Raw genomic sequence first — 70,876 nt, 5'->3', positions numbered from 1 at the left:
AAACAATGTCACTTAGTGAGATGCAGTGTTTTTCACCATTACAAGTCGGGAACTGCGATATCTAATGTGAAAGCGCTTGCAACCGTCGTTAGGTTAGGTTAGGTTAGGTTAGGTTGGTTTGGGTTGGATTAGGTTACGTTGGGTTGGGTTGGGTTGGGTTTGGTTGGGTTAGGTTAGGTTAGGTTAGGTTGGTTTGGGTTGCTTTAGGTTAGGTTGGGTTGGGTTGGGTTGGGTTAGGTTGGGTTAGGTTAGGTTAGGTTAGGTTACGTTAGGTTAGGTTAGGTTACGTTAGGTTAGGTTAGGTTAGGTTAGGTTAGGTTGGGTTAGGTTAGGTTAGGTTAGGTTAGGTTAAGTTAGGTTAGGTTAGTTTAGGTTAGGTTGGGTTGGGTTGGGTTAGGTTAGGTTAGGTCAGGTTAGGTTAGGTTAGGTTGGGTTGGGTTGGGTGTGGTTAGGTTAGGTTAGGTTAGGTTAGGTTGGGTTGGGTTGGGTTGTGTTGGGTTAGGTTAGGTTAGGTTAGGTTAGGTTAAGTTAGGTTAGGTTAAGTTAGGTTAGGTAAGGTTAGGTTAGGTTAGGTTAGGTTAGGTTAAGATATGGACCGTCGTAAAACCGCAATAAACAATGTCACTTAGTGAGATGCAGTGTTTTTCACCATTAGAAGTCGGGAACTGCGATATCTAATGTGAAAGCACTTGATACCGTCGTAATGTTGTAGAAAGCAATGTAAAGTACCGAGTAAAACGTTTTCTAACGATAGAAGTGCGAAGGTTATGTTAGGTTGAGTTATGTTAGTTTAAGCTTTGTAGCGTCGTGAAACCACCAAAAACGACGTCATCTAACGAGATAGTGTTGTTTTATTGCGAGTACAAAACTGCGATAGCTGAAATGTTGTGAAAGCACACAAAACGGCATGCACTAGCCAGGTACTGCGTGTTGTACCGTTACAAGTGCGAAACTGCTATATTGTGATATTCTCGTTAAAGCACATGCAAGCATCGTGAAACCTTAAAGAACAATGTCATTTAGCGAGATACAGCGTTCTGTACTGCAATGGGTTGGTGAAAAACTGTGAGGTTATGCAAATATCGTATTTGGGCCAAGAAACAGTGTAATAGAGCGTTTTCAATATACAAGTGCGATGTTAGGTTATGTTAAGATATGAACCGTCGTAAAACCGTTAAACAATGTCACTTAGTGAGATGCAGTATTTTTCACCATTACAAGTTGGGAACTGCGATATCTAATGTGAAAGCGCTTGCAACCGTCGTTAGGTTAGGTTAGGTTAGGTTAGGTTGGTTTGGGTTGGATTAGGTTAGGTTGGGTTGGGTTGGGTTGGGTTAGGTTGGGTTAGGTTAGGTTAGGTTAGGTTACGTTACGTTAGGTTAGGTTAGGTTATGTTACATTAGGTTAGGTAAGGTTAGGTTAGGTTAGGTTATGTTAGGTTTGGTTAGGTTAGGTTAGGTTGAGTTGGGTTAGGTTAGGTTAGGTTAGGTTAGGTTGGGTTAGGTTAGGTTGGGTTAGGTTAGGTTAAGTTAGGTTAGGTTAGTTTAGGTTAGGTTGGGTTGGGTTGGGTTAGGTTAGGTTAGGTCAGGTTAGGTTAGGTTAGGTTGGGTTGGGTTGGGTTTGGTTGGGTTAGGTTAGGTTAGGTTAGGTTAGGTTGGGTTGGGTTGGGTTGTGTTGGGTTAGGTTAGGTTAGGTTAGGTTAGGTTAAGTTAGGTTAGGTTAAGTTAGGTTAGGTAAGGTTAGGTTAGGTTAGGTTAGGTCAAGATATGGACCGTCGTAAAACCGCAATAAACAATGTCACTTAGTGAGATGCAGTGTTTTTCACCATTAGAAGTCGGGAACTGCGATATGTAATGTGAAAGCACTTGATACCGTCGTAATATTGTAGAAAGCAATGTAAAGTACCGAGTAAAACGTTTTCTAACGATAGAAGTGCGAAGGTTATGTTAGGTTGAGTTATGTTAGTTTAAGCTAGGTAGCGTCGTGAAACCACCATAAACGACGTCATCTAACGAGATAGTGTTGTTTTATTGCGAGTACAAAACTGCGATAGCTGAAATGTTGTGAAAGCACACAAAACGGCATGAACAAGCCAAATACTGCGTGTTGTACCGTTACAAGTGCGAAACTGCTATATTGTGATATTCTCGTTAAAGCGCATGCAAGCATCGTGAAACCTTAAACAACGCTGTCATTTAGCGAGATACAGCGTTCTGTACTGCAATAAGTTGGTGAAAAACTGTGAGGTTATGCAAATATCGTATTTGTGAACGAAACAGTGTAATAGAGCGCTTTTAGATACAAATGCGATGTTAGGTTATGTTAAGATATGAACCGTCGTAAAACCGCATTAAACAATGTCACTTAGTGAGATGCAGTGTTTTTCACCATTACAAGTCGGGAACTGCGATATCTAATGTGAAAGCGCTTGCAACCGTCGTTAGGTTAGGTTAGGTTAGGTTAGGTTGGTTTGGGTTCGATTAGGTTAGGTTGGGTTGCGTTGGGTTGGGTTTGGTTGGGTTAGGTTAGGTTAGGTTAGGTTGGTTTGGGTTGCTTTAGGTTAGGTTGGGTTGGGTTGGGTTGGGTTGGGTTAGGTTGGGTTAGGTTAGGTTAGGTTAGGTTACGTTAGGTTAGGTTAGGTTACGTTAGGTTACGTTAGGTAAGGTTAGGTTACGTTAGGTTAGGTTAGGTTAGGCTAGGTTAGGTAAGGTTAGGTTAGGTTAGGTTTGGTTAGGTTAGGTTGGGTTGGGTTGGGTTAGGGTATGTTAGGTTAGGTTAGGTTGGGTTAGGTTAGGTTGGGTTAGGTTAGGTTAGGTTGGGTTGGGTTAGGTTAGGTTAGGTTGGGTTGGGTTGGGTTGTGTTAGGTTAGGTTAGGTTTAGGTTAGGTTGGGTTGGGTTGGGTTAGGTTAGGTTACGTCAGGTTAGGTTAGGTTAGGTTGGGTTGGGTTGGGTGTGGTTGGGTTAGGTTAGGTTAGGTTGGGTAGGGTTAGGTTGGGTTGGGTTGGGTTAGATTAGGTTAGGTTAGGTAATTTTAGGTTAGTTTAGGTTAGGTTGGGTTGGGTTGGGTTAGGTTAGGTTAGGTTAGGTTAGGTTGGGTTAGGCTGGGTTGGGTTGTGTTAGGTTAGGTTAGGTTAGGTTAGGTTAGTTTAGGTTAGGTTGGGTTGGGTTGGCTTGGTTAGGTTAGGTCAGGTTAGGTTAGGTTAGGTTGGGTTGGGTTGGGTGGGGTTGGGTTAGGTTAGGTTAGGTTAGGTTGGGTTGGGTTGGGTTGGGTTGTGTTGGGTTAGGTTAGGTTAGGTTAGGTTAAGTTAGGTTAGGTTAAGTTAGGTTAAGTTAGATTAGGTAAGGTTAGGTTAGGTTAGGTGAGGTTAGGTTAGGTTAGGTTAAGATATGAACCGTCGTGAAACCGCAATAAACAATGTCACTTAGTGAGATGCAGTGTTTTTCACCATTAGAAGTCGGGAACTGCGATATCTAATGTGAAAGCGCTTGATACCGTCGTAATGTTGTAGAAAGCAATGTAAAGTAGCGAGTAAAACGTTTTCTAATGATAGAAGTGCGAAGGTTATGTTAGGTTGAGTTATGTTAGTTTAAGCTAGGTAGCGTCGTGAAACCACCAAAAACGACGTCATTATAACGAGATAGTGTTGTTTTATTGCATATACGAAACTGCAATAGGTGAAATGTTGTGAAAGCACACAAAACGGCATGAACAAGCCAGGTACTGCGTGTTGTACCGTTACAAGTGCGAAACTGCTATATTGTGATATTCTCGTTAAAGCACATGCAAGCATCGTGAAACCTTAAAGAACAATGTCATTTAGCGATATACAGCGTTCTGTGCTGTAATAAGTTGGTAAAAAACTGTGAGGTCATGCAAATATCGTAATTGTGAACGAAACAGTGTAATTGAGCGTTTTGAGATACAAGTGCGAATGTTAGGTTAGGTTAAGATATGAACCGTCGTAAAACCGCATTAAACAATGTCACTTAGTGAGATGCAGTGTTTTTCACCATTACAAGTCAGGAACTGCGATATCTAATGTGAAAGCGCTTGTAACCGTCGTTAGGTTAGGTTAGGTTAGGTTGGTTTGGGTTGGATTAGGTTAGGTTGGGTTGGGTTGGGTTGGGTTGGGTTAGGTTGGGTTAGGTTGGGTTAGGTTAGGTTAGGTTACGTTACGTTAGGTTAGGTTAGGTTATGTTACGTTAGGTTAGGTAAGGTTAGGTTAGGTTAGGTTAGGTTTGGTTAGGTTAGGTTAGGTTGGGTTGGGTTAGGTTAGGTTAGGTTAGGTTAGGTTAGGTTGGGTTAGGTTAGGTTAGGTTAGGTTAGGTTAAGTTAGGTTAGGTTAGTTTAGGTTAGGTTGGGTTGGGTTGGGTTAGGTTAGGTTAGGTCAGGTTAGGTTAGGTTAGGTTGGGTTGGGTTGGGTGTGGTTAGGTTAGGTTAGGTTGGGTTGGGTTGGGTTGTGTTGGGTTAGGTTAGGTTAGGTTAGGTTAGGTTAAGTTAGGTTAGGTTAAGTTAGGTTAGGTAAGGTTAGGTTAGGTTAGGTTAGGTTAAGATATGGACCGTCGTAAAACCGCAATAAACAATGTCACTTAGTGAGATGCAGTGTTTTTCACCATTAGAAGTCGGGAACTGCGATATCTAATGTGAAAGCACTTGATACCGTCGTAATGTTGTAGAAAGCAATGTAAAGTACCGAGTAAAACGTTTTCTAACGATAGAAGTGCGAAGGTTATGTTAGGTTGAGTTATGTTAGTTTAAGCTTTGTAGCGTCGTGAAACCACCAAAAACGACGTCATCTAACGAGATAGTGTTGTTTTATTGCGAGTACAAAACTGCGATAGCTGAAATGTTGTGAAAGCACACAAAACGGCATGAACAAGCCAAATACTGCGTGTTGTACCGTTACAAGTGCGAAACTGCTATATTGTGATATTCTCGTTAAAGCGCATGCAAGCATCGTGAAACCTTAAACAACGATGTCATTTAGCGAGATACAGCGTTCTGTACTGCAATAAGTTGGTGAAAAACTGTGAGGTTATGCATATATCGTATTTGTGAACGAAACAGTGTAATAGAGCGCTTTTAGATACAAATGCGATGTTAGGTTATGTTAAGATATGAACCGTCGTAAAACCGCATTAAACAATGTCACTTAGTGAGATGCAGTGTTTTTCACCATTACAAGTCGGGAACTGCGATATCTAATGTGAAAGCGCTTGCAACCGTCGTTAGGTTAGGTTAGGTTAGGTTAGGTTAGGTTGGTTTGGGTTGGATTAGGTTGGTTGGGTTGGGTTGGGTTGGGTTGGGTTAGGTTATGTTAGGTTAGGTTGGGTTAGGTTAGGTTGGGTTAGGTTAGGTTAGGTTAAGATATGAACCGTCGTGAAACCGCAATAAACAATGTCACTTAGTGAGATGCAGTGTTTTTCACCATTAGAAGTCGGGAACTGCGATATCTAATGTGAAAGCGCTTGATACCGTCGTAATGTTGTAGAAAGCAATGTAAAGTAGCGAGTAAAACGTTTTCTAATGATAGAAGTGCGAAGGTTATGTTAGGTTGAGTCATGTTAGTTTAAGCTAGGTAGCGTCGTGAAACCACCAAAAACGACGTCATTATAACGAGATAGTGTTGTTTTATTGCATATACGAAACTGCAATAGGTGAAATGTTGTGAAAGCACACAAAACGGCATGAACAAGCCAGGTACTGCGTGTTGTACCGTTACAAGTGCGAAACTGCTATATTGTGATATTCTCGTTAAAGCACATGCAAGCATCGTGAAACCTTAAAGAACAATGTCATTTAGCGAGATACAGCGTTCTGTGCTGTAATAAGTTGGTAAAAAACTGTGAGGTCATGCAAATATCGTAATTGTGAACGAAACAGTGTAATTGAGCGTTTTGAGATACAAGTGCGAATGTTAGGTTAGGTTAAGATATGAACCGTCGTAAAACCGCATTAAACAATGTCACTTAGTGAGATGCAGTGTTTTTCACCATTACAAGTCAGGAACTGCGATATCTAATGTGAAAGCGCTTGTAACCGTCGTTAGGTTAGGTTAGGTTAGGTTGGTTTGGGTTGGATTAGGTTAGGTTGGGTTGGGTTGGGTTGGGTTGGGTTAGGTTGGGTTAGGTTAGGTTAGGTTACGTTACGTTAGGTTAGGTTAGGTTATGTTACGTTAGGTTAGGTAAGGTTAGGTTAGGTTAGGTTAGGTTTGGTTAGGTTAGGTTAGGTTGGGTTGGGTTAGGTTAGGTTAGGTTAGGTTAGGTTGGGTTAGGTTAGGTTAGGTTAGGTTAGGTTAAGTTAGGTTAGGTTAGTTTAGGTTAGGTTGGGTTGGGTTGGGTTAGGTTAGGTTAGGTTAGGTTGGGTTGGGTTGGGTGTGGTTAGGTTAGGTTAGGTTAGGTTGGGTTGGGTTGGGTTGTGTTGGGTTAGGTTAGGTTAGGTTAGGTTAGGTTAAGTTAGGTTAGGTTAAGTTAGGTTAGGTAAGGTTAGGTTAGGTTAGGTTAGGTTAAGATATGGACCGTCGTAAAACCGCAATAAACAATGTCACTTAGTGAGATGCAGTGTTTTTCACCATTAGAAGTCGGGAACTGCGATATCTAATGTGAAAGCACTTGATACCGTCGTAATGTTGTAGAAAGCAATGTAAAGTACCGAGTACAACGTTTTCTAACGATAGAAGTGCGAAGGTTATGTTAGGTTGAGTTATGTTAGTTTAAGCTTTGTAGCGTCGTGAAACCACCAAAAACGACGTCATTTAACGAGATAGTGTTGTTTTATTGCGAGTACAAAACTGCGATAGCTGAAATGTTGTGAAAGCACACAAAACGGCATGAACAAGCCAAATACTGCGTGTTGTACCGTTACAAGTGCGAAACTGCTATATTGTGATATTCTCGTTAAAGCGCATGCAAGCATCGTGAAACCTTAAACAACGATGTCATTTAGCGAGATACAGCGTTCTGTACTGCAATAGGTTGGTGAAAAACTGTGAGGTTATGCAAATATCGTATTTGTGAACGAAACAGTGTAATAGAGCGCTTTTAGATACAAATGCGCAGTTAGGTTATGTTAAGATATGAACCGTCGTAAAACCGCATTAAACAATGTCACTTAGTGAGATGCAGTGTTTTTCACCATTACAAGTCGGGAACTGCGATGTCTTATGATAAATCGCATGAAACCGTCGAATTGTTGTAGAAAGCAATGTAAAGTAGCGAGTAAAACGTTTTCTAACGATAGAAGTGCGAAGGTTATGTTAGGTTGAGTTAGTATAAGCTAGGTAGCGTCGTGAAACCACCAAAAACGACGTCATCTTATGAGATAGTGGTGTTTTATTGCGACTACGAAACTGCAATAGGTCAAATATTGTGAAAGGACACAAAACGGCATGCACTAGCCAGGTAGTGCGTGTTGTACCGTTACAAGTGCGAAACTGCTATATTGTGATATTCTCGTTAAAGCACATGCAAGCATCGTGAAACCTTAAAGAACAATGTCATTTAGCGAGATACAGCGTTCTGTACTGCAATGGGTTGGTGAAAAACTGTGAGGTTATGCAAATATCGTATTTGTGCAAGAAACAGTGTAATAGAGCGTTTTCAATATACAAGTGCGATGTTAGGTTATGTTAAGATATGAACCGTCGTAAAACCGTTAAACAATGTCACTTAGTGAGATGCAGTATTTTTCACCATTACAAGTTGGGAACTGCGATATCTAATGTGAAAGCGCTTGCAACCGTCGTTAGGTTAGGTTACGTTAGGTTAGGTTGGTTTGGGTTGGATTAGGTTAGGTTGGGTTGGGTTGGGTTAGGTTGGGTTAGCTTAGGTTAGGTTACGTTACGTTAGGTTAGGTTAGGTTACGTTAGGTTAGGTTAGGTTAGGTTACGTTAGGTTAGGTTAGGTTAGGTTAGGTAAGGTTACGTTAGGTTAGGTTAGGTTAGGTTTGGTTAGGTTAGGTTGGGTTGGGTTGGGTTGGGTTGGGTTAGGTTAGGTTATGTTAGGTTAGGTTAGGTTGGGTTAGGTTAGGTTGGGTTAATTTAGGTTAGGTTGGGTTGGGTTAGGTTAGGTTAGGTTAGGTTGGGTTGGGTTGTGTTAGGTTAGGTTAGGTTAGGTTGGGTTGGGTTGGGTTAGGTTAGGTTAGGTTAGGTTGGGTTGGGTTGGGTGTGGTTGGGTTAGGTTAGGTTAGGTTAGGTTAGGTTGGGTTGGGTTGGGTTGGGTTAGGTTAGGTTAGGTTAGGTTAAGTTAGGTTAGGTTAAGTTAGGTTAAGTTAGGTTAGGTAAGGTTAGGTTAGGTTAGGTTAGGTTAGGTTAAGATATGAACCATCGTAAAACCGCAATAAACAATGTCACTTAGTGAGACGCAGTGTTTTTCACCATTAGAAGTCGGGAACTGCGATATCTAATGTGAAAGCACTTGATACCGTCGTAATGTTGTAGAAAGCAATGTAAAGTACCGAGTAAAACGTTTTCTAACGATAGAAGTGCGAAGGTTATGTTAGGTTGAGTTATGTTAGTTTAAGCTAGGTAGCGTCGTGAAACCACCAAAAACGACGTCATTTTATGAGATAGTGGTGTTTTATTGCGACTACGAAACTGCAATAGGTCAAATATTGTGAAAGGACACAAAACGGCATGCACTAGCCAGGTACTGCGTGTTGTACCGTTACAAGTGCGAAACTGCTATATTGTGATATTCTCGTTGAAGAACATGCAAGCATCGTGAAACCTTAAACAACAATGTCATTTAGCGAGATACAGCGTTCTGTACTGCAATAAGTTGGTGAAAAACTGTGAGGTTATGCAAATATCGTATTTGTGCACGAAACAGTGTAATAGAGCGCTTTTAGATACAAATGCGATGTTAGGTTATGTTAAGATATGAACCGTCGTAAAACCGCATTAAACAATGTCACTTAGTGAGATGCAGTGTTTTTCACCATTACAAGTCGGGAACTGCGATATCTAATGTGAAAGCGCTTGCAACCGTCGTTAGGTTAGGTTAGGTTAGGTTAGGTTGGTTTGGGTTGGATTAGGTTACGTTGGGTTGGGTTGGGTTGGGTTGGGTTTGGTTGGGTTAGGTTAGGTTAGGTTAGGTTGGTTTGGGTTGCTTTAGGTTAGGTTGGGTTGGGTTGGGTTGGGTTAGGTTGGGTTAGGTTAGGTTAGGTTAGGTTACGTTAGGTTAGGTTAGGTTACGTTAGGCTAGGTTAGGTTAGGTTAGGTTGGGTTAGGTTAGGTTAGGTTAGGTTAGGTTAAGTTAGGTTAGGTTAGTTTAGGTTAGGTTGGGTTGGGTTGGGTTAGGTTAGGTTAGGTCAGGTTAGGTTAGGTTAGGTTGGGTTGGGTTGGGTGTGGTTAGGTTAGGTTAGGTTAGGTTAGGTTGGGTTGGGTTGGGTTGTGTTGGGTTAGGTTAGGTTAGGTTAGGTTAGGTTAAGTTAGGTTAGGTTAAGTTAGGTTAGGTAAGGTTAGGTTAGGTTAGGTTAGGTTAGGTTAAGATATGGACCGTCGTAAAACCGCAATAAACAATGTCACTTAGTGAGATGCAGTGTTTTTCACCATTAGAAGTCGGGAACTGCGATATCTAATGTGAAAGCACTTGATACCGTCGTAATGTTGTAGAAAGCAATGTAAAGTACCGAGTAAAACGTTTTCTAACGATAGAAGTGCGAAGGTTATGTTAGGTTGAGTTATGTTAGTTTAAGCTTTGTAGCGTCGTGAAACCACCAAAAACGACGTCATCTAACGAGATAGTGTTGTTTTATTGCGAGTACAAAACTGCGATAGCTGAAATGTTGTGAAAGCACACAAAACGGCATGCACTAGCCAGGTACTGCGTGTTGTACCGTTACAAGTGCGAAACTGCTATATTGTGATATTCTCGTTAAAGCACATGCAAGCATCGTGAAACCTTAAAGAACAATGTCATTTAGCGAGATACAGCGTTCTGTACTGCAATGGGTTGGTGAAAAACTGTGAGGTTATGCAAATATCGTATTTGGGCCAAGAAACAGTGTAATAGAGCGTTTTCAATATACAAGTGCGATGTTAGGTTATGTTAAGATATGAACCGTCGTAAAACCGTTAAACAATGTCACTTAGTGAGATGCAGTATTTTTCACCATTACAAGTTGGGAACTGCGATATCTAATGTGAAAGCGCTTGCAACCGTCGTTAGGTTAGGTTACGTTAGGTTAGGTTGGTTTGGGTTGGATTAGGTTAGGTTGGGTTGGGTTGGGTTAGGTTGGGTTAGGTTAGGTTAGGTTACGTTACGTTAGGTTAGGTTAGGTTACGTTAGGTTAGGTTAGGTTAGGTTAGGTAAGGTTAGGTTAGGTTAGGTTAGGTTAGGTTTGGTTAGGTTAGGTTGGGTTGGGTTGGGTTGGGTTGGGTTAGGTTAGGTTATGTTAGGTTAGGTTAGGTTGGGTTAGGTTAGGTTGGGTTGGGTTGGGTTAGGTTAGGTTAGGTTAGGTTGGGTTGGGTTGTGTTAGGTTAGGTTAGGTTAGGTTAGGTTGGGTTGGGTTGGGTTAGGTTAGGTTAGGTTAGGTTGGGTTGGGTTGGGTGTGGTTGGGTTAGGTTAGGTTAGGTTAGGTTAGGTTGGGTTGGGTTGGGTTAGGTTAGGTTAGGTTAGGTTAGGTTAAGTTAGGTTAGGTTAAGTTAGGTTAAGTTAGGTTAGGTAAGGTTAGGTTAGGTTAGGTTAGGTTAGGTTAAGATATGAACCATCGTAAAACCGCAATAAACAATGTCACTTAGTGAGATGCAGTGTTTTTCACCATTAGAAGTCGGGAACTGCGATATCTAATGTGAAAGCACTTGATACCGTCGTAATGTTGTAGAAAGCAATGTAAAGTACCGAGTAAAACGTTTTCTAACGATAGAAGTGCGAAGGTTATGTTAGGTTGAGTTATGTTAGTTTAACCTAGGTAGCGTCGTGAAACTACCAAAAACGACGTCATTTTATGAGATGGTGGTGTTTTATTGCGACTACGAAACTGCAATAGGTCAAATATTGTGAAAGGACACAAAACGGCATGCACTAGCCAGGTACTGCGTGTTGTACCGTTACAAGTGCGAAACTGCTATATTGTGATATTCTCGTTGAAGAACATGCAAGCATCGTGAAACCTTAAAGAACAATGTCATTTAGCGAGATACAGCGTTCTGTACTGCAATAAGTTGGTGAAAAACTGTGAGGTTATGCAAATATCGTATTTGTGCACGAAACAGTGTAATAGACGCTTTCAATATACAAGTGCGATGTTAGGTTATGTTAAGATATGAACCGTCGTAAAACCGTTAAACAATGTCACTTAGTGAGATGCAGTATTTTTCACCATTACAAGTTGGGAACTGCGATATCTAATGTGAAAGCGCTTGCAACCGTCGTTAGGTTAGGTTAGGTTAGGTTAGGTTGGTTTGGGTTGGATTAGGTTAGGTTGGGTTGGGTTGGGTTGGGTTGGGTTAGGTTGGGTTAGGTTAGGTTAGGTTAGGTTACGTTACGTTAGGTTAGGTTAGGTTATGTTACATTAGGTTAGGTAAGGTTAGGTTAGGTTAGGTTAGGTTAGGTTTGGTTAGGTTAGGTTAGGTTGAGTTGGGTTAGGTTAGGTTAGGTTAGGTTAGGTTGGGTTAGGTTAGGTTGGGTTAGGTTAGGTTAAGTTAGGTTAGGTTAGTTTAGGTTAGGTTGGGTTGGGTTGGGTTAGGTTAGGTTAGGTCAGGTTAGGTTAGGTTAGGTTGGGTTGGGTTGGGTTTGGTTGGGTTAGGTTAGGTTAGGTTAGGTTAGGTTGGGTTGGGTTGGGTTGTGTTGGGTTAGGTTAGGTTAGGTTAGGTTAGGTTAAGTTAGGTTAGGTTAAGTTAGGTTAGGTAAGGTTAGGTTAGGTTAGGTTAGGTCAAGATATGGACCGTCGTAAAACCGCAATAAACAATGTCACTTAGTGAGATGCAGTGTTTTTCACCATTAGAAGTCGGGAACTGCGATATGTAATGTGAAAGCACTTGATACCGTCGTAATGTAGTAGAAAGCAATGTAAAGTACCGAGTAAAACGTTTTCTAACGATAGAAGTGCGAAGGTTATGTTAGGTTGAGTTATGTTAGTTTAAGCTAGGTAGCGTCGTGAAACCACCAAAAACGACGTCATTTTATGAGATAGTGGTGTTTTATTGCGACTACGAAACTGCAATAGGTCAAATATTGTGAAAGGACACAAAACGGCATGCACTAGCCAGGTACTGCGTGTTGTACCGTTACAAGTGCGAAACTGCTATATTGTGATATTCTCGTTGAAGAACATGCAAGCATCGTGAAACCTTAAACAACAATGTCATTTAGCGAGATACAGCGTTCTGTACTGCAATAAGTTGGTGAAAAACTGTGAGGTTATGCAAATATCGTATTTGTGCACGAAACAGTGTAATAGAGCGCTTTTAGATACAAATGCGATGTTAGGTTATGTTAAGATATGAACCGTCGTAAAACCGCATTAAACAATGTCACTTAGTGAGATGCAGTGTTTTTCACCATTACAAGTCGGGAACTGCGATGTCTTATGATAAATCGCATGAAACCGTCGAATTGTTGTAGAAAGCAATGTAAAGTAGCGAGTAAAACGTTTTCTAATGATAGAAGTGCGAAGGTTATGTTAGGTTGAGTTATGTTAGTTTAAGCTAGGTAGCGTCGTGAAACCACCAAAAACGACGTCATTATAACGAGATAGTGTTGTTTTATTGCATATACGAAACTGCAATAGGTGAAATGTGAAAGCACACAAAACGGCATGAACAAGCCAGGTACTGCGTGTTGTACCGTTACAAGTGCGAAACTGCTATATTGTGATATTCTCGTTAAAGCACATGCAAGCATCGTGAAACCTTAAAGAACAATGTCATTTAGCGAGATACAGCGTTCTGTGCTGTAATAAGTTGGTAAAAAACTGCGAGGTCATGCAAATATCGTAATTGTGTACGAAACAGTGTAATTGAGCGTTTTGAGATACAAGTGCGAATGTTAGGTTAGGTTAAGATATGAACCGTCGTAAAACCGCATTAAACAATGTCACTTAGTGAGATGCAGTGTTTTTCACCATTACAAGTCAGGAACTGCGATATCTAATGTGAAAGCGCTTGTAACCGTCGTTAGGTTAGGTTAGGTTAGGTTGGTTTGGGTTGGATTAGGTTAGGTTGGGTTGGGTTGGGTTGGGTTGGGTTAGGTTGGGTTAGGTTAGGTTAGGTTACGTTACGTTAGGTTAGGTTAGGTTATGTTACGTTAGGTTAGGTAAGGTTAGGTTAGGTTAGGTTAGGTTTGGTTAGGTTAGGTTAGGTTGGGTTGGGTTAGGTTAGGTTAGGTTAGGTTGGGTTAGGTTAGGTTAGGTTAGGTTAGGTTAAGTTAGGTTAGGTTAGTTTAGGTTAGGTTGGGTTGGGTTGGGTTAGGTTAGGTTAGGTCAGGTTAGGTTAGGTTAGGTTGGGTTGGGTTGGGTGTGGTTAGGTTAGGTTAGGTTAGGTTGGGTTGGGTTGGGTTGTGTTGGGTTAGGTTAGGTTAGGTTAGGTTAGGTTAAGTTAGGTTAGGTTAAGTTAGGTTAGGTAAGGTTAGGTTAGGTTAGGTTAGGTTAAGATATGGACCGTCGTAAAACCGCAATAAACAATGTCACTTAGTGAGATGCAGTGTTTTTCACCATTAGAAGTCGGGAACTGCGATATCTAATGTGAAAGCACTTGATACCGTCGTAATGTTGTAGAAAGCAATGTAAAGTACCGAGTAAAACGTTTTCTAACGATAGAAGTGCGAAGGTTATGTTAGGTTGAGTTATGTTAGTTTAAGCTTTGTAGCGTCGTGAAACCACCAAAAACGACGTCATCTAACGAGATAGTGTTGTTTTATTGCGAGTACAAAACTGCGATAGCTGAAATGTTGTGAAAGCACACAAAACGGCATGAACAAGCCAAATACTGCGTGTTGTACCATTACAAGTGCGAAACTGCTATATTGTGATATTCTCGTTAAAGCGCATGCAAGCATCGTGAAACCTTAAACAACGATGTCATTTAGCGAGATACAGCGTTCTGTACTGCAATAAGTTGGTGAAAAACTGTGAGGTTATGCAAATATCGTATTTGTGAACGAAACAGTGTAATAGAGCGCTTTTAGATACAAATGCGATGTTAGGTTATGTTAAGATATGAACCGTCGTAAAACCGCATTAAACAATGTCACTTAGTGAGATGCAGTGTTTTTCACCATTACAAGTCGGGAACTGCGATATCTAATGTGAAAGCGCTTGCAACCGTCGTTAGGTTAGGTTAGGTTAGGTTAGGTTGGTTTGGGTTGGATTAGGTTAGGTTGGGTTGGGTTGGGTTGGGTTGGGTTAGGTTATGTTAGGTTAGGTTGGGTTAGGTTAGGTTGGGTTAGGTTAGGTTAGGTTAAGATATGAACCGTCGTGAAACCGCAATAAACAATGTCACTTAGTGAGATGCAGTGTTTTTCACCATTAGAAGTCGGGAACTGCGATATCTAATGTGAAAGCGCTTGATACCGTCGTAATGTTGTAGAAAGCAATGTAAAGTAGCGAGTAAAACGTTTTCTAATGATAGAAGTGCGAAGGTTATGTTAGGTGGAGTTATGTTAGTTTAAGCTAGGTAGCGTCGTGAAACCACCAAAAACGACGTCATTATAACGAGATAGTGTTGTTTTATTGCATATACGAAACTGCAATAGGTGAAATGTTGTGAAAGCACACAAAACGGCATGAACAAGCCAGGTACTGCGTGTTGTACCGTTACAAGTGCGAAACTGCTATATTGTGATATTCTCGTTAAAGCACATGCAAGCATCGTGAAACCTTAAAGAACAATGTCATTTAGCGAGATACAGCGTTCTGTGCTGTAATAAGTTGGTAAAAAACTGTGAGGTCATGCAAATATCGTAATTGTGAACGAAACAGTGTAATTGAGCGTTTTGAGATACAAGTGCGAATGTTAGGTTAGGTTAAGATATGAACCGTCGTAAAACCGCATTAAACAATGTCACTTAGTGAGATGCAGTGTTTTTCACAATTACAAGTCAGGAACTGCGATATCTAATGTGAAAGCGCTTGTAACCGTCGTTAGGTTAGGTTAGGTTAGGTTGGTTTGGGTTGGATTAGGTTAGGTTGGGTTGGGTTGGGTTGGGTTGGGTTAGGTTGGGTTAGGTTAGGTTAGGTTACGTTACGTTAGGTTAGGTTAGGTTATGTTACGTTAGGTTAGGTAAGGTTAGGTTAGGTTAGGTTAGGTTTGGTTAGGTTAGGTTAGGTTGGGTTGGGTTAGGTTAGGTTAGGTTAGGTTAGGTTGGGTTAGGTTAGGTTAGGTTAGGTTAGGTTAAGTTAGGTTAGGTTAGTTTAGGTTAGGTTGGGTTGGGTTGGGTTAGGTTAGGTTAGGTCAGGTTAGGTTAGGTTAGGTTGGGTTGGGTTGGGTGTGGTTAGGTTAGGTTAGGTTGGGTTGGGTTGGGTTGTGTTGGGTTAGGTTAGGTTAGGTTAGGTTAGGTTAAGTTAGGTTAGGTTAAGTTAGGTTAGGTAAGGTTAGGTTAGGTTAGGTTAGGTTAAGATATGGACCGTCGTAAAACCGCGAAAAACAATGTCACTCAGTGAGATGCAGTTTTTTTCACCATTAGAAGTCGGGAACTGCGATATCTAATGTGAAAGCACTTGATACCGTCGTAATGTTGTAGAAAGCAATGTAAAGTACCGAGTACAACGTTTTCTAACGATAGAAGTGCGAAGGTTATGTTAGGTTGAGTTATGTTAGTTTAAGCTTTGTAGCGTCGTGAAACCACCAAAAACGACGTCATTTAACGAGATAGTGTTGTTTTATTGCGAGTACAAAACTGCGATAGCTGAAATGTTGTGAAAGCACACAAAACGGCATGAACAAGCCAAATACTGCGTGTTGTACCGTTACAAGTGCGAAACTGCTATATTGTGATATTCTCGTTAAAGCGCATGCAAGCATCGTGAAACCTTAAACAACGATGTCATTTAGCGAGATACAGCGTTCTGTACTGCAATAGGTTGGTGAAAAACTGTGAGGTTATGCAAATATCGTATTTGTGAACGAAACAGTGTAATAGAGCGCTTTTAGATACAAATGCGATGTTAGGTTATGTTAAGATATGAACCGTCGTAAAACCGCATTAAACAATGTCACTTAGTGAGATGCAGTGTTTTTCACCATTACAAGTCGGGAACTGCGATGTCTTATGATAAATCGCATGAAACCGTCGAATTGTTGTAGAAAGCAATGTAAAGTAGCGAGTAAAACGTTTTCTAACGATAGAAGTGCGAAGGTTATGTTAGGTTGAGTTAGTATAAGCTAGGTAGCGTCGTGAAACCACCAAAAACGACGTCATCTTATGAGATAGTGGTGTTTTATTGCGACTACGAAACTGCAATAGGTCAAATATTGTGAAAGGACACAAAACGGCATGCACTAGCCAGGTAGTGCGTGTTGTACCGTTACAAGTGCGAAACTGCTATATTGTGATATTCTCGTTAAAGCACATGCAAGCATCGTGAAACCTTAAAGAACAATGTCATTTAGCGAGATACAGCGTTCTGTACTGCAATGGGTTGGTGAAAAACTGTGAGGTTATGCAAATATCGTATTTGTGCAAGAAACAGTGTAATAGAGCGTTTTCAATATACAAGTGCGATGTTAGGTTATGTTAAGATATGAACCGTCGTAAAACCGTTAAACAATGTCACTTAGTGAGATGCAGTATTTTTCACCATTACAAGTTGGGAACTGCGATATCTAATGTGAAAGCGCTTGCAACCGTCGTTAGGTTAGGTTACGTTAGGTTAGGTTGGTTTGGGTTGGATTAGGTTAGGTTGGGTTGGGTTGGGTTAGGTTGGGTTAGCTTAGGTTAGGTTACGTTACGTTAGGTTAGGTTAGGTTACGTTAGGTTAGGTTAGGTTAGGTTACGTTAGGTTAGGTTAGGTTAGGTTAGGTAAGGTTACGTTAGGTTAGGTTAGGTTAGGTTTGGTTAGGTTAGGTTGGGTTGGGTTGGGTTGGGTTGGGTTAGGTTAGGTTATGTTAGGTTAGGTTAGGTTGGGTTAGGTTAGGTTGGGTTAATTTAGGTTAGGTTGGGTTGGGTTAGGTTAGGTTAGGTTAGGTTGGGTTGGGTTGTGTTAGGTTAGGTTAGGTTAGGTTGGGTTGGGTTGGGTTAGGTTAGGTTAGGTTAGGTTGGGTTGGGTTGGGTGTGGTTGGGTTAGGTTAGGTTAGGTTAGGTTAGGTTGGGTTGGGTTGGGTTGGGTTAGGTTAGGTTAGGTTAGGTTAAGTTAGGTTAGGTTAAGTTAGGTTAAGTTAGGTTAGGTAAGGTTAGGTTAGGTTAGGTTAGGTTAGGTTAGGTTGGGTTAATTTAGGTTAGGTTGGGTTGGGTTAGGTTAGGTTAGGTTAGGTTGGGTTGGGTTGTGTTAGGTTAGGTTAGGTTAGGTTGGGTTGGGTTGGGTTAGGTTAGGTTAGGTTAGGTTGGGTTGGGTTGGGTGTGGTTGGGTTAGGTTAGGTTAGGTTAGGTTAGGTTGGGTTGGGTTGGGTTGGGTTAGGTTAGGTTAGGTTAGGTTAAGTTAGGTTAAGTTAGGTTAGGTTAAGTTAGGTTAGGTAAGGTTAGGTTAGGTTAGGTTAGGTTAGGTTAAGATATGAACCATCGTAAAACCGCAATAAACAATGTCACTTAGTGAGACGCAGTGTTTTTCACCATTAGAAGTCGGGAACTGCGATATCTAATGTGAAAGCACTTGATACCGTCGTAATGTTGTAGAAAGCAATGTAAAGTACCGAGTAAAACGTTTTCTAACGATAGAAGTGCGAAGGTTATGTTAGGTTGAGTTATGTTAGTTTAAGCTAGGTAGCGTCGTGAAACCACCAAAAACGACGTCATTTTATGAGATAGTGGTGTTTTATTGCGACTACGAAACTGCAATAGGTCAAATATTGTGAAAGGACACAAAACGGCATGCACTAGCCAGGTACTGCGTGTTGTACCGTTACAAGTGCGAAACTGCTATATTGTGATATTCTCGTTGAAGAACATGCAAGCATCGTGAAACCTTAAACAACAATGTCATTTAGCGAGATACAGCGTTCTGTACTGCAATAAGTTGGTGAAAAACTGTGAGGTTATGCAAATATCGTATTTGTGCACGAAACAGTGTAATAGAGCGCTTTTAGATACAAATGCGATGTTAGGTTATGTTAAGATATGAACCGTCGTAAAACCGCATTAAACAATGTCACTTAGTGAGATGCAGTGTTTTTCACCATTACAAGTCGGGAACTGCGATATCTAATGTGAAAGCGCTTGCAACCGTCGTTAGGTTAGGTTAGGTTAGGTTAGGTTGGTTTGGGTTGGATTAGGTTACGTTGGGTTGGGTTGGGTTGGGTTTGGTTGGGTTAGGTTAGGTTAGGTTAGGTTGGTTTGGGTTGCTTTAGGTTAGGTTGGGTTGGGTTGGGTTGGGTTGGGTTAGGTTGGGTTAGGTTAGGTTAGGTTAGGTTACGTTAGGTTAGGTTAGGTTACGTTAGGTTACGTTAGGTAAGGTTAGGTTACGTTAGGTTAGGTTAGGTTAGGCTAGGTTAGGTAAGGTTAGGTTAGGTTAGGTTTGGTTAGGTTAGGTTGGGTTGGGTTGGGTTAGGTTAGGTTGGGTTAGGTTAGGTTAGGTTGGGTTGGGTTAGGTTAGGTTAGGTTAGGTTGGGTTGGGTTGGGTTGTGTTAGGTTAGGTTAGGTTTAGGTTAGGTTGGGTTGGGTTGGGTTAGGTTAGGTTACGTCAGGTTAGGTTAGGTTAGGTTGGGTTGGGTTGGGTGTGGTTGGGTTAGGTTAGGTTAGGTTGGGTAGGGTTAGGTTGGGTTGGGTTGGGTTAGATTAGGTTAGGTTAGGTAATTTTAGGTTAGTTTAGGTTAGGTTGGGTTGGGTTGGGTTAGGTTAGGTTAGGTTAGGTTGGGTTAGGCTGGGTTGGGTTGTGTTAGGTTAGGTTAGGTTAGGTTAGGTTAGGTTAGTTTAGGTTAGGTTGGGTTGGGTTGGCTTGGTTAGGTTAGGTCAGGTTAGGTTAGGTTAGGTTGGGTTGGGTTGGGTGGGGTTGGGTTAGGTTAGGTTAGGTTAGGTTGGGTTGGGTTGGGTTGGGTTGTGTTGGGTTAGGTTAGGTTAGGTTAGGTTAGGTTAAGTTAGGTTAGGTTAAGTTAGGTTAAGTTAGATTAGGTAAGGTTAGGTTAGGTTAGGTGAGGTTAGGTTAGGTTAGGTTAAGATATGAACCGTCGTGAAACCGCAATAAACAATGTCACTTAGTGAGATGCAGTGTTTTTCATCATTAGAAGTCGGGAACTGCGATATCTAATGTGAAAGCGCTTGATACCGTCGTAATGTTGTAGAAAGCAATGTAAAGTAGCGAGTAAAACGTTTTCTAATGATAGAAGTGCGAAGGTTATGTTAGGTTGAGTTATGTTAGTTTAAGCTAGGTAGCGTCGTGAAACCACCAAAAACGACGTCATTATAACGAGATAGTGTTGTTTTATTGCATATACGAAACTGCAATAGGTGAAATGTTGTGAAAGCACACAAAACGGCATGAACAAGCCAGGTACTGCGTGTTGTACCGTTACAAGTGCGAAACTGCTATATTGTGATATTCTCGTTAAAGCACATGCAAGCATCGTGAAACCTTAAAGAACAATGTCATTTAGCGAGATACAGCGTTCTGTGCTGTAATAAGTTGGTAAAAAACTGTGAGGTCATGCAAATATCGTAATTGTGAACGAAACAGTGTAATTGAGCGTTTTGAGATACAAGTGCGAATGTTAGGTTAGGTTAAGATATGAACCGTCGTAAAACCGCATTAAACAATGTCACTTAGTGAGATGCAGTGTTTTTCACCATTACAAGTCAGGAACTGCGATATCTAATGTGAAAGCGCTTGTAACCGTCGTTAGGTTAGGTTAGGTTAGGTTGGTTTGGGTTGGATTAGGTTAGGTTGGGTTGGGTTGGGTTGGGTTGGGTTAGGTTGGGTTAGGTTAGGTTAGGTTACGTTACGTTAGGTTAGGTTAGGTTATGTTACGTTAGGTTAGGTAAGGTTAGGTTAGGTTAGGTTAGGTTTGGTTAGGTTAGGTTAGGTTAGGTTGGGTTGGGTTAGGTTAGGTTAGGTTAGGTTAGGTTAGGTTGGGTTAGGTTAGGTTAGGTTAGGTTAGGTTAAGTTAGGTTAGGTTAGTTTAGGTTAGGTTGGGTTGGGTTGGGTTAGGTTAGGTTAGGTCAGGTTAGGTTAGGTTAGGTTGGGTTGGGTTGGGTGTGGTTAGGTTAGGTTAGGTTAGGTTGGGTTGGGTTGGGTTGTGTTGGGTTAGGTTAGGTTAGGTTAGGTTAGGTTAAGTTAGGTTAGGTTAAGTTAGGTTAGGTAAGGTTAGGTTAGGTTAGGTTAGGTTAAGATATGGACCGTCGTAAAACCGCAATAAACAATGTCACTTAGTGAGATGCAGTGTTTTTCACCATTAGAAGTCGGGAACTGCGATATCTAATGTGAAAGCACTTGATACCGTCGTAATGTTGTAGAAAGCAATGTAAAGTACCGAGTAAAACGTTTTCTAACGATAGAAGTGCGAAGGTTATGTTAGGTTGAGTTATGTTAGTTTAAGCTTTGTAGCGTAATGAAACCACCAAAAACGACGTCATCTAACGAGATAGTGTTGTTTTATTGCGAGTACAAAACTGCGATAGCTGAAATGTTGTGAAAGCACACAAAACGGCATGAACAAGCCAAATACTGCGTGTTGTACCGTTACAAGTGCGAAACTGCTATATTGTGATATTCTCGTTAAAGCGCATGCAAGCATCGTGAAACCTTAAACAACGATGTCATTTAGCGAGATACAGCGTTCTGTACTGCAATAAGTTGGTGAAAAACTGTGAGGTTATGCAAATATCGTATTTGTGAACGAAACAGTGTAATAGAGCGCTTTTAGATACAAATGCGATGTTAGGTTATGTTAAGATATGAACCGTCGTAAAACCGCATTAAACAATGTCACTTAGTGAGATGCAGTGTTTTTCACCATTACAAGTCGGGAACTGCGATGTCTTATGTTAAATCGCATGAAACCGTCGAATTGTTGTAGAAAGCAATGTAAAGTAGCGAGTAAAACGTTTTCTAACGATAGAAGTGCGAAGGTTATGTTAGGTTGAGTTAGTTTAAGCTAGGTAGCGTCGTGAAACCACCAAAAACGACGTCATCTTATGAGATAGTGGTGTTTTATTGCGACTACGAAACTGCAATAGGTCAAATATTGTGAAAGGACACAAAACGGCGTGCACTAGCCAGGTAGTGCGTGTTGTACCGTTACAAGTGCGAAACTGCTATATTGTGATATTCTCGTTAAAGCACATGCAAGCATCGTGAAACCTTAAAGAACAATGTCATTTAGCGAGATACAGCGTTCTGTACTGCAATGGGTTGGTGAAAAACTGTGAGGTTATCCAAATATCGTATTTGTGCAAGAAACAGTGTAATAGAGCGTTTTCAATATACAAGTGCGATGTTAGGTTATGTTAAGATATGAACCGTCGTAAAACCGTTAAACAATGTCACTTAGTGAGATGCAGTATTTTTCACCATTACAAGTTGGGAACTGCGATATCTAATGTGAAAGCGCTTGCAACCGTCGTTAGGTTAGGTTACGTTAGGTTAGGTTGGTTTGGGTTGGATTAGGTTAGGTTGGGTTGGGTTGGGTTAGGTTGGGTTAGGTTAGGTTAGGTTACGTTACGTTAGGTTAGGTTAGGTTACGTTAGGTTAGGTTAGGTTAGGTTACGTTAGGTTAGGTTAGGTTAGGTTAGGTTAGGTTAGGTAAGGTTAGGTTAGGTTAGGTTAGGTTAGGTTTGGTTAGGTTAGGTTGGGTTGGGTTGGGTTGGGTTGTGTTAGGTTAGGTTATGTTAGGTTAGGTTAGGTTGGGTTAGGTTAGGTTGGGTTAAGATAGGTTAGGTTGGGTTGGGTTAGGTTAGGTTAGGTTAGGTTGGGTTGGGTTGTGTTAGGTTAGGTTAGGTTAGGTTGGGTTGGGTTGGGTTAGGTTAGGTTAGGTTAGGTTGGGTTGGGTTGGGTGTGGTTGGGTTAGGTTAGGTTAGGTTAGGTTAGGTTGGGTTGGGTTGGGTTGGGTTAGGTTAGGTTAGGTTAGGTTAAGTTAGGTTAGGTTAAGTTAGGTTAAGTTAGGTTAGGTAAGGTTAGGTTAGGTTAGGTTAGGTTAAGATATGAACCATCGTAAAACCGCAATAAACAATGTCACTTAGTGAGATGCAGTGTTTTTCACCATTAGAAGTCGGGAACTGCGATATCTAATGTGAAAGCACTTGATACCGTCGTAATGTTGTAGAAAGCAATGTAAAGTACCGAGTAAAACGTTTTCTAACGATAGAAGTGCGAAGGTTATGTGAGGTTGAGTTATGTTAGTTTAAGCTAGGTAGCGTCGTGAAACCACCAAAAACGACGTCATTTTATGAGATAGTGGTGTTTTATTGCGACTACGAAACTGCAATAGGTCAAATATTGTGAAAGGACACAAAACGGCATGCACTAGCCAGGTACTGCGTGTTGTACCGTTACAAGTGCGAAACTGCTATATTGTGATATTCTCGTTGAAGAACATGCAAGCATCGTGAAACCTTAAAGAACAATGTCATTTAGCGAGATACAGCGTTCTGTACTGCAATAAGTTGGTGAAAAACTGTGAGGTTATGCAAATATCGTATTTGTGCACGAAACAGTGTAATAGACGCTTTCAATATACAAGTGCGATGTTAGGTTATGTTAAGATATGAACCGTCGAAAACCGTTAAACAATGTCACTTAGTGAGATGCAGTATTTTTCACCATTACAAGTTGGGAACTGCGATATCTAATGTGAAAGCGCTTGCAACCGTCGTTAGGTTAGGTTAGGTTAGGTTAGGTTAGGTTGGTTTGGGTTGGATTAGGTTAGGTTGGGTTGGGTTGGGTTGGGTTGGGTTAGGTTGGGTTAGGTTAGGTTAGGTTAGGTTACGTTACGTTAGGTTAGGTTAGGTTATGTTACGTTAGGTTAGGTAAGGTTAGGTTAGGTTAGGTTAGCTTAGGTTTGGTTAGGTTAGGTTAGGTTGCGTTGGGTTAGGTTAGGTTAGGTTAGGTTAGGTTAGGTTGGGTTAGGTTAGGTTGGGTTAGGTTAGGTTAAGTTAGGTTAGGTTAGTTTAGGTTAGGTTGGGTTGGGTTGGGTTAGGTTAGGTTAGGTCAGGTTAGGTTAGGTTAGGTTGGGTTGGGTTGGGTGTGGTTGGGTTAGGTTAGGTTAGGTTAGGTTGGGTTGGGTTGGGTTGTGTTGGGTTAGGTTAGGTTAGGTTAGGTTAGGTTAAGTTAGGTTAGGTTAAGTTAGGTTAGGTAAGGTTAGGTTAGGTTAGGTTAGGTCAAGATATGGACCGTCGTAAAACCGCAATAAACAATGTCACTTAGTGAGATGCAGTGTTTTTCACCATTAAAAGTCGGGAACTGCGATATCTAATGTGAAAGCACTTGATACCGTCGTAATGTTGTAGAATGCAATGTAAAGTACCGAGTAAAACGTTTTCTAACGATAGAAGTGCGAAGGTTATGTTAGGTTGAGTTATGTTAGTTTAAGCTAGGTAGCGTCGTGAAACCACCAAAAACGACGTCATCTAACGAGATAGTGTTGTTTTATTGCGAGTACAAAACTGCGATAGCTGAAATGTTGTGAAAGCACACAAAACGGCATGAACAAGCCAAATACTGCGTGTTGTACCGTTACAAGTGCGAAACTGCTATATTGTGATATTCTCGTTAAAGCGCATGCAAGCATCGTGAAACCTTAAACAACGCTGTCATTTAGCGAGATACAGCGTTCTGTACTGCAATAAGTTGGTGAAAAACTGTGAGGTTATGCAAATATCGTATTTGTGAACGAAACAGTGTAATAGAGCGCTTTTAGATACAAATGCGATGTTAGGTTATGTTAAGATATGAACCGTCGTAAAACCGCATTAAACAATGTCACTTAGTGAGATGCAGTGTTTTTCACCATTACAAGTCGGGAACTGCGATATCTAATGTGAAAGCGCTTGCAACCGTCGTTAGGTTAGGTTAGGTTAGGTTAGGTTGGTTTGGGTTGGATTAGGTTAGGTTGGGTTGGGTTGGGTTTGGTTGGGTTAGGTTGGGTTAGGTTAGGTTGGTTTGGGTTGCTTTAGGTTAGGTTGGGTTGGGTTGGGTTAGGTTGGGTTAGGTTAGGTTAGGTTAGGTTACGTTAGGTTAGGTTAGGTTACGTTAGGTTACGTTAGGTAAGGTTAGGTTACGTTAGGTTAGGTTAGGTTAGGTTAGGCTAGGTTAGGTAAGGTTAGGTTAGGTTTGGTTAGGTTAGGTTGGGTTGGGTTGGGTTAGGGTATGTTAGGTTAGGTTAGGTTAGGTTAGGTTAGGTTAGGTTAAGTTAGGTTAGGTTAAGTTAGGTTAAGTTAGATTAGGTAAGGTTAGGTTAGGTTAGGTGAGGTTAGGTTAGGTTAGGTTATGTTAGGTTAGGTTAAGATATGAACCATCGTAAAACCGCAATAAACAATGTCACTTAGTGAGATGGAGTGTTTTTCACCATTAGAAGTCGGGAACTGCGATATCTAATGTGAAAGCGCTTGATACCGTCGTAATGTTGTAGAAAGCAATGTAAAGTAGCGAGTAAAACGTTTTCTAATGATAGAAGTGCGAAGGTTATGTTAGGTTGAGTTATGTTAGTTTAAGCTAGGTAGCGTCGTGAAACCACCAAAAACGACGTCATTATAACGAGATAGTGTTGTTTTATTGCATATACGAAACTGCAATAGGTGAAATGTTGTGAAAGCACACAAAACGGCATGAACAAGCCAGGTACTGCGTGTTGTACCGTTACAAGTGCGAAACTGCTATATTGTGATATTCTCGTTAAAGCACATGCAAGCATCGTGAAACCTTAAACAACGATGTCATTTAGCGAGATACAGCGTTCTGTACTGCAATAAGTTGGTGAAAAACTGTGAGGTTATGCAAATATCGTATTTGTGCAAGAAACAGTGTAATAGAGCGTTTTCAATATACAAGTGCGATGTTAGGTTATGTTAAGATATGAACCGTCGTAAAACCGTTAAACAATGTCACTTAGTGAGATGCAGTATTTTTCACCATTACAAGTTGGGAACTGCGATATCTAATGTGAAAGCGCTTGCAACCGTCGTTAGGTTAGGTTACGTTAGGTTAGGTTGGTTTGGGTTGGATTAGGTTAGGTTGGGTTGGGTTGGGTTAGGTTGGGTTAGGTTAGGTTAGGTTAGGTTACGTTACGTTAGGTTAGGTTAGGTTACGTTAGGTTAGGTTAGGTTAGGTTACGTTAGGTTAGGTTAGGTTAGCATAGGTAAGGTTAGGTTAGGTTAGGTTAGGTTAGGTTTGGTTAGGTTAGGTTGGGTTGGGTTGGGTTGGGTTGGGTTAGGTTAGGTTACGTTAGGTTAGGTTAGGTTGGGTTAGGTTAGGTTGGGTTAAGTTAGGTTAGGTTGGGTTGGGTTAGGTTAGGTTAGGTTAGGTTGGGTTGGGTTGTGTTAGGTTAGGTTAGGTTAGGTTAGGTTGGGTTGGGTTGGGTTAGGTTAGGTTAGGTTAGGTTGGGTTGGGTGTGGTTGGGTTAGGTTAGGTTAGGTTAGGTTGGGTTGGGTTGGGTTGGGTTAGGTTAGGTTAGGTTAGGTTAAGTTAGGTTAGGTTAAGTTAGGTTAAGTTAGGTTAGGTAAGGTTAGGTTAGGTTAGGTTAGGTTAGGTTAAGATATGAACCATCGTAAAACCGCAATAAACAATGTCACTTAGGGAGATGCAGTGTTTTTCACCATTAGAAGTCGGGAACTGCGATATCTAATGTGAAAGCACTTGATACCGTCGTAATGTTGTAGAAAGCAATGTAAAGTACCGAGTAAAACGTTTTCTAACGATAGAAGTGCGAAGGTTATGTTAGGTTGAGTTATGTTAGTTTAAGCTAGGTAGCGTCGTGAAACCACCAAAAACGACGTCATTTTATGAGATAGTGGTGTTTTATTGCGACTACGAAACTGCAATAGGTCAAATATTGTGAAAGGACACAAAACGGCATGCACTAGCCAGGTACTGCGTGTTGTACCGTTACAAGTGCGAAACTGCTATATTGTGATATTCTCGTTGAAGAACATGCAAGCATCGTGAAACCTTAAAGAACAATGTCATTTAGCGAGATACAGCGTTCTGTACTGCAATAAGTTGGTGAAAAACTGTGAGGTTATGCAAATATCGTATTTGTGCACGAAACAGTGTAATAGACGCTTTCAATATACAAGTGCGATGTTAGGTTAAGATATGAACCGTCGTAAAACCGTTAAACAATGTCACTTAGTGAGATGCAGTATTTTTCACCATTACAAGTTGGGAACTGCGATATCTAATGTGAAAGCGCTTGCAACCGTCGTTAGGTTAGGTTAGGTTAGGTTAGGTTGGTTTGGGTTGGATTAGGTTAGGTTGGGTTGGGTTGGGTTGGGTTGGGTTAGGTTAGGTTGGGTTAGGTTAGGTTAGGTTAGGTTACGTTACGTTAGGTTAGGTTAGGTTATGTTACGTTAGGTTAGGTAAGGTTAGGTTAGGTTAGGTTAGGTTTGGTTAGGTTAGGTTAGGTTGAGTTGGGTTAGGTTAGGTTAGGTTAGGTTAGGTTGGGTTAGGTTAGGTTGGGTTAGGTTAGGTTAAGTTAGGTTAGGTTAGTTTAGGTTAGGTTGGGTTGGGTTGGGTTAGGTTAGGTTAGGTCAGGTTAGGTTAGGTTAGGTTGGGTTGGGTTGGGTGTGGTTGGGTTAGGTTAGGTTAGGTTAGGTTAGGTTGGGTTGGGTTGGGTTGTGTTGGGTTAGGTTAGGTTAGGTTAGGTTAGGTTAAGTTAGGTTAGGTTAAGTTAGGTTAGGTAAGGTTAGGTAAGGTTAGGTTAGGTCAAGATATGGACCGTCGTAAAACCGCAATAAACAATGTCACTTAGTGAGATGCAGTGTTTTTCACCATTAGAAGTCGGGAACTGCGATATATAATGTGAAAGCACTTGATACCGTCGTAATGTTGTAGAAAGCAATGTAAAGTACCGAGTAAAACGTTTTCTAACGATAGAAGTGCGAAGGTTATGTTAGGTTGAGTTATATTAGTTTAAGCTAGGTAGCGTCGTGAAACCACCAAAAACGACGTCATCTAACGAGATAGTGTTGTTTTATTGCGAGTACAAAAATGCGATAGCTGAAATGTTGTGAAAGCACACAAAACGGCATGAACAAGCCAAATACTGCGTGTTGTACCGTTACAAGTGCGAAACTGCTATATTGTGATATTCTCGTTAAAGCGCATGCAAGCATCGTGAAACCTTAAACAACGCTGTCATTTAGCGAGATACAGCGTTCTGTACTGCAATAAGTTGGTGAAAAACTGTGAGGTTATGTAAATATTGTATTTGTGAACGAAACAGTATAATAGAGCGCTTTTAGATACAAATGCGATGTTAGGTTAAGATATGAACCGTCGTAAAACCGCATTAAACAATGTCACTTAGTGAGATGCAGTGTTTTTCACCATTACAAGTCGGGAACTGCGATATCTAATGTGAAAGCGCTTGCAACTGTCGTTAGGTTAGGTTAGGTTAGGTTAGGTTGGTTTGGGTTGGATTAGGTTAGGTTGGGTTGGGTTGGGTTGGGTTTGGTTGGGTTAGGTTAGGTTGGTTTGGGTTGCTTTAGGTTAGGTTGGGTTGGGTTGGGTTACGTTGGGTTAGGTTAGGTTAGGTTAGGTTACGTTAGGTTAGGTTAGGTTACGTTAGGTTACGTTAGGTAAGGTTAGGTTACGTTAGGTTAGGTTAGGTTAGGCTAGGTTAGGTAAGGTTAGGTTAGGTTAGGTTTGGTTAGGTTGGGTTGGGTTGGGTTAGGGTATGTTAGTTTAGGTTAGGTTGGGTTAGGTTAGGTTGGGTTAGGTTAGGTTAGGTTGGGTTGGGTTAGGTTAGGTTAGGTTAGGTTAGGTTGGGTTGGGTTGTGTTAGGTTAGGTTAGGTTAGTTTAGGTTAGGTTGGGTTGGGTTGGGTTAGGTTAGGTTACGTCAGGTTAGGTTAGGTTAGGTTGGGTTGGGTTGGGTGTGGTTGGGTTAGGTTAGGTTAGGTTGGGTAGGGTTAGGTTGGGTTGGGTTGGGTTGGGTTAGATTAGGTTAGGTTAGGTAATTTTAGGTTAGTTTAGGTTAGGTTGGGTTGGGTTGGGTTAGGTTAGGTTAAGTTAGGTTAGGTTGGGTTAGGCTGGGTTGGGTTGTGTTAGGTTAGGTTAGGTTAGGTTAGTATAGGTTAGGTTGGGTTGGGTTGGCTTGGTTAGGTTAGGTCAGGTTAGGTTAGGTTAGGTTGGGTTGGGTTGGGTGGGGTTGGGTTAGGTTAGGTTAGGTTAGGTTGGGTTGGGTTGGGTTGGGTTGTGTTGGGTTAGGTTAGGTTAGGTTAGGTTAGGTTAAGTTAGGTTAGGTTAAGTTAGGTTAAGTTAGATTAGGTAAGGTTAGGTTAGGTTAGGTGAGGTTAGGTTAGGTTAGGTTAAGATATGAACCGTCGTGAAACCGCAATAAACAATGTCACTTAGTGAGATGCAGTGTTTTTCACCATTAGAAGTCGGGAACTGCGATATCTAATGTGAAAGCGCTTGATACCGTCGTAATGTTGTAGAAAGCAATGTAAAGTAGCGAGTAAAACGTTTTCTAATGATAGAAGTGCGAAGGTTATGTTAGGTTGAGTTATGTTAGTTTAAGCTAGGTAGCGTCGTGAAACCACCAAAAACGACGTCATTATAACGAGATAGTGTTGTTTTATTGCATATACGAAACTGCAATAGGTGAAATGTTGTGAAAGCACACAAAACGGCATGAACAAGCCAGGTACTGCGTGTTGTACCGTTACAAGTGCGAAACTGCTATATTGTGATATTCTCGTTAAAGCACATGCAAGCATCGTGGAACCTTAAAGAACAATGTCATTTAGCGAGATACAGCGTTCTGTACTGTAATAAGTTGGTAAAAAACTGTGAGGTCATGCAAATATCGTAATTGTGAACGAAACAGTGTAATTGAGCGTTTTGAGATACAAGTGCGAATGTTAGGTTAGGTTAAGATATGAACCGTCGTAAAACCGCATTAAACAATGTCACTTAGTGAGATGCAGTGTTTTTCACCATTACAAGTCGGGAACTGCGATATCTTATGTTAAATCGCATGAAACCGTCGAATTGTTGTAGAAAGCGATGTAAAGTAGCGAGTAAAACGTTTTCTAACGATAGAAGTGCGAAGGTTATGTTAGGTTGAGTTATGTTAGTTTCAGCTAGGTAGCGTCGTGAAACCACCAAAAACGACGTCATCTAACGAGATAGTGTTGTTTTATTGCGAGTACAAAACTGCGATAGCTGAAATGTTGTGAAAGCACACAAAACGGCATGAACAAGCCAAATACTGCGTGTTGTACCGTTACAAGTGCGAAACTGCTATATTGTGATATTCTCGTTAAAGCGCATGCAAGCATCGTGAAACCTTAAACAACGCTGTCATTTAGCGAGATACAGCGTTCTGTACTGCAATAAGTTGGTGAAAAACTGTGAGGTTATGCAAATATCGTATTTGTGAACGAAACAGTGTAATAGAGCGCTTTTAGATACAAATGCGATGTTAGGTTATGTTAAGATATGAACCGTCGTAAAACCGCATTAAACAATGTCACTTAGTGAGATGCAGTGTTTTTCACCATTACAAGTCGGGAACTGCGATATCTAATGTGAAAGCGCTTGCAACCGTCGTTAGGTTAGGTTGGTTTGGGTTGGATTAGGTTAGGTTGGGTTGGGTTTGGTTGGGTTAGGTTGGGTTAGGTTAGGTTGGTTTGGGTTGCTTTAGGTTAGGTTGGGTTGGGTTGGGTTAGGTTGGGTTAGGTTAGGTTAGGTTAGGTTACGTTAGGTTAGGTTAGGTTACGTTAGGTTACGTTAGGTAAGGTTAGGTTACGTTAGGTTAGGTTAGGTTAGGTTAGGCTAGGTTAGGTAAGGTTAGGTTAGGTTTGGTTAGGTTAGGTTGGGTTGGGTTGGGTTAGGGTATGTTAGGTTAGGTTAGGTTGGGTTAGGTTAGGTTGGGTTAGGTTAGGTTAGGTTGGGTTGGGTTAGGTTAGGTTAGGTTAGGTTGGGTTGGGTTGTGTTAGGTTAGGGTAGGTTAGTTTAGGTTAGGTTGGGTTGGGTTGGGTTAGGTTAGGTTACGTCAGGTTAGGTTAGGTTAGGTTGGGTTGGGTTGGGTTGTGTTGGGTTAGGTTAGGTTAGGTTAGGTTAGGTTAAGTTAGGTTAGGTTAAGTTAGGTTAAGTTAGATTAGGTAAGGTTAGGTTAGGTTAGGTTAGGTTAGGTTAGGTTAGGTTAAGATATGAACCATCGTAAAACCGCAATAAACAATGTCACTTAGTGAGATGGAGTGTTTTTCACCATTAGAAGTCGGGAACTGCGATATCTAATGTGAAAGCGCTTGATACCGTCGTAATGTTGTAGAAAGCAATGTAAAGTAGCGAGTAAAACGTTTTCTAATGATAGAAGTGCGAAGGTTATGTTAGGTTGAGTTATGTTAGTTTAAGCTAGGTAGCGTCGTGAAACCACCAAAAACGACGTCATTATAACGAGATAGTGTTGTTTTATTGCATATACGAAACTGCAATAGGTGAAATGTTGTGAAAGCACACAAAACGGCATGAACAAGCCAGGTACTGCGTGTTGTACCGTTACAAGTGCGAAACTGCTATATTGTGATATTCTCGTTAAAGCACATGCAAGCATCGTGAAACCTTAAAGAACAATGTCATTTAGCGAGATACAGCGTTCTGTACTGTAATAAGTTGGTAAAAAACTGTGAGGTCATGCAAATATCGTAATTGTGAACGAAACAGTGTAATTGAGCGTTTTGAGATACAAGTGCGAATGTTAGGTTAGGTTAAGATATGAACCGTCGTAAAACCGCATTAAACAATGTCACTTAGTGAGATGCAGTGTTTTTCACCATTACAAGTCAGGAACTGCGATATCTAATGTGAAAGCGCTTGTAACCGTCGTTAGGTTAGGTTAGGTTAGGTTGGTTTGGGTTGGATTAGGTTAGGTTGGGTTGGGTTGGGTCGTTGGGTTAGGTTGGGTTAGGTTAGGTTAGGTTACGTTACGTTAGGTTAGGTTAGGTTATGTTACGTTAGGTTAGGTAAGGTTAGGTTAGGTTAGGTTAGGTTAGGTTTGGTTAGGTTAGGTTAGGTTGGGTTGGGTTAGGTTAGGTTAGGTTAGGTTAGGTTAGGTTGGGTTAGGTTAGGTTAGGTTAGGTTAGGTTAAGTTAGGTTAGGTTAGTTTAGGTTAGGTTGTGTTGGGTTGGGTTAGGTTAGGTTAGGTCAGGTTAGGTTAGGTTAGGTTGGGTTGGGTTGGGTGTGGTTAGGTTAGGTTAGGTTAGGTTAGGTTGGGTTGGGTTGGGTTGTGTTGGGTTAGGTTAGGTTAGGTTAGGTTAGGTTAAGTTAGGTTAGGTAAGGTTAGGTTAGGTTAGGTTAGGTTAAGATATGGACCGTCGTAAAACCGCAATAAACAATGTCACTTAGTGAGATGCAGTGTTTTTCACCATTAGAAGTCGGGAACTGCGATATCTAATGTGAAAGCACTTGATACCGTCGTAATGTTGTAGAAAGCAATGTAAAGTACCGAGTAAAACGTTTTCTAACGATAGAAGTGCGAAGGTTATGTTAGGTTGAGTTATGTTAGTTTAAGGTTTGTAGCGTCGTGAAACCACCAAAAACGACGTCATCTAACGAGATAGTGTTGTTTTATTGCGAGTACAAAACTGCGATAGCTGAAATGTGAAAGCACACAAAACGGCATGAACAAGCCAAATACTGCGTGTTGTACCGTTACAAGTGCGAAACTGCTATATTGTGATATTCTCGTTAAAGCGCATGCAAGCATCGTGAAACCTTAAACAACGATGTCATTTAGCGAGATACAGCGTTCTGTACTGCAATAAGTTGGTGAAAAACTGTGAGGTTATGCAAATATCGTATTTGTGAACGAAACAGTGTAATAGAGCGCTTTTAGATACAAATGCGATGTTAGGTTATGTTAAGATATGAACCGTCGTAAAACCGCATTAAACAATGTCACTTAGTGAGATGCAGTGTTTTTCACCATTACAAGTCGGGAACTGCGATATCTTATGTTAAATCGCATGAAACCGTCGAATTGTTGTAGAAAGCAATGTAAAGTAGCGAGTAAAACGTTTTCTAACGATAGAAGTGCGAAGGTTATGTTAGGTTGAGTTAGTTTAAGCTAGGTAGCGTCGTGAAACCACCAAAAACGACGTCATCTTATGAGATAGTGGTGTTTTATTGCGACTACGAAACTGCAATAGGTCAAATATTGTGAAAGGACACAAAACGGCATGCACTAGCCAGGTACTGCGTGTTGTACCGTTACAAGTGCGAAACTGCTATATTGTGATATTCTCGTTAAAGCACATGCAAGCATCGTGAAACCTTAAAGAACAATGTCATTTAGCGAGATACAGCGTTCTGTACTGCAATGGGTTGGTGAAAAACTGTGAGGTTATGCAAATATCGTATTTGTGCAAGAAACAGTGTAATAGAGCGTTTTCAATATACAAGTGCGATGTTAGGTTATGTTAAGATATGAACCGTCGTAAAACCGTTAAACAATGTCACTTAGTGAGATGCAGTATTTTTCACCATTACAAGTTGGGAACTGCGATATCTAATGTGAAAGCGCTTGCAACCGTCGTTAGGTTAGGTTACGTTAGGTTAGGTTGGTTTGGGTTGGATTAGGTTAGGTTGGGTTGGGTTGGGTTAGGTTGGGTTAGGTTAGGTTAGGTTAGGTTACGTTACGTTAGGTTAGGTTAGGTTACGTTAGGTTAGGTTAGGTTAGGTTACGTTATGTTAGGTTAGGTTAGGATAGGTAAGGTTAGGTTAGGTTAGGTTAGGTTAGGTTTGGTTAGGTTAGGTTGGGTTGGGTTGGGTTGGGTTGGGTTAGGTTAGGTTACGTTAGGTTAGGTTAGGTTGGGTTAGGTTAGGTTGGGTTAAGTTAGGTTAGGTTGGGTTGGGTTAGGTTAGGTTAGGTTAGGTTGGGTTGGGTTGTGTTAGGTTAGGTTAGGTTAGGTTAGGTTGGGTTGGGTTGGGTTAGGTTAGGTTAGGTTAGGTTGGGTTGGGTGTGGTTGGGTTAGGTTAGGTTAGGTTAGGTTAGGTTGGGTTGGGTTGGGTTGGGTTAGGTTAGGTTAGGTTAGGTTAAGTTAGGTTAGGTTAAGTTAGGTTAAGTTAGGTTAGGTAAGGTTAGGTTAGGTTAGGTTAGGTTAGGTTAAGATATGAACCATCGTAAAACCGCAATAAACAATGTCACTTAGTGAGATGCAGTGTTTTTCACCATTAGAAGTCGGGAACTGCGATATCTAATGTGAAAGCACTTGATACCGTCGTAATGTTGTAGAAAGCAATGTAAAGTACCGAGTAAAACGTTTTCTAACGATAGAAGTGCGAAGGTTATGTTAGGTTGAGTTATGTTAGTTTAAGCTAGGTAGCGTCGTGAAACCACCAAAAACGACGTCATTTTATGAGATAGTGGTGTTTTATTGCGACTACGAAACTGCAATAGGTCAAATATTGTGAAAGGACACAAAACGGCATGCACTAGCCAGGTACTGCGTGTTGTACCGTTACAAGTGCGAAACTGCTATATTGTGATATTCTCGTTGAAGAACATGCAAGCATCGTGAAACCTTAAAGAACAATGTCATTTAGCGAGATACAGCGTTCTGTACTGCAATAGGTTGGTGAAAAACTGTGAGGTTATGCAAATATCGTATTTGTGCACGAAACAGTGTAATAGACGCTTTCAATATACAAGTGCGATGTTAGGTTATGTTAAGATATGAACCGTCGTAAAACCGTTAAACAATGTCACTTAGTGAGATGCAGTATTTTTCACCATTACAAGTTGGGAACTGCGATATCTAATGTGAAAGCGCTTGCAACCGTCGTTAGGTTAGGTTAGGTTAGGTTAGGTTGGTTTGGGTTGGATTAGGTTAGGTTGGGTTGGGTTGGGTTGGGTTGGGTTGGGTTAGGTTAGGTTGGGTTAGGTTAGGTTAGGTTAGGTTACGTTACGTTAGGTTAGGAAGGTTAGGTTAGGTTAGGTTAGGTTAGGTTTGGTTAGGTTAGGTTAGGTTGAGTTGGGTTAGGTTAGGTTAGGTTAGGTTAGGTTGGGTTAGGTTAGGTTGGGTTAGGTTAGGTTAAGTTAGGTTAGGTTAGTTTAGGTTAGGTTGGGTTGGGTTGGGTTAGGTTAGGTTAGGTCAGGTTAGGTTAGGTTAGGTTGGGTTGGGTTGGGTGTGGTTGGGTTAGGTTAGGTTAGGTTAGGTTAGGTTGGGTTGGGTTGGGTTGTGTTGGGTTAGGTTAGGTTAGGTTAGGTTAGGTTAAGTTAGGTTAGGTTAAGTTAGGTTAGGTAAGGTTAGGTTAGGTTAGGTTAGGTCAAGATATGGACCGTCGTAAAACCGCAATAAACAATGTCACTTAGTGAGATGCAGTGTTTTTCACCATTAGAAGTCGGGAACTGCGATATATAATGTGAAAGCACTTGATACCGTCGTAATGTTGTAGAAAGCAATGTAAAGTACCGAGTAAAACGTTTTCTAACGATAGAAGTGCGAAGGTTATGTTAGGTTGAGTTATATTAGTTTAAGCTAGGTAGCGTCGTGAAACCACCAAAAACGACGTCATCTAACGAGATAGTGTTGTTTTATTGCGAGTACAAAAATGCGATAGCTGAAATGTTGTGAAAGCACACAAAACGGCATGAACAAGCCAAATACTGCGTGTTGTACCGTTACAAGTGCGAAACTGCTATATTGTGATATTCTCGTTAAAGCGCATGCAAGCATCGTGAAACCTTAAACAACGCTGTCATTTAGCGAGATACAGCGTTCTGTACTGCAATAAGTTGGTGAAAAACTGTGAGGTTATGTAAATATCGTATTTGTGAACGAAACAGTATAATAGAGCGCTTTTAGATACAAATGCGATGTTAGGTTAAGATATGAACCGTCGTAAAACCGCATTAAACAATGTCACTTAGTGAGATGCAGTGTTTTTCACCATTACAAGTCGGGAACAGCGATATCTAATGTGAAAGCGCTTGCAACTGTCGTTAGGTTAGGTTAGGTTAGGTTAGGTTGGTTTGGGTTGGATTAGGTTAGGTTGGGTTGGGTTGGGTTGGGTTTGGTTGGGTTAGGTTAGGTTGGTTTGGGTTGCTTTAGGTTAGGTTGGGTTGGGTTGGGTTGGGTTACGTTGGGTTAGGTTAGGTTAGGTTAGGTTACGTAAGGTTAGGTTAGGTTACGTTAGGTTACGTTAGGTAAGGTTAGGTTACGTTAGGTTAGGTTAGGTTAGGCTAGGTTAGGTAAGGTTAGGTTAGGTTAGGTTTGGTTAGGTTAGGTTGGGTTGGGTTGGGTTAGGGTATGTTAGTTTAGGTTAGGTTGGGTTAGGTTAGGTTGGGTTAGGTTAGGTTAGGTTGGGTTGGGTTAGGTTAGGTTAGGTGAGGTTAGGTTGGGTTGGGTTGTGTTAGGTTAGGTTAGGTTAGTTTAGGTTAGGTTGGGTTGGGTTGGGTTAGGTTAGGTTACGTCAGGTTAGGTTAGGTTAGGTTGGGTTGGGTTGGGTGTGGTTGGGTTAGGTTAGGTTAGGTTGGGTAGGGTTAGGTTGGGTTGGGTTGGGTTGGGTTAGATTAGGTTAGGTTAGGTAATTTTAGGTTAGTTTAGGTTAGGTTGGGTTGGGTTGGGTTAGGTTAGGTTAAGTTAGGTTAGGTTGGGTTAGGCTGGGTTGGGTTGTGTTAGGTTAGGTTAGGTTAGGTTAGTATAGGTTAGGTTGGGTTGGGTTGGCTTGGTTAGGTTAGGTCAGGTTAGGTTAGGGTAGGTTGGGTTGGGTTGGGTGGGGTTGGGTTAGGTTAGGTTAGGTTAGGTTGGGTTGGGTTGGGTTGGGTTGTGTTGGGTTAGGTTAGGTTAGGTTAGGTTAGGTTAAGTTAGGTTAGGTTAAGTTAGGTTAAGTTAGATTAGGTAAGGTTAGGTTAGGTTAGGTGAGGTTAGGTTAGGTTAGGTTAAGATATGAACCGTCGTGAAACCGCAATAAACAATGTCACTTAGTGAGATGCAGTGTTTTTCACCATTAGAAGTCGGGAACTGCGATATCTAATGTGAAAGCGCTTGATACCGTCGTAATGTTGTAGAAAGCAATGTAAAGTAGCGAGTAAAACGTTTTCTAATGATAGAAGTGCGAAGGTTATGTTAGGTTGAGTTATGTTAGTTTAAGCTAGGTAGCGTCGTGAAACCACCAAAAACGACGTCATTATAACGAGATAGTGTTGTTTTATTGCATATACGAAACTGCAATAGGTGAAATGTTGTGAAAGCACACAAAACGGCATGAACAAGCCAGGTACTGCGTGTTGTACCGTTACAAGTGCGAAACTGCTATATTGTGATATTCTCGTTAAAGCACATGCAAGCATCGTGAAACCTTAAAGAACAATGTCATTTAGCGAGATACAGCGTTCTGTACTGTAATAAGTTGGTAAAAAACTGTGAGGTCATGCAAATATCGTAATTGTGAACGAAACAGTGTAATTGAGCGTTTTGAGATACAAGTGCGAATGTTAGGTTAGGTTAAGATATGAACCGTCGTAAAACCGCATTAAACAATGTCACTTAGTGAGATGCAGTGTTTTTCACCATTACAAGTCGGGAACTGCGATATCTTATGTTAAATCGCATGAAACCGTCGAATTGTTGTAGAAAGCGATGTAAAGTAGCGAGTAAAACGTTTTCTAACGATAGAAGTGCGAAGGTTATGTTAGGTTGAGTTAGTTTAAGCTAGGTAGCGTCGTGAAACCACCAAAAACGACGTCATCTTATGAGATAGTGGTGTTTTATTGCGACTACGAAACTGCAATAGGTCAAATATTGTGAAAGGACACAAAACGGCATGCACTAGCCAGGTACTGCGTGTTGTACCGTTACAAGTGCGAAACTGCTATATTGTGATATTCTCGTTAAAGCACATGCAAGCATCGTGAAACCTTAAAGAACAATGTCATTTAGCGAGATACAGCGTTCTGTACTGCAATAAGTTGGTGAAAAACTGTGAGGTTATGCAAATATCGTATTTGTGCACGAAACAGTGTAATAGAGCGTTTTCAATATACAAGTGCGATGTTAGGTTATGTTAAGATATGAACCGTCGTAAAACCGTTAAACAATGTCACTTAGTGAGATGCAGTATTTTTCACCATTACAAGTTGGGAACTGCGATATCTAATGTGAAAGCGCTTGCAACCGTCGTTAGGTTAGGTTAGGTTGGGTTAGGTTAGGTTGGGTTAAGTTAGGTTAGGTTGGGTTGGGTTAGGTTAGGTTAGGTTAGGTTAGGTCTGGTTGGGTTGTGTTAGGTTAGGTTAGGTTAGGTTAGTTTAGGTTAGGTTGGGTTGGGTTGGGTTGGGTTAGTTTAGGTTAGGTTAGGTCAGGTTAGGTTAGGTTAGGTTGGGTTGGGTTGGGTTGGGTTGGGTTAGGTTAGGTTAGGTTAGGTTAAGTTAGGTTGTTAGGTTAGGTAAGGTTAGGTTAGGTTAGGTTAGGTTAGGTTAAGAACCGTCGTAAAACCGCAATAAACAATGTCACTTAGTGAGAAGCAGTGTTTTTCACCATTAGAAGTCGGGAACTGCGATATCTAATGTGAAAGCGCTTGATGCCGTCGTAATGTTGTAGAAAGCAATGTAAAGTACCGAGTAAAACGTTTTCTAATGATAGAAGTGCGAAGGTTATGTTAGGTTGAGTTATGTTAGTTTAAGCTAGGTAGCGTCGTGAAACCACCAAAAACGACGTCATCTAACGAGATAGTGTTGTTTTATTGCATATACGAAACTGCAATAGGTGAAATTTGAAAGCACACAAAACGGCATGAACAAGCCAGGTACTGCGTGTTGTACCGTTACAAGTGCGAAACTGCTATATTGTGATATTCTCGTTAAAGCGCATGCAAGCATCGTGAAACCATAAAGAACGATGTCATTTAGCGAGATACAGCGTTCTGTACTGCAATAAGTTGCTGAAAAACTGTGAGGTTATGCAAATATCGTAATTGTGAACGAAACAGTGTAATAGAGCGTTTTTAAATACAAGTGCGAATGTTAGGTTAGGTTAAGATATGAACCGTCGTAAAACCGCATTAAACAATGTCACTTAGTGAGATGCAGTGTTTTTCACCATTACAAGTCGGGAACTGCGATATCTAATGTGAAAGCGCTTGCAACCGTCGTTAGGTTAGGTTAGGTTATGTTAGGTTAGGTTAGGTTATGTTAGGTTAGGTTAGGTTAGGTAAGGTTAGGTTAGGTTAGGTTAGGTTAGGTTTGGTTAGGTTAGGTTAGGTTAGGTTGGGTTGGGTTTGGTTGGGTTGGGTTAGGTTAGGTTATGTTAGGTTAGGTTAGGTTGGGTTAGGTTGGGTTGGGTTAAGTTAGCTTAGGTTGGGTTGGGTTAGGTTAGGTTAGGTTAGGTTAGGTCTGGTTGGGTTGTGTTAGGTTAGGTTAGGTTAGGTTAGTTTAGGTTAGGTTGGGTTGGGTTGGGTTAGGTTAGGTTAGGTTGGGTTGGGTTGGGTTGAGTTGGGTTGGGTTAGGTTAGGTTAGGTTAGGTTAGGTTAAGTTAGGTTGTTAGGTTAGGTAAGGTTAGGTTAGGTTAGGTTAGGTTAGGTTAAGAACCGTCGTAAAACCGCAATAAACAATGTCACTTAGTGAGATGCAGTGTTTTTCACCATTAGAAGTCGGGAACTGCGATATCTAATGTGAAAGCACTTGATACCGTCGTAATGTTGTAGAAAGCAATGTAAAGTACCGAGTAAAACGTTTTCTAACGATAGAAGTGCGAAGGTTATGTTAGGTTGAGTTATGTTAGTTTAAGCTAGGTAGCGTCGTGAAACCACCAAAAACGACGTCATCTAACGAGATAGTGTTGTTTTATTGCGAGTACAAAACTGCGATAGCTGAAATGTTGTGAAAGCACACAAAACGGCATGAACAAGCCAAATACTGCGTGTTGTACCGTTACAAGTGCGAAACTGCTATATTGTGATATTCTCGTTAAAGCGCATGCAAGCATCGTGAAACCTTAAAGAACGATGTCCTTTAGCGAGATACAGCGTTCTGTACTGCAATAAGTTGCTGAAAAACTGTGAGGTTATGCAAATATCGTAATTGTGAACGAAACAGTGTAATAGAGCGTTTTTAAATACAAGTGCGAAAGTTAGGTTAAGATATGAACCGTCGTAAAACCGCATTAAACAATGTCACTTAGTGAGATGCAGTGTTTTTCACCATTGCAAGTCGGGAACTGCGATATCTAATGTGAAAGCGCTTGCAACCGTCGTTAGGTTAGGTTAGGTTAGGTTAGGTTACGTTAGGTTAGGTTAGGTTAGGTTAGGTAAGGTTAGGTTAGGTTAAGTTAGGTTAGGTTTGGTTAGGTTAGGTTAGGTTAGGTTGGGTTGGGTTGGGTTGGGTTAGGTTAGGTTATGTTAGGTTAGGTTAGGTTGGGTTAGGTTAGGTTGGGTTAAGTTAGGTTGGGTTGGGTTAGGTTAGGTTACGTTAGGTTAGGTCTGGTTGGGTTGTGTTAGGTTAGGTTAGGTTAGGTTAGTTTAGGTTACGTTGGGTTGGGTTGGGTTAGTTTAGGTTAGGTTAGGTCAGGTTAGGTTAGGTTAGGTTGGGTTGGGTTGGGTTGGGTTGGGTTAGGTTAGGTTAGGTTAGGTTAAGTTAAGTTAGGTTGTTAGGTTAGGTAAAGTTAGGTTAGGTTAGGTTAGGTTACGTTAAGAACCGTCGTAAAACCGCAATAAACAATGTCACTTAGTGAGATGCAGTGTTTTTCACCATTAGAAGTCGGGAACTGCGATATCTAATGTGAAAGCGCTTGATACCGTCGTAATGTTGTTGAAAGCAATGTAAAGTACCGAGTAAAACGTTTTCTAATGATAGAAGTGGGAAGGTTATGTTAGGTTGAGTTATGTTAGTTTAAGCTAGGTAGCGTCGTGAAACCACCAAAAACGACGTCATCTAACGAGATAGTGTTGTTGTATTGCAAGTACGAAACTGCGATAGGTGAAATGTTGTGAAAGCACACAAAATGGTATGAACAAGCCAAATACTGCGTGTTGTACAGTTACAAGTGCGAAACTGCTATGTTGTGATATTCTCGTTAAAGCGCATGCAAGCATTGTGAAACCTTAAAAAATGATGTCATTTAGCGAGATACAGCGTTCTGTAAGTTGGTGAAAAACTGTGAGGTTATGCAAATATCGTAATTGTGAACGAAACATTGTAATAGAGCGTTTTTAAATACAAGTGCGAATGTTAGGTTAGGTCAAGATATGAACCGTCGTAAAACCGCAATAAACAATGTCACTTATTGAGATGCAGTGTTTTTTACCATTACAAGTCGGGAACTGCGATATGTTAAATCGCATGAACCGTCGTAATGTTGTAGCAAGCATTGTAAAGTAGCGAGTAAAACGTTTTCTAACGATAGAAGTGCGAAGGTTATGTTAGGTTGAGTTAGTTTAAGCTAGGTAGCGTCGTGAAACCACCAAAAATGACGTCATCTAACGAGATAGTGTTGTTTTATTGTGACTACGAAACTGCGTTAGGTGAAATATTGTGAAAGGACACAAAACGGCATGAACTAGCCAGGTACTGCGTGTTGTATCGTTACAAGTGCGAAACTGCTATATTGTGATATTCTCGTTAAAGCGCATGCAAGCATCGTGAAACCTTAAAGAACGATGTCATTTAGCGAGATACAGCGTTCTGTACTGCAATAAATTGCTGAAAAACTGTGAGGTTATGCAATTATCGTAATTGTGAACGAAACAGTGTAATAGAGCGTTTTAGATGCAAGTGCGAATGTTAGGTTAGGTTAAGATATGAACCGTCGTAAAACCGCATTAAACAATGTCACTTAGTGAGATGCAGTGTTTTTCACCATTACAAGTCAGGAACTGCGATATCTAATGTGAAAGCGCTTGTAACCGTCGTTAGGTTAGGTTAAGTTAGGTTAGGTTGGTTTGGGTTGGATTAGGTTAGGTTGGGTTGGGTTGGGTTGGGTTGGGTTAGGTTGGGTTAGGTTAGGTTAGGTTAGGTTACGTTACGTTAGGTTAGGTTAGGTTATGTTACGTTAGGTTAGGTAAGGTTAGGTTAGGTTAGGTTAGGTTAGGTTTGGTTAGGTTAGGTTAGGTTGGGTTGGGTTAGGTTAGGTTAGGTTAGGTTAGGTTAGGTTGGGTTAGGTTAGGTTAGGTTAGGTTAAGTTAGGTTAGGTTAGGTTAGGTTGGGTTGGGTTGGGTTAGGTTAGGTTAGGTAAGGTTAGGTTAGGTTAGGTTGGGTTGGGTTGGGTGTGGTTGGGTTAGGTTAGGTTCGGTTAGGTTAGGTTGGGTTGGGTTGGGTTGTGTTGGGTTAGGTTAGGTTAGGTTAGGTTAAGTTAAGTTAGGTTAGGTTAAGTTAGGTTAAGTTAGGTTAGGTTAGGTTAGGTCAAGATATGGACCGTCGTAAAACCGCAATAAACAATGTCACTTAGTGAGATGCAGTGTTTTTCACCATTAGAAGTCGGGAACTGCGATATCTAATGTGAAAGCACTTGATACCGTCGTAATGTTGTAGAAAGCAATGTAAAGTACCGAGTAAAACGTTTTCTAACGATAGAAGTGCGAAGGTTATGTTAGGTTGAGTTATGTTAGTTTAAGCTAGGTAGCGTCGTGAAACCACCAAAAACGACGTCATCTAACGAGATAGTGTTGTTTCATTGCGAGTACAAAACTGCGATAGCTGAAATGTTGTGAAAGCACACAAAACGGCATGAACAAGCCAAATACTGCGTGTTGTACCGTTACAAGTGCGAAACTGCTATATTATGATATTCTCGTTAAAGCGCATGCAAGCATCGTGAAACCTTAAACAACGCTGTCATTTAGCGAGATACAGCGTTCTGTACTGCAATAAGTTGGTGAAAAACTGTGAGGTTATGCAAATATCGTATTTGTGAACGAAACAGTGTAATAGAGCGCTTTTAGATACAAATGCGATGTTAGGTTATGTTAAGATATGAACCGTCGTAAAACCGCATTAAACAATGACACTTATTGAGATGCAGTGTTTTTCACCATTACAAGTCGGGAACTGCGATATCTAATGTGAAAGCGCTTGCAACCGTCGTTAGGTTAGGTTAGGTTAGGTTAGGTTGGTTTGGGTTGGATTAGGTTAGGTTGGGTTGGGTTGGGTTAGATTAGGTTAGGTTAGGTAATTTTAGGTTAGTTTAGGTTAGGTTGGGTTGGCTTGGGTTAGGTTAGGTTAGGTTAGGTTAGGTTGGGTTAGGCTGGGTTGGGTTGTGTTAGGTTAGGTTAGGTTAGGTTAGGTTAGTTTAGGTTAGGTTGGGTTGGGTTGGCTTGGTTAGGTTAGGTCAGGTTAGGTTAGGTTAGGTTGGGTTGGGTTGGGTGGGGTTGGGTTAGGTTAGGTTAGGTTAGGTTGGGTTGGGTTGGGTTGGGTTGTGTTGGGTTAGGTTAGGTTAGGTTAGATTAGGTTAAGTTAGGTTAGGTTAAGTTAGGTTAAGTTAGATTAGGTAAGGTTATGTTAGGTTAGGTGAGGTTAGGTTAGGTTAGGTTAAGATATGAACCGTCGTGAAACCGCAATAAACAATGTCACTTAGTGAGATGCAGTGTTTTTCACCATTAGAAGTCGGGAACTGCGATATCTAATGTGAAAGCGCTTGATACCGTCGTAATGTTGTAGAAAGCAATGTAAAGTAGCGAGTAAAACGTTTTCTAATGATAGAAGTGCGAAGGTTATGTTAGGTTGAGTTAAGTTAGATTAAGCTAGGTAGCGTCGTGAAACCACCAAAAACGACGTCATTATAACGAGATAGTGTTGTTTTATTGCATATACGAAACTGCAATAGGTGAAATGTTGTGAAAGCACACAAAACGGCATGAACAAGCCAGGTACTGCGTGTTGTACCGTTACAAGTGCGAAACTGCTATATTGTGATATTCTCGTTAAAGCACATGCAAGCATCGTGAAACCTTAAAGAACAATGTCATTTAGTGAGATACAGCGTTCTGTACTGTAATAAGTTGGTAAAAAACTGTGAGGTCATGCAAATATCGTAATTGTGAACGAAACAGTGTAATTGAGCGTTTTGAGATACAAGTGCGAATGTTGGGTTAGGTTAAGATATGAACCATCGTAAAACCGCATTAAACTATGTCACTTAGTGAGATGCAGTGTTTTTCACCATTACAAGTCGGGAACTCCGATATCTTATGTTAAATCGCATGAAACCGTCGAATTGTTGTAGAAAGCGATGTAAAGTAGCGAGTAAAACGTTTTCTAATGATAGAAGTGCGAAGGTTATGTTAGGTTGAGTTAGTTTAAGCTAGGTAGCGTCGTGAAACCACCAAAAACGACGTCAACTTATGAGATAGTGGTGTTTTATTGCGACTACGAAACTGCAATAGGTCAAATATTGTGAAAGGACACAAAACGGCATGCACTAGCCAGGTACTGCGTGTTGTACCGTTACAAGTGCGAAACTGCTATATTGTGATATTCTCGTTAAAGCACATGCAAGCATCGTGAAACCTTAAAGAACAATGTCATTTAGCGAGATACAGCGTTCTGTACTGCAATAAGTTGGTGAAAAACTGTGAGGTTATGCAAATATCGTATTTGTGCACGAAACAGTGTAATAGAGCGTTTTCAATATACAAGTGCGATGTTAGGTTATGTTAAGATATGAACCGTCGTAAAACCGTTAAACAATGTCACTTAGTGAGATGCAGTATTTTTCACCATTACAAGTTGGGAACTGCGATATCTAATGTGAAAGCGCTTGCAACCGTCGTTAGGTTAGCTTACCTTAGGTTAGGTTGGTTTGGGTTGGATTAGGTTAGGTTGGGTTGGGTTGGGTTAGGTTGGGTTAGGTTAGGTTAGGTTACGTTACGTTAGGTTAGGTTAGGTTACGTTAGGTTAGGTTTGGTTAGGTTACGTTAGGTTAGGTTAGGTTAGGTTAGGTAAGGTAAGGTTAGGTTAGGTTAGGTTAGGTTTGGTTAAGTTAGGTTAGGTTGGGTTGGGTTGGGTTGGGTTGGGTTGGGTTGGGTTATGTTAGGTTAGGTTAGGTTGGGTTAGGTTAGGTTGGGTTAAGTTAGGTTAAGTTGGGTTGGGTTAGGTTAGGTTAGGTTAGGTTGGGTTGGGTTGTGTTAGGTTAGGTTAGGTTAGGTTAGGTTGGGTTGGGTTGGGTTAGGTTAGGTTAGGTTGGGTTGGGTTGGGTGTGGTTGGGTTAGGTTAGATTAGGTTAGGTTGGGTTGGGTTGGGTTGGGTTAGGTTAGGTTAGGTTAGGTTAAGTTAGGTTAGGTTAAGTTAGGTTAAGTTAGGTTAGGTAAGGTTAGGTTAGGTTAGGTTAGGTTAAGATATGAACCATCGTAAAACCGCAATAAACAATGTCACTTAGTGAGATGCAGTGTTTTTCACCATTAGAAGCCGGGAACGGCGATATCTAATGTGAAAGCGCTTGATACCGTCGTAATGTTGTAGAAAGCAATGTAAAGTACCGAGTAAAACGTTTTCTAATGATAGAAGTGCGAAGGTTATGTTAGGTTGAGTTATGTTAGTTTAAGCTAGGTAGCGTCGTGAAACCACCAAAAACGACGTCATTATAACGAGATAGTGTTGTTTTATTGCATATACGAAACTGCGATAGGTGAAATGTTGTGAAAGCACACAAAACGGCATGAACAAGCCAGGTACTGCGTGTTGTACCGTTACAAGTGCGAAACTGCTATATTGTGATATTCTCGTTAAAGCACATGCAAGCATCGTGAAACCTTAAAGAACAATGTCATTTAGCGAGATACAGCGTTCTGTACTGTAATAAGTTGGTAAAAAACTGTGAGGTCATGCAAATATCGTAATTGTGAACGAAACAGTGTAATTGAGCGTTTTGAGATACAAGTGCGAATGTTAGGTTAGGTTAAGATATTGACGCGTGTCTACATGTGGACGATAACGATGATGGGGCATTTAGTGGGCACGAGGTAGTGGGCTTCTAGCTTCTCTCGAGGCTGAAGAAGACGATCTTGTGACTGAGCTGTTCAGGACACGCTGCCTTTCGTCGTCCCAAGGTGTATCTGTGTTTTATTCGCGTTGCACCGCGACACTGGTGGAGGCGCTGGGCCGCAACCCTGTCTGATGCTCCACACGCCCGCTGGGAGCCGCTCATCGAGTCCAAACGCACTGTCACCTGTAGAAACACCGGTACATCGCTCCAGTCGACGGTTGCGAGGCCTCGCGCCAGAGCTGACTCACTCGCCGGAACCTGCTAGGCACCGCACAGCTCAACCAATGGCCAACGCAAGCTCGCAACAGGTGCCCCAAGGCAGCTTTCCGACGCACCCATCTCAGGTGACCCTTTTTCAACCCCTCGTTCCCGATCGCTTTAGTGGCGGTGCCCATGAAGACGTTCACGACTGGCTTGACCACTATGAGCGTGTTGCCAAGGTAAATCATTGGTCGGAACAGGAAAAGCTTTGGCGCGCCTATTTCTACCTTGACGACGGTGCTCGTACTTGGTATGAGAATAGAGAAGGCAATCTGTCAGCTTGGCCCGACTTTCGAGAGAAGTTCGTCGATACCTTCGCCAATATCGATAGAAGGGACCGCGCGCAGCAGTTATTGGAGCTACGGGTTCAAAAACCCAACGAAACCGTTGCAATGTTTGCCGAGGACATGACTCGTCTCTTTCAACGAGCTAACCCGCACATGACCGAAGATAAAAAGTTGAGTTACCTCATGCGCGGTGTCAAGGAGCAGCTTTTTGCCGGGCTACTGCGCAACCCTCCGACTACCGTCGTTGACTTCATTAAGGAGGCTACGGCTATCGAGCGGGCCCTTCATCAACGCTGCAGGCAATATGACCGCATGTCCTGCAATGTCCCAATCAATGCTACCGCCATGACGTCTGAGAGTCAGAGCTGTTTGCGAGACTTGATTAGGGAGATAGTTCGCGAGGAACTGCAGAAGTTGCGGAATCCTGTTGCTGAAAATCCCATCGCATCGATCGCTGAAGTCGTACGCGATGAAATCCACCAAGCGTTGTCTACGGCTAGTCCTGATGCTCAGCAGCGTCCTATGAGCTACGCTGCCGCTCTCCGACGTCCACCACCCGCTATGCCGACGCTGTACCACCAGGTGCCGATGGCCCCTTCGTATCCGCCGCAAGAGCAGACACTACATCAAACACCTACGCTACAGCCCCACAACCAGCCATCCACAGCCACCCCATGGGCATCGACGCGTCCACCGACCCGGAAAACAGATGCATGGCGCACCGTAGACAGGCGTCCACTATGCTTTCACTGCGGAGGTGCAGGACATATTGCCCGTCATTGCTGGCATCGAGGTGATTCATTCCGTCCTCAACGACCTTGGTTTGACGGTCGACGTGCCAACGACGAATACACTCCGCGCCGTGACGACACCTCTTTCTATGGAGCCCGTTATCACTTTGAGGACGGCTCTACCACTGCAGAGAAGGCAATGCCTGCTCAGCCTCCTGGTCCGAGACGTCAGTCCCGCTCTCCGTCCCCCGCGCGTTCGCCTTTGTCGCACCACCGCACCTATGCGAACCTTAATACAAGAAGGTCACCTAGCCCGCGCCGGGGAAACTGAGAGCGGCGACCTCCGGGGGCAAGGTTGCAGGCCATAAAGATAACGACAAGAATCCCCCACAGCACGACGCCATACAGCCGATAAGCCGTGAAAACGATGAAATTGTGACTGCTGACCTTAGTGTTCTTCTCGACGGCCAGAAAGTGACAGCTTTAGTCGACACTGGTGCCGACTTCTCCATTATCAGTCAGGACCTCGCTGACAGCCTCAGAAAAGTGAAGACGCCGTGGACGGGCCCTCATATAAGAACAGCAGGAGGCCAGTTATTGATGCCCTCGGGAAGATGTACCGCAAGAATTGACATCGGAGGTTCTCCTTTCACGGCGTCGTTCGTCGTTATCGCCGCATGCTGCAGAGACGTAATTCTCGGCATGGACTTTTTACGGGAATATGGTGCCGTCATCAACATACCAGAGAGCTTGATTACGTTTTGCAACAGTTCGGGCTTACCCGATTCCCCAGAGGCGCGACCAAACCAACTGCGTCTTACTGATGACGATGTGGTTCTCCCTCCGAGGTCATGCACGCTTGTTTCTGTGGCCGCCGCTGCTCAGTTTGACGCCGAAGGAGTTGCGGACCGAATAAGCTCGCTGCTCTTCACCCACGGTATTTCTGTCGCACGAGGTATCGTCAGAGTTGCTGCTGGACGCACGGACTTGCTGCTGACCAATTTTAGTGCTGAGCGCCGGCATCTTCCTAAAGGCACGGCTGTCGCTTACTTCGACGATGTCATAGATGCCGAAGGCTGCTTGGCGGTAGTCGACGAGTCGCTAAATCTTGATTCAGCGCCTGTTCTGGACGTTAGCATTACTTTGCCAAAAGACGACCGACGCAGACTCCTTGAGTTACTGGCCAAATTTCAAGACTGCTTTTCGACAACATCAAGAGTTGGCCGCACGCCTCTAACCAGGCATCGAATAATTACCGAGGAAACGGCAAGACCTATTCACCAGAACCCTTATCGCGTGGCTCCAAAAGAACGTGAAGCGATACAACAGCAGGTAGACAGAATGCTTGAAGATGACGTCATTCAGCCTTCACAGAGCCCCTGGGCGTCGCCTGTAGTCCTCGTTAAGAAAAAGGACGGCAGCCTGCGCTTCTGTGTGGATTACCGGAAGCTAAATCAGGTGACCAAGAAAGACGTATATCCACTACCGCGTATAGACGACTCTCTCGACAGACTTCGACATGCTCGATACTTCTCTTCAATGGACTTGCGGAGTGGATATTGGCAAATCGAGGTGGACCCGAGAGACCGCGAGAAGACCGCTTTTGTGACACCAGATGGGTTATATGAATTTAAGGTCTTGCCATTCGGTTTGTGCTCAGCCCCTGCTACCTTTCAAAGACTCATGGATACCGTGCTTTCTGGGTTGAAGTGGAAAACATGCCTAGTATATCTGGACGACGTCATAGTGTTTTCCGCGACGTTTGACGAGCACCTTGAAAGACTTGAGGTGGTCTTACGAGCCATACAGTCCGCGGGCCTGACGTTGAAGCCTGAGAAGTGCCACTTTTGCTACGAAGAGCTGCGATTTCTTGGTCATGTCGTCAGTCATGCTGGTATTCGTCCCGATCCTGAAAAAATCGCAGCTGTAGAACAGTTCCCTATGCCGACCGATAAAAAGGCTGTCAGACGCTTTCTCGGCCTCTGCGCGTATTATCGACGATTTATCGCGGACTTCGCACGCATAGCATCACCACTAACTCGCCTAACAAGAGAAGACGTCACCTTTGAGTGGAATAACGAAGAGGAAGCTGCTTTTAACGATCTTCGCCAGCGACTACAAACACCCCCAGTCCTTGCCCACTTCGACGAGAGAGCCCCTACGGTGCTTCACACCGATGCTAGCAATGTCGGTCTGGGAGCTGTGCTTGTGCAGCAGCAAGATGGCGCAGAAAGGGTAATCGCTTACGCAAGCAGAACGTTAACACGTGCTGAGGCTAATTACTCCACGACTGAGAAGGAGTGTCTCGCCGTGGTATGGGCGGTTACAAAATTTCGTCCGTATTTATATGGCCGCCCCTTCAAAGTAATTAGCGACCACCACTCACTGTGTTGGTTAACTAATCTTAAAGACCCTACCGGCCGATTAGCGCGTTGGAGTCTCAGGCTGCAGGAATTCGACATGACAGTCGTACATAAGTCAGGGAAGCGACATATGGACACCGACTGTTTGTCCCGTTCACCCATTGAGTCGGCAACCCTACCCGAGGAGGAGGAAACATCATTTCTCGGTGTCCTCGACACGACCACTATTGCGCAGCAACAACGAGACGACGCTGAGTTGCTTGGCTTAATTACCTACTTGGATGGCAGATCTCGGAAGGCGCCAAGAGTTTTCGCAAGAGCGTTGTCATCATTTTGTTTACGTGGCGGAGTACTCTATAAAAGAAATTTTTCGTCGACGGGATCTGCCTATCTGCTCGTCATCCCAGCAGCCCTTCGCACCGAAGTACTGAAAGCATGCCACAACGAGGTTACCTCTGGCCACTTGGGTTACACAAGAACGTTGGCCAGGGTACAGCAAAGGTATTACTGGCCAAGACTAACCACAGCCGTGAAGCACCACGTCCGTACCTGTCTCGACTGCCAGCGACGCAAGTCACCGCCAACTAAACCAGCTGGCCTCCTGCAACCCGTACAGGTCCCAATGACTCCATTCCACCAGATCGGCATGGACATTTTGGGCCCACTCCCTACTTCTACCGCAGGCAACCGATGGGTTATCGTCGCGACGGATTATTTGACCCGTTATGCCGAGACAAAGGCTATCCAGAGAGGTACAGCAGCGGAGGTGGCAAGATTTTTTATCGAGAATATTGTACTGAGGCATGGTGCACCAACCGTCGTAATCACAGACAGAGGAACCGCATTTACAGCAGCTCTTTTGGACCATGTTTTGATGCTGAGTGGAACAACGCATCGTAAAACCACCGCATACCACCCACAAACAAACGGGCTGACAGAGCGTCTAAACAAAACCATTGAAGACATGCTTTCGATGTACGTTGACGTCGAACACAAAAACTGGGATACAATCTTGCCTTACATAACATTTGCATACAACACGGCCAAGCAAGAAACGACCCGCATGACACCTTTCAGCCTCGTTCATGGACGGGAAGTACGAACCATGTTAGATGCAATGTTACCGCACGAAGGCGACGACATCGTCCCGGACGCCGACACGTTTACGGAACGCGCAGAAGAAGCTAGGCAACTTGCACGTTTACGGATCAGCCAGCAGCAAGACTACGATGCAGGCCGCTACAATGCTCACCGCAGAACAGTCGTCTACCAAACTGGCGACAAAGTATGGGTTTGGACGCCCATACGAAAACGAGGACTTTCCGAAAAACTTTTAAGAAGATACTTTGGACCGTACCTAGTTGTGCGACGACTGAGCGATGTCACTTACGAAGTTGTTCCCGACTGTTCGTATAGTACAAGGCGTCGCCAGCACCATCCTGAACTCGTTCACGTAGTCCGCATGAAACCCTACGTCAGCGAGTGATTGCATGATACTTTAATTTAGAAAAAAAAAACTGCATTACAGACTGCGCATCGGGGCGATGCTCTTTGGGAGAGAGGCAAATGACGCGTGTCTACATGTGGACGATAACGATGATGGGGCATTTAGTGGGCACGAGGTAGTGGGCTTCTAGCTTCTCTCGAGGCTGAAGAAGACGATCTTGTGACTGAGCTGTTCAGGACACGCTGCCTTTCGTCGTCCCAAGGTGTATCTGTGTTTTATTCGCGTTGCACCGCGACAATATGAACCGTCGTAAAACCGCATTAAACAATGTCACTTAGTGAGATGCAGTGTTTTTCACCATTACAAGTCGGGAACTGCGATATCTTATGTTAAATCGCATGAAACCGTCGAATTGTTGTAGAAAGCAATGTAAAGTAGCGAGTAAAACGTTTTCTAACGATAGAAGTGCGAAGGTTATGTTAGGTTGAGTTAGTTTAAGCTAGGTAGCGTCGTGAAACCACCAAAAACGACGTCATCTTATGAGATAGTGGTGTTTTATTGCGACTACGAAACTGCAATAGGTCAAATATTGTGAAAGGACACAAAACGGCATGCACTAGCCAGGTACTGCGTGTTGTACTGTTACAAGTGCGAAACTGCTATATTGTGATATTCTCGTTAAAGCACATGCAAGCATCGTGAAACCTTAAAGAACAATGTCATTTAGCGAGATACAGCGCTCTGTACTGCAATAAGTTGGTGAAAAACTGTGAGGTTATGCAAATATCGTATTTGTGCACGAAACAGTGTAATAGAGCGTTTTCAATATACAAGTGCGATGTTAGGTTATGTTAAGATATGAACCGTCGTAAAACCGTTAAACAATGTCACTTAGTGAGATGCAGTATTTTTCACCATTACAAGTTGGGAACTGCGATATCTAATGTGAAAGCGCTTGCAACCGTCGTTAGGTTAGCTTACCTGAGGTTAGGTTGGTTTGGGTTGGATTAGGTTAGGTTGGGTTGGGTTGGGTTAGGTTGGGTTAGGTTAGGTTAGGTTACGTTACGTTAGGTTAGGTTAGGTTACGTTAGGTTAGGTTAGGTTACGTTAGGTTAGGTTAGGTTAGGTTAGGTAAGGTTAGGTTAGGTTAGGTTAGGTTAGGTTTGGTTAGGTTAGGTTAGGTTGGGTTGGGTTGGGTTGGGTTGGGTTAGGTTAGGTTATGTTAGGTTAGGTTAGGTTGGGTTAGGTTAGGTTGGGTTAAGTTAGGTTAAGTTGGGTTGGGTTAGGTTAGGTTAGGTTAGGTTGGGTTGGGTTGGGTTGTGTTAGGTTAGGTTAGGTTAGGTTAGGTTAGGTTGGGTTGGGTTGGGTTAGGTTAGGTTAGGTTAATTTAGGTTAGGTTAAGTTAGGTTAAGTTAGGTTAGGTAAGGTTAGGTTAGGTTAGGTTAAGATATGAACCGTCGTAAAACCGCAATAAACAATGTCACTTAGTGAGATGCAGTGTTTTTCACCATTAGAAGTCGGGAACTGCGATATCTAATGTGAAAGCGCATGAAACCGTCGTAATGTTTTAGAGAGCATTGTAAAGTAGCGAGTAAAACGTTTTCTAACGATAGAAGTGCGAAGGTTATGTTAGGTTGAGGTATGTTAGTTTAAGCTAGGTAGCATCGTGAAACCACCAAAAAGGACGTCATCTAACGAGATTGTGTTGTTTTATTGCGAGTACAAAACTGCGATAGCTGAAATGTTGTGAAAGCACACAAAACGGCATGAACAAGCCAAATACTGCGTGTTGTACCGTTACAAGTGCGAAACTGCTATATTGTGATATTCTCGTTAAAGCGCATGCAAGCATCGTGAAACCTTAAACAACGATGTCATTTAGCGAGATACAGCGTTCTGTACTGCAATAAGTTGGTGAAAAACTGTGAGGTTATGCAAATATCGTATTTGTGAACGAAACAGTGTAATAGAGCGCTTTTAGATACAAATGCGATGTTAGGTTATGTTAAGATATGAACCGTCGTAAAACCGCATTAAACAATGTCACTTAGTGAGATGCAGTGTTTTTCACCATTACAAGTCGGGAACTGCGATATCTAATGTGAAAGCGCTTGCAACCGTCGTTAGGTTAGGTTAGGTTAGGTTAGGTTTGTTTGGGTTGGATTAGGTTAGGTTGGGTTGGGTTGGGTTGGGTTAGGTTGGGTTAGGTTAGGTTGGTTTGGGTTGGATTAGGTTAGGTTGGGTTGGGTTGGGTTGGGTTAGGTTGGGTTAGGTTAGGTTAGGTTAGGTTACGTAGGTTAGGTTAGGTTAGGTTACGTTAGGTTACGTTAGGTAAGGTTAGGTTACGTTAGGTTAGGTTAGGTTAGGCTAGGTTAGGTAAGGTTAGGTTAGGTTAGGTTTGGTTAGGTTAGGTTGGGTTGGGTTGGGTTAGGGTATGTTAGGTTAGGTTAGGTTGGGTTAGGTTAGGTTGGGTTAGGTTAGGTTAGGTTGGGTTGGGTTAGGTTAGGTTAGGTTAGGTTAGGTTGGGTTGGGTTGTGTTAGGTTAGGTTAGGTTAGGTTAGTTTAGGTTAGGTTGGGTTGGGTTGGGTTAGGTTAGGTTACGTCAGGTTAGGTTAGGTTAGGTTGGGTTGGGTTGGGTGTGGTTGGGTTAGGTTAGGTTAGGTTGGGTCGGGTTAGGTTGGGTTGGGTTGGGTTGGGTTAGATTAGGTTAGGTTAGGTAATTTTAGGTTAGTTTAGGTTAGGTTGGGTTGGGTTGGGTTAGGTTAGGTTAGGTCGGGTTAGGTTGGGTTGGGTTGTGTTAGGTTAGGTTAGGTTAGGTTAGTTTAGGTTAGGTTGGGTTGGGTTGGCTTGGTTAGGTTACGTCAGGTTAGGTTAGGTTAGGTTGGGTTGGGTTGGGTGGGGTTGGGTTAGGTTAGGTTAGGTTAGGTTGGGTTGGGTTGGGTTGGGTTGTGTTGGGTTAGGTTAGGTTAGGTTAGGTTAGGTTAAGTTAGGTTAGGTTAAGTTAAGTTAAGTTAGATTAGGTAAGGTTAGGTTAGGTTAGGTGAGGTTAGGTTAGGTTAGGTTAAGATATGAACCGTCGTGAAACCGCAATAAACAATGTCACTTAGTGAGATGCAGTGTTTTTCACCATTAGAAGTCAAGAACTGCGATATCTAATGTGAAAGCGCTTGATACCGTTGTAATGTTGTAGAAAGCAATGTAAAGTAGCGAGTAAAACGTTTTCTAATGATAGAAGTGCGAAGGTTATGTTAGGTTGAGTTATGTTAGTTTAAGCTAGGTAGCGTCGTGAAACCACCAAAAACGACGTCATTATAACGAGATAGTGTTGTTTTATTGCATATACGAAACTGCAATAGGTGAAATGTTGTGAAAGCACACAAAACGGCATGAACAAGCCAGGTACTGCGTGTTGTACCGTTACAAGTGCGAAACTGCTATATTGTGATATTCTCGTTAAAGCACATGCAAGCATCGTGAAACCTTAAAGAACAATGTCATTTAGCGAGATACAGCGTTCTGTACTGTAATAAGTTGGTAAAAAACTGTGAGGTCATGCAAATATCGTAATTGTGAACGAAACAGTGTAATTGAGCGTTTTGAGATACAAGTGCGAATGTTAGGTTAGGTTAAGATATGAACCGTCGTAAAACCGCATTAAACAATGTCACTTAGTGAGATGCAGTGTTTTTCACCATTACAAGTCGGGAACTGCGATATCTTATGTTAAATCGCATGAAACCGTCGAATTGTTGTAGAAAGCAATGTAAAGTAGCGAGTAAAACGTTTTCTAACGATAGAAGTGCGAAGGTTATGTTAGGTTGAGTTAGTTTAAGCTAGGTAGCGTCGTGAAACCACCAAAAACGACGTCATCTTATGAGATAGTGGTGTTTTATTGCGACTACGAAACTGCAATAGGTCAAATATTGTGAAAGGACACAAAACGGCATGCACTAGCCAGGTACTGCGTGTTGTACCGTTACAAGTGCGAAACTGCTATATTGTGATATTCTCGTTAAAGCACATGCAAGCATCGTGAAACCTTAAAGAACAATGTCATTTAGCGAGATACAGCGTTCTGTACTGCAATAAGTTGGTGAAAAACTGTGAGGTTATGCAAATATCGTATTTGTGCACGAAACAGTGTAATAGAGCGTTTTCAATATACAAGTGCGATGTTAGGTTATGTTAAGATATGAACCGTCGTAAAACCGTTAAACAATGTCACTTAGTGAGATGCAGTGTTTTTCACCATTACAAGTTGGGAACTGCGATATCTAATGTGAAAGCGCTTGCAACCGTCGTTAGGTTAGGTTACGTTGGGTTAGGTTGTTTGGGTTGGATTAGGTTAGGTTGGGTTGGGTTGGGTTAGGTTGGGTTAGGTTAGGTTAGGTTAGGTTAGGTTAGGTTAGGTATGGTTAGGTTAGGTTAGGTTAGGTTTGGTTAGGTTAGGTTAGGTTGGGTTGTGTTGGGTTGGGTTAGGTTAGGTTATGTTAGGTTAGGTTAGGTTGGGTTAGGTTAGGTAGGGTTAAGTTAGGTTAGGTTGGGTTGGGTTAGGTTAGGTTAGGTTAGGTTGGGTTGGGTTGTGTTAGGTTAGGTTAGGTTAGGTTAGGTTGGGGTGGGTTGGGTTAGGTTAGGTTATGTTAGGTTGGGTTGGGTTGGGTGTGGTTGGGTTAGGTTAGGTTAGGTTAGGTTGGGTTGGGTTGGGTTGGGTTGGGTTAGGTTAGGTTAGGTTAGGTTAAGTTAGGTTAGGTTAAGTTAGGTTAAGTTAGGTTAAGTAAGGTTAGGTTAGGTTAGGTTAGGTTACGTTAGGTTAAGATATGAACCGTCGTAAAACCGCAATAAACAATGTCACTCAGTGAGATGCAGTGTTTTTCACCATTAGAAGTCGGGAACTGCGATATCTAATGTGAAAGCGCTTGATACCGTCGTAATGTTGTAGAAATCAATGTAAAGTACCGAGTAAAACATTTTCTAATCATAGAAGTGCGAAGGTTATGTTAGGTTGAGTTATGTTAGTTTAAGCTAGGTAGCGTCGTGAAACCACCAAAAACGACGTCATCTAACGAGATAGTGTTGTTTTATTGCAAGTACGAAACTGCGATAGGTGAAATGTTGTGAAAGCACACAAAACTGCATGAACAAGCCAAATACTGCGTGTTGTACCGTTACAAGTGCGAAACTGCTATGTTGTGATATTCTCGTTAAAGCGCATGCAAGCAATTTGAAACCTTAAAGAATGATGTCATTTAGCGAGATACAGCGTTCTGTACTGTAATAAGTTGGTGAAAAACTGTGAGGTCATGCAAATATCGTAATTGTGAACGAAACAGGGTAATTGAGCGTTTTGAGATACAAGTGCGAATGTTAGGTTAGGTTAAGATATGAACCGTCGTAAAACCGCATTAAACAATGTCACTTAGTGAGATGCAGTGTTTTTCACCATTACAAATCGGGAACTGCGATATCTAATGTGAAAGCGCTTGCAACCGTCGTTAGGTTAGGTTAGGTTAGGTTGGTTTGGGTTGGATTAGGTCAGGTTGGGTTGGGTTGCGTTGGGTTGGGTTAGGTTGGGTTAGGTTAGGTTGGTTTGGGTTGGATTAGGTTAGGTTGGGTTGGGTTGGGTTAGGTTGGGTTAGGCTAGGTTAGGTTAGGTTACGTTAGGTTAGGTTAGGTTAGGTTACGTTAGGTTATGTTAGGTAAGGTTAGGTTACGTTAGGTTAGGTTAGGTTAGGCTAGGTTAGGTAAGGTTAGGTTAGGTTAGGTTTGGTTAGGTTAGGTTGGGTTGGGTTGGGTTAGGGTATGTTAGGTTAGGTTAGGTTGGGTTAGGTTAGGTTGGGTTAGGTTAGGTTAGGTTGGGTTGGGTTAGGTTAGGTTAGGTTAGGTTGGGTTGGGTTGTGTTAGGTTAGGTTAGGTTAGGTTAGTTTAGGTTAGGTTGGGTTGGGTTGGGTTAGGTTAGGTTAGGTCAGGTTAGGTTAGGTTAGGTTGGGTTGGGTTGGGTTGGGTGTGGTTGGGTTAGGTTAGGTTAGGTTGGGTTGGGTTGGGTTGTGTTGGGTTAGGTTAGGTTAGGTTAGGTTAGGTTAAGTTAGGTTAGGTTAAGTTAGGTTAGGTAAGGTTAGGTTAGGTTAGGTTAGGTTAAGATATGGACCGTCGTAAAACCGCAATAAACAATGTCACTTAGTGAGATGCAGCGTTTTTCACCATTAGAAGTCGGGAACTGCGATATCTAATGTGAAAGCACTTGATACCGTCGTAATGTTGTAGAAAGCAATGTAAAGTACCGAGTAAAACGTTTTCTAACGATAGAAGTGCGAAGGTTATGTTAGGTTGAGTTATGTTAGTTTAAGCTAGGTAGCGTCGTGGAACCACCAAAAACGACGTCATCTAACGAGATAGTGTTGTTTTATTGCGAGTACAAAACTGCGATAGCTGAAATGTTGTGAAAGCACACAAAACGGCATGAACAAGCCAAATACTGCGTGTTGTACCGTTACAAGTGCGAAACTGCTATATTGTCATATTCTCGTTAAAGCGCATGCAAGCATCGTGAAACCTTAAACAACGATGTCATTTAGCGAGATACCGCGTTCTGTACTGCAATAAGTTGGTGAAAAACTGTGAGGTTAAGCAAATATCGTATTTGTGAACGAAACAGTGTAATAGAGCGCTTTTAGATACAAATGCGATGTTAGGTTATGTTAAGATATGAACCGTTGTAAAACCGCATTAAACAATGTCACTTAGTGAGATGCAGTGTTTTTCACCATTACAAGTCGGGAACTGCGATATCTAATGTGAAAGCGCTTGCAACCGTCGTTAGGTTAGGTTAGGTTAGGTTAGGTTGGTTTGGGTTGGATTAGGTCAGGTTGGGTTGGGTTGGGTTGGGTTGGGTTAGGTTGGGTTAGGTTAGGTTGGTTTGGGTTGGATTAGGTTAGGTTGGGTTGGGTTGGGTTGGGTTGGGTTAGGTTGGGTTAGGTTAGGTTAGGTTAGGTTACGTTAGGTTAGGTTAGGTTAGGTTACGTTAGGTTACGTTAGGTAAGGTTAGGTTACGTTAGGTTAGGTTAGGTTAGGCTAGGTTAGGTAAGGTTAGGTTAGGTTAGGTTTGGTTAGGTTAGGTTGGGTTGGGTTGGGTTAGGGTATGTTAGGTTAGGTTAGGTTGGGTTAGGTTAGGTTGGGTTAGGTTAGGTTAGGTTGGGTTGGGTTAGGTTAGGTTAGGTTAGGTTAGGTTGGGTTGGGTTGTGTTAGGTTAGGTTAGTTTAGGTTAGGTTGGGTTGGGTTGGGTTAGGTTAGGTTAGGTCAGGTTAGGTTAGGTTAGGTTGGGTTGGGTTGGGTGTGGTTGGGTTAGGTTAGGTTAGGTTGGGTAGGGTTAGGTTGGGTTGGGTTGGGTTGGGTTAGATTAGGTTAGGTTAGGTAATTTTAGGTTAGTTTAGGTTAGGTTGGTTTGGGTTGGGTTAGGTTAGGTTAGGTTAGGTTAGGTTGGGTTAGGTTGGGTTGGGTTGTGTTAGGTTAGGTTAGGTTAGGTTAGGTTAGTTTAGGTTAGGTTGGGTTGGGTTGGCTTGGTTAGGTTAGGTCAGGTTAGGTTAGGTTAGGTTGGGTTGGGTTGGGTGGGGTTGGGTTAGGTTAGGTTAGGTTGACATGGGTTGGGTTGGGTTGTGTTGGGTTAGGTTAGGTTAGGTTAGGTTAAGTTAGGTTAGGTTAAGTTAGGTTAAGTTAGATTAGGTAAGGTTAGCTTAGGTTAGGTGAGGTTAGGTTAGGTTAGGTTAAGATATGAACCATCGTAAAACCGCAATAAACAATGTCACTTAGTGAGATGCAGTGTTTTTCACCATTAGAAGTCTAGAACTGCGATATCTAATGTGAAAGCGCTTGATACCGTCGTAATGTTGTAGAAAGCAATGTAAAGTACCGAGTAAAACGTTTTCTGAAGAGAGAAGTGCGAAGGTTATGTTAGGTTGAGTTATGTTAGTTTAAGCTAGGTAGCGTCGTGAAACCACCAAAAACGACGTCATTATAACGAGATAGTGTTGTTTTATTGCAAGTACGAAACTGCGATAGGTGAAATGTTGTGAAAGCACACAAAACGGCATGAACAAGCCAAATACTGCGTGTTGTACCGTTACAAGTGCGAAACTGCTATGTTGTGATATTCTCATTAAAGCGCATGCAAGCATTGTGAAACCCTAAAGAATGATGTCGTTTAGCGAGATACAGCGTTCTGTACTGTAATAAGTTGGTAAAAAACTGTGAGGTCATGCAAATATCGTAATTGTGAACGAAACAGTGTAATTGAGCGTTTTGAGATACAAGTGCGAATGTTAGGTTAGGTTAAGATATGAACCGTCGTAAAACCACATTAAACAATGTCACTTAGTGAGATCCAGTGTTTTTCACCATTACAAGTCGGGAACTGTGATATCCTATGTTAAATCGCATGAAACCGTCGTAATGTTGTAGAAAGCATTGTAAAGTAGCCAGTAAAACGTTTTCTAACGATAGAAGTGCGAAGGTTATGTTAGGTTGAGTTAGTTTAGGCTAGGTAGCGTCGTGAAACCACCAAAAACGACGTCATCTAATGAGATAGTGTTGTTTTATTGCGACTATGAAACTGCGATAGGTCAAATATTGTGAAGACACAAAACGGCATGCACTAGCCAGGTACTGCGTGTTGTACCGTTACAAGTGCGAAACTGCTATATTGTGATATTCTTGGTAAAGCACATGCAAGCATCGTGAAACCTTATAGAACGATGTCATTTAGCGAGATACAGCGTTCTGTACTGCAATAGGTTGGTGAAAAACTGTGAGGTTATGCAAACATTGTATTTGTGAACTAAACAGTGTAATAGAGCGTTTTTAGATATAAGTGCGATGTTAGGTTATGTTAAGATACGAACCGTCGTAAAACTGCATTAAACAATGTCACTTAGTGAGATGCGGTGTTTTTCACCAATACAAGTCGGGAACTGCGATATCTAATGTGAAAGCGCTTGCAACCGTCGTTAGGTTAGGTTGCGTTAGGTTGGGTTAGGTTGGGTTGGGTTGGATTGGGTTAGGTTAGGTTGGGTTGGGTTAGGTTAGGTTAGGTTAGGTTAGGCTGGGTTAGGTTGGGTTGGGTTGGGTTAGGTTAGGTTGGGTTGGGTTGGGTTAGGTTGGGTTAGGTTAGGTTAGGTTAGGTTACGTTAGGTTAGGTTAGGTTTGGTTAGGTAAGGTTAGGTTAGGTAAGGTCAGGTTAGGTTAGGTTAGGTTAGGTTTGGTTAGGTTAGGTTAGGTTAGGTTGGGTTGGGTTGGGTTGGGTTGGTTTAGGTTAGGTTAGGTTAGGTTAGGTTGGGTTGGGTTGGGATGGTTGGGTTAGGTTAGGTTAGGTTAAGTTTGGTTAGGTTAGGTTAGATTAGGTTAGGTAAGGTTGGGTTAGGTTAGGTTAGGTTAGGTTAAGATATGAACCGTCGTAAAACCGCATTAAACAATGTCACTTAGTGAGATGCAGTGTTTTTCACCATTACAAGTCGGGAATGGCGATATATAATGTAAAAGCGGTTGAAACCGTCGTAATGTTGTAGAAAGCAATGTAAAGTAGCGAGTAAAACGTTTTCTAACGGTAGAAGTGCGAAGGATATGTTAGGTGCACTTATGTTAGTTTAAGCTAGGTAGCGTCGTGAAACCACCAAAAACGACGTCATCTAACGAGATAGTGTTGTTTTATTGCATATACGAAACTGCAATAGGTGAAATGTTGTGAAAGCACACAAAACGGCATGAACAAGCCAGATACTGCGTGTTGTACCGTTACAAGTGCGAAACTGCTACATTGTGATATTCTCGTTAAAGCGCATGCAAGCATCGTGAAACCTAAAAAATGATGTCATTTAGCGAGATGCAGCGTTCTGTACTGCAATAAGTTGCTGAAAAACTGTGAGGTTATGCAAATATTGTAATTGTGAACGAAACAGTGTAATCGATCGTTTCAGATACAAGTGCGAATGTTAGGTTAGGGTAAGATATGAACCGTCGAAAAACCGCATTAAACAATGTCACTTATTGAGATGCAGTGTTTTTCACCATTACAAGTCGGGAACTGCGATATCTAATGTAAAAGCGCATGAAACCGTCATAATGTTGTAGAGAGCATTGTAAAGTAGCGAGTAAAACGTTTTCTAACGATAGAAGTGCGAAGGTTATGTTAGGTTGAGTTATGTTAGTTTAAGCTAGGTAGCGTCGTGAAACCACCAAAAACGACGTCATCTAATGAGATAGTGTTGTTTTATTGCGACTACGAAACTGCGATAGGTGAAATATTGTGAAAGGACACAAAACGGCATGAACTAGCCAGGTACTGCGTGTTGTACCGTTACAAGTTCGAAACTGCTATATTGTGATATTCTCGTTAAAGCGCATGCAAGCAAATTGAAACCTTAAAGAATGATGTCATTTAGCGAGATACAGCGTTCTGTACTGTAATAAGTTGGTGAAAAACTGTGAGGTCATTCAAATATCGTAATTGTGAACGAAACAGGGTAATTGAGCGTTTTGAGATACAAGTGCGAATGTTAGGTTAGGTTAAGATATGAACCGTCGTAAAACCACATTAAACAATGTCACTTAGTGAGATCCAGCGTTTTTCACCATTACAAGTCGGGAACTGTGATATCCTATGTTAAATCGCATGAAACCGTCGTAATGTTGTAGAAAGCATTGTAAAGTAGCCAGTAAAACGTTTTCTAACGATAGAAGTGCGAAGGCTATGTTAGGTTGAGTTTAAGCTAGGTAGCGTCGTGAAACCACCAAAAACGACGTCATCTTATGAGATAGTGTTGTTTTATTGCGACTACGAAACTGCGATAGGTCAAATATTGTGAAAGGACACAAAACGGCATGAACTAGCCAGGTACTGCGTGTTGTACCGTTACAAGTGCGAAACAGCTATATTGTGATATTCTTGGTAAAGCACATGCAAGCATCGTGAAACCTTATAGAACGATGTCATTTAGCGAGATACAGCGTTCTGTACTGCAATAGGTTGGTGAAAAACTGTGAGGTTATGCAAACATTGTATTTGTGAACGAAACAGTGTAATAGAGCGTTTTTAGATATAAGTGCGATGTTAGGTTATGTTAAGATACGAACCGTCGTAAAACTGCATTAAACAATGTCACTTAGTGAGATGCGGTGTTTTTCACCAATACAAGTCGGGAACTGCGATATCTAATGTGAAAGCGCTTGCAACCGTCATTAGGTTAGGTTAGGTTAGGTTAGGTTGCGTTAGGTTGGGTTAGGTTGGGTTGGGTTGGGTTAGGTTAGGTTGGGTTAGGTTGGGTTAGGTTAGGTTAGGTTAGGTTAGGTTAGGCTGGGTTAGGTTGGGTTGGGTTGAGTTAGGTTAGGTTGGGTTGGGTTGGGTTAGGTTGGGTTCGGTTAGGTTAGGTTACGTTAGGTTAGGTTAGGTTTGGTTAGGTAAGGTAAGGTTGGGTTAGGTTAGGTTAGGTTAGGTTAAGATATAAACCGTCGTAAAACCGCAATAAACAATGTCACTTAGTGAGATGCAGTGTTTTTCACCATTACAAGTCGGGAATGGCGATATCTAATGTGAAAGCGCTTGAAACTGTCGTAATGTTGTAGAAAGCAATGTAAAGTAGCGAGTAAAACGTTTTCTAACGGTAGAAGTGCGAAGGATATGTTAGGTGCACTTATGTTAGTTTAAGCTAGGTAGCGTCGTGAAACCACCAAAAACGACATCTAACGAGATAGTGTTGTTTTATTGCATATACGAAACTGCAATAGGTGAAATGTTGTGAAAGCACACAAAACGGCATGAACAAGCCAGATACTGCGTGTTGTACCGTTACAAGTGCGAAACTGCTACATTGTGATATTCTCGTTAAAGCGCATGCAAGCATCGTGAAACCTAAAAAATGATGTCATTTAGCGAGATGCAGCGTTCTGTACTGCAATAAGTTGCTGAAAAACTGTGAGGTTATGCAATTATCGTAATTGTGAACGAAACAGTGTAATAGAGCGTTTTTAGATGCAAGTGCAAATGTTAGGTTAGGTTAAGATACGAACCGTCGTAAAACTGCATTAAACAATGTCACTTAGTGAGATGCGGTGTTTTTCACCAATACAAGTCGGGAACTGCGATATCTAATGTGAAAGCGCTTGCAACCGTCGTTAGGTTAGGTTAGGTTAGGTGAGGTTAGGTTGGGTTAGGTTGGGTTACGTTGGGTTGGGTTGGGTTAGGTTAGGTTGGGTTGGGTTAGGTTGGGTTAGATTAGGTTAGGTTAGGTTAGGCTGGGTTAGGTTGGGTTGGGTTGGGTTAGGTTAGGTTTGGTTGGGTTAGGTTGGGTTAGGTTAGGTTAGGTTAGGTTACCTTAGGTTAGGTTAGGTTTGGTTAGGTAAGGTTAGGTTAGGTAAGGTCAGGTTAGGTTAGGTTTGGTTAGGTTAGGTTAGGTTAGGTTGGGTTGGGTTGGGTTGGGTTGGGTTGCTTTAGGTTAGGTTAGGTTAGGTTAGGTTAGATTAGGTTAGGTAAGGTTGGGTTAGGTTAGGTTAGGTTAGGTTAAGATATGAACTGTCGTAAAACCGCATTAAACAATATCACTTATTGATATCCAGTATTTTTCACCATTACAAGTTGGGAACTGCGATATCTAATGTGAAAGCGCTTGCAACCGTCGTTAGGTTAGGTTACGTTAGGTTAGGTTGGTTTGGGTTGGATTAGGTTAGGTTGGGTTGGGTTGGGTTAGGTTGGGTTACGTTACGTTAGGTTAGGTTAGGTTACGTTAGGTTAGGTTAGGTTAGGTTACGTTAGGTTAGGTTAGGTAAGGTTAGGTTAGGTTAGGTTAGGTTATGTTTGGTTAGGTTAGGTTAGGTTAGGTTAGGTTGGGTTGGGTTGGGTTGGGTTGGGTTAGGTTAGGTTATGTTAGGTTAGGTTAGGTTGGGTTAGGTTAGGTAGGGTTAAGTTAGGTTAGGTTGGGTTGGGTTAGGTAAGGTTAGGTTAGGTTAGGTTGGGTTGGGTTGTGTTAGGTTAGGTTAGGTTAGGTTAGGTTAGGTTGGGTTGGGTTGGGTTAGGTTAGGTTAGGTTAGGTTGGGTTGGGTTTCGTGTGGTTGGGTTAGGTTAGGTTAGGTTAGGTTAGGTTGGGTTGGGTAGGGTAGGGTTGGGTTGGGTTAGGTTAGGTTAGGTTAGGTTAAGTTAGGTTAGGTTAAGTTAGGTTAGGTAAGGTTAGGTTAGGTTAGGTTAGGTTACGTTAGGTTAAGATATGAACCGTCGTAAAACCGCAGTAAACAATGTCACTCAGTGAGATGCAGTGTTTTTCACCATTAGAAGTCGGGAACTGCGATATCTAATGTGAAAGCGCTTGATACCGTCGTAATGTTGTAGAAAGCAATGTAAAGTACCGAGTAAAACGTTTTCTAATGATAGAAGTGCGAAGGTTATGTTAGGTTGAGTTATGTTAGTTTAAGCTAGGTAGCGTCGTGAAACCACCAAAAACGACGTCATCTAACGATATAGTGTTGTTTTATTGCAAGTACGAAACTGCGATAGGTGAAATGTTGTGAAAGCACACAAAACTGCATGAACAAGCCAAATACTGCGTGTTGTACCGTTACAAGTGCGAAACTGCTATGTTGTGATATTCTCGTTAAAGCGCATGCAAGCAATTTGAAACCTTAAAGAATGATGTCATTTAGCGAGATACAGCGTTCTGTACTGTAATAAGTTGGTGAAAAACTGTGAGGTCATGCAAATATCGTAATTGTGAACGAGACAGGATAATTGAGCGTTTTGAGATACAAGTGTGAATGTTAGGTTAGGTTAAGATATGAACCGTCGTAAAACCACATTAAACAATGTCACTTAGTGAGATCCAGTGTTTTTCACCATTCCAAGTCGGGAACTGTGATATCCTATGTTAAATCGCATGAAACCGTCGTAATGTTGTAGAAAGCATTGTAAAGTAGCCAGTAAAACGTTTTCTAACGATAGAAGTGCGAAGGTTATGTTAGGTTGAGTTAGTTTAAGCTAGGTAGCGTCGTGAAACCACCAAAAACGACGTCATCTAATGAGATAGTGTTGTTTTTATTGCGACTATGAAACTGCGATAGGTCAAATATTGTGAAAGGACACAAAACGGCATGCACTAGCCAGGTACTGCGTGTTGTACCGTTACAAGTGCGAAACTGCTATATTGTGATATTCTTGGTAAAGCACATGCAAGCATCGTGAAACCTTATAGAACGATGTCATTTAGCGAGATACAGCGTTCTGTACTGCAATAGGTTGGTGAAAAACTGTGAGGTTATGGAAACATTGTATTTGTGAACGAAACAGTGTAATAGAGCGTTTTAATATATAAGTGCGATGTTAGGTTATGTTAAGATACGAACCGTCGTAAAACTGCATTAAACAATGTCACTTAGTGAGATGCGGTGTTTTTCACCAATACAAGTCGGGAACGGCGATATCTAATGTGAAAGCGCTTGCAACCGTCGTTAGGTTAGGTTAGGTTAGGTTAGGTTGCGTTAGGTTGGGTTAGGTTGGGTTGGGTTGGGTTAGGTTAGGTTGGGTTGGGTTAGGTTAGGTTAGGTTAGGTTAGGTTTGGTTAGGCTGGGTTAGGTTGGGTTGGGTTGGGTTAGGTTAGGTTGGGTTGGGTTGGGTTAGGTTTTGTTAGGTTAGGTTAGGTTAGGTTACGTTAGGTTAGGTTAGGTTTGGTTAGGTAAGGTTAGGTTAGGTAAGGTCAGGTTAGGTTAGGTTAGGTTAGGTTTGGTTAGGTTAGGTTAGGTTAGGTTATGTTTGGTTAGGTTAGGTTAGGTTAGGTTAGGTTGGGTTGGGTTGGGTTGGGTTGGGTTAGGTTAGGTTATGTTAGGTTAGGTTAGGTTGGGTTAGGTTAGGTAGGGTTAAGTTAGGTTAGGTTGGGTTGGGTTAGGTAAGGTTAGGTTAGGTTAGGTTGGGTTGGGTTGTGTTAGGTTAGGTTAGGTTAGGTTAGGTTAGGTTGGGTTGGGTTGGGTTAGGTTAGGTTAGGTTAGGTTGGGTTGGGTTGGGTTGGTTTAGGTTAGGTTAGGTTAGGTTAAGTTGGGTTGGGTTGGGATGGTTGGGTTAGGTTAGGTTAAGTTAAGTTTGGTTAGGTTAGGTTAGATTAGGTTAGGTAAGGTTGGGTTAGGTTAGGTTAGGTTAGGTTAAAATATGAACCGTCGTAAAACCACATTAAACAATGTCACTTAGTGAGATGCAGTGTTTTTCACCATTACAAGTCGGGAATGGCGATATGTAATGTGAAAGCGCTTGAAACCGTCGTAATGTTGTAGAAAGCAATGTAAAGTAGCGAGTAAAACGTTTTCTAACGGTAGAAGTGCGAAGGATATGTTAGGTGCACTTATGTTAGTTTAAGCTAGGTAGCGTCGTGAAACCACCAAAAACGACGTCATCTAACGAGATAGTGTTGTTTTATTGCATATACGAAACTGCAATAGGTGAAATGTTGTGAAAGCACACAAAACGGCATGAACAAGCCAGGTACTGCGTGTTGTACCGTTACAAGTGCGAAACTGCTACATTGTGATATTCTCGTTAAAGCGCATGCAAGCATCGTGAAACCTAAAAAATGATGTCATTTAGCGAGATGCAGCGTTCTGTACTGCAATAAGTTGCTGAAAAACTGTGAGGTTATGCAAATATTGTAATTGTGAGCGAAACAGTGTAATCGAGCATTTTTAGATACAAGTGCGAATGTTAGGTTAGGTTAAGATATGAACCTTCGAAAAACCGCATTAAACAGTGTCACTTATTGAGATGCAGTGTTTTTCACCATTACAAGTCGGGAACTGCGATATCTAATGTGAAAGCGCATGAAACCGTCATAATGTTGTAGAGAGCATTGTAAAGTAGCGAGTAAAACGTTTTCTAACTATAGAAGTGCGAAGGTTATGTTAGGTTGAGTTATGTTAGTTTAAGCTAGGTAGCGTCGTGAAACCACCAAAAACGACGTCATCTAATGAGATAGTGTTGTTTTATTGCGACTACGAAACTGCGATAGGTGAAATATTGTGAAAGGACACAAAACGGCATGAACTAGCCAGGTACTGCGTGTTGTACCGTTACAAGTGCGAAACTGCTATATTGTGATATTCTCGTTAAAGCGCATGCAACCATCGTGAAACCTCAAAGAACGATGTCATTTAGCGAGATACAGCGTTCTGTACTGTAATAAGTTGGTGAAAAACTGTGAGGTTATGCAAATATCGTATTTGTGAACGAAACAGTGTAATAGAGCGTTTTTAATATACAAGTGCGATGTTAAGATATGTTAAGATATGAACCGTCGTAAAACCGCATTAAACAATGTCAGTTAGTGAGATGCAGTGTTTTTCACCATTACAAGTCGGGAACCGCGATATCTAATGTGAAAGCGCTTGCAACCGTCGTTAGGTTAGGTTAGGTTAGGTTGTTTTGGGTTGGATTAGGTTAGGTTGGGTTCGGTTGGGTTGGGTTGGGTCAGGTTGGGTTAGGTTAGGTTAGGTTAGGTTACGTTACGTTAGGTTAGGTTAGGTTAGGTTAGGTTAGGTTACGTTAGGTTAGGTTAGGTAAGGTTAGGTTAGGTTAGGTTAGGTTTGGTTTGGTTAGGTTGGGTTGGTTTCGCTTGGCTTAGGTTAGGTTATGTTAGGTTAGGTTAGGTTGGGTTAGGTTAGGTTGGGTTAGGTTAGGTTGGGTTGGGTCGTGTTAGGTTAGGTTAGGTTAGGTTAGGTTAGTTTAGGTTAGGTTGGGTTGGGTTGGGTTAGGTTAGGTTAGGTTAGGTTGGGTTGGGTTGGGTGTGGTTGGGTTAGGTTAGGTTAGGTTAGGCTGGGTTAGGTTGGGTTGGGTTGGGTTAGGTTAGGTTGGGTTGGGTTGAATTAGGTTGGGTTAGGTTAGGTTAGGTTAGGTTACGTTAGGTTAGGTTAGGTTTGGTTAGGTAAGGTTAGGTTAGGTAAGGTCAGGTTAGGTTAGGTTAGGTTAGGTTTGGTTAGGTTAGGTTAGGTTAGGTTGGGTTGGGTTGGGTTGGGTTGGTTTAGGTTAGGTTAGGTTAGGTTAGGTTGGGTTGGGTTGGGATGGTTGGGTTAGGTTAGGTTAGGTTAAGTTTGGTTAGGTTAGGTTAGGTTAGGTTAGGTAAGGTTGGGTTAGGTTAGGTTAGGTTAGGTTAAGATATGAACCGTCGTAAAACCGCATTAAACAATGTCACTTAGTGAGATGCAGTGTTTTTCACCATTACAAGTCGGGAATTGCGATATCTAATGTGAAAGCGCTTGATACCGTCGTAATGTTGTAGAAAGCAATGTAAAGTACCGAGTAAAACGTTTTCTAATGATAGAAGTGCGAAGGTTATGTTAGGTTGAGTTATGTTAGTTTAAGCTAGGTAGCGTCGTGAAACCACCAAAAACGACGTCATCTAACGAGATAGTGTTGTTTTATTGCATATACGAAACTGCGATAGGTGAAATGTGAAAGCACACAAAACGGCATGAACAAGCCAGATACTGCGTGTTGTACCGTTACAAGTGCGAAACTGCTACATTGTGATATTCTCGTTAAAGCGCATGCAAGCATCGTGAAACCTAAAAAATGATGTCATTTAGCGAGATGCAGCGTTCTGTACTGCAATAACTTGCTGAAAAACTGTGAGGTTATGCAAATATCGTATTTGTGCACGAAACAGTGTAATAGACGCTTTCAATATACAAGTGCGATGTTAGGTTATGTTAAGATATGAACCGTCGTAAAACCGTTAAACAATGTCACTCAGTGAGATGCAGTATTTTTCACCATTACGAGTTGGGAACTGAGATATCTAATGTGAAAGCGCTTGCAACCGTCGTTAGGTTAGGTTACGTTAGGTTAGGTTGGCTTGGGTTGGATTAGGTTAGGTTAGGTTAGGTTAGGTTTGGTTAGGTTAGGTTAGGTTAGGTTTGGTTGGGTTGGGTTGGGTTGGGTTAGGTTAGGTTATGTTAGGTTAGGTTAGGTTGAATTAGGTTAGGTAGGGTTAAGTTAGGTTAGGTTGGGTTGGGTTAGGTTAGGTTAGGTTAGGTTGGGTTGGGTTGTGTTAGGTTAGGTTAGGTTAGGTTAGGTTGGGTTGGGTTGGGTTAGGTTAGGTTAGGTTAGGTTGGGTTGGGTTGGGTTGGGTTGGGTTAGGTTAGGTTAGGTTAGGTTAAGTTAGGTTAGGTTAAGTTAGGTTAAGTTAGGTTAGGTAAGGTTAGGTTAGGTTACGTTAGGTTACGTTAGGTTAAGATATGAACCGTCGTAAAACCGCAATAAACAATGTCACTCAGTGAGATGCAGTGTTTTTCACCATTAGAAGTCGGGAACTGCGATATCTAATGTGAAAGCGCTTGATACCGTCGTAATGTTGTAGAAAGCAATGTAAAGTACCGAGTAAAACGTTTTCTAATGATAGAAGTGCGAAGGTTATGTTAGGTTGAGTTATGTTATTTTAAGCTAGGTAGCGTCGGGAAACCACCAAAAACGACGTCATCTAACGAGATAGTGTTGTTTTATTGCAAGTACGAAACTGCGATAGGTGAAATGTTGTGAAAGCACACAAAACTGCATGAACAAGCCAAATACTGCGTGTTGTACCGTTACAAGTGCGAAACTGCTATGTTGTGATATTCTTGGTAAAGCACATGCAAGCATCGTGAAACCTTATAGAACGATGTCATTTAGCGAGATACAGCGTTCTGTACTGCAATAGGTTAGTGAAAAACTGTGAGGTTATGCAAACATTGTATTTGTGAACGAAACAGTGTAATAGAGCGTTTTTAGATATAAGTGCGATGTTAGGTTATGTTAAGATACGAACCGTCGTAAAACTGCAATAAACAATGTCACTTAGTGAGATGCGGTGTTTTTCACCAATACAAGTCGGGAACTGCGATATCTAATGTGAAAGCGCTTGCAACCATCGTTAGGTTAGGTTAGGTTAGGTTGCGTTAGGTTGGGTTAGGTTGGGTTGGGTTGGGTTAGGTTAGGTTGGGTTGGGTTAGGTTGGGTTAGGTTAGGTTAGGTTAGGTTAGGTTAGGCTGGGTTAGGTTGGGTTGGGTTGGGTTAGGTTAGGTTGGGTTGGGTTGGGTTAGGTTGGGTTAGGTTAGGTTAGGTTAGGTTACGTTAGGTTAGGTTAGGTTTGGTTAGGTAAGGTTAGGTTAGGTAAGGTCAGGTTAGGTTAGGTTAGGTTAGGTTTGGTTAGGTTAGGTTAGGTTAGGTTGGGTTGGGTTGGTTTAGGTTAGGTTAGGTTAGGTTAGGTTGGGTTGGGTTGGGATGGTTGGGTTAGGTTAGGTTAGGTTAAGTTTGGTTAGGTTAGGTTAGATGAGGTTAGGTAAGGTTGGGTTAGGTTAGGTTAGGTTAGGTTAAGATATGAACCGTCGTAAAACCGCATTAAACAATGTCACTTAGTGAGATGCAGTGTTTTTCACCATTACAAGTCGGGAATGGCGATATCTAATGTGAAAGCGCTTGAAACCGTCGTAATGTTGTAGAAAGCAATGTAAAGTAGCGAGTAAAACGTTTTCTAACGGTAGAAGTGCGAAGGATATGTTAGGTGCACTTATGTTAGTTTAAGCTAGGTAGCGTCGTGAAACCACCAAAAACGACGTCATCTAACGAGATAGTGTGGTTTTATTGCATATACGAAAATGCAATAGGTGAAATGTTGTGAAAGCACACAAAACGGCATGAACAAGCCAGATACTGCGTGTTGTACCGTTACAAGTGCGAAACTGCTACATTGTGATATTCTCGTTAAAGCGCATGCAAGCATCGTGAAACCTAAAAAATGTCATTTAGCGAGATGCAGCGTTCTGTACTGCAATAAGTTGCTGAAAAACTGTGAGGTTATGCAAATATTGTAATTGTGAATGAAACAGTGTAATCGAGCGTTTTTAAATACAAGTGCGAATGTTAGGTTAGGTTAAGATATGAACCGTCGAAAAACCGCATTAAACAATGTCACTTATTGAGATGCAGTGTTTTTCACCATTACAAGTCGGGAACTGCGATATCTAATGTGAAAGCGCATGAAACCGTCATAATGTTGTAGAGAGCATTGTAAAGTAGCGAGTAAAATGTTTTCTAATGATAGAAGTGCGAAGGTTATGTTAGGTTGAGTTATGTTAGTTTAAGCTAGGTAGCGTCGTGAAACCACCAAAAACGACGTCATCTAATGAGATAGTGTTGTTTTATTGCGACTACGAAACTGCGATAGGTGAAATATTGTGAAAGGACACAAAACGGCATGAACTAGCCAGGTAGTGCGTGTTGTACCGTTACAAGTGCGAAACTGCTATATTGTGATATTCTCGTTAAAGCATGCAACCATCGTGAAACCTCAAAGAACGATGCCATTTAGCGAGATACAGCGTTCTGTACTGTAATAAGTTGGTGAAAAACTGTGAGGTTATGCAAATATTGTATTTGTGAACGTAACAGTGTAATAGAGCGTTTTTAATATACAAGTGCGATGTTAAGTTATGTTAAGATATGAACCGTCGTAAAACCGCATTAAACAATGTCACTTAGTGAGATGCAGTGTTTTTCACCATTACAAGTCGGGAACTGCGATATCTAATGTGAAAGCGCTTGCAACCGTCGTTAGGTTAGGTTAGGTTAGGTTGTTTTGGGTTGGATTAGG

The sequence above is a fragment of the Rhipicephalus microplus genome, unplaced genomic scaffold, assembly GCF_043290135.1.
Source record: "Rhipicephalus microplus isolate Deutch F79 unplaced genomic scaffold, USDA_Rmic scaffold_131, whole genome shotgun sequence".
In the NCBI taxonomy this organism is placed as follows: Eukaryota; Metazoa; Arthropoda; class Arachnida; order Ixodida; family Ixodidae; genus Rhipicephalus; species Rhipicephalus microplus.
Note: the sequence above shows the minus strand (reverse complement) of the source record.